This window comes from Dipodomys spectabilis, unplaced genomic scaffold, assembly GCF_019054845.1.
Source record: "Dipodomys spectabilis isolate Male_0828 unplaced genomic scaffold, ASM1905484v1 ptg000319l, whole genome shotgun sequence".
Classification (NCBI taxonomy): Eukaryota; Metazoa; Chordata; class Mammalia; order Rodentia; family Heteromyidae; genus Dipodomys; species Dipodomys spectabilis.
Genome location: NW_024870996.1, coordinates 4,618,869 through 4,690,957, shown reverse-complemented (window position 1 = coordinate 4,690,957; position 72,089 = coordinate 4,618,869). Strand labels below are relative to the sequence as shown.

Genomic DNA, 72,089 nt, shown 5'->3' with positions numbered 1-72,089 from the left:
TCTGCCTCCCTCATTTCCCTCACACTTTGAATAACCCTTGGAAATCAGAAGTGGAAAACCTAATTTTTCACCGAACCTGTCAGCCTCTTCGGCACTGCAGTTCTGTGTGGCTTGATTGTTGTGAGGTTGACTAGGTGTCAGCCAATGTCAAAGTATGGCATGCAATAACAGTCTGTGTGTTCTTTCCTGGAGTTAGTCATAATCTCTGAGACAGCAAGACCTGTGAGGAGGAGGGTAAGGATAAATGACCAAAGAGATGGCACATCAATCAAAAGGTATATATTGTAGGGATGCTCCAGGGTATATGTTTTAAACCCACCCCCCAGATTGATTGCCTGCATCACTCTTGTAATAATTGTATGTATCCAGTCTCCCATAGAAAAACTAAACATCTACTATCAGGCAACATGATCATCTCTGTGTACCTGGTAATTCAAGAAAAGCACAGTGCCTAAAGTGGTCTCGTTCTGTGCCTGCCGACTTAAGTTCATTTGCTAGTGGCCACCTCTGACTTGCTTGAAACACTACAGAACTTGAGATTCCCTCTCCAAGATAGCTGAATACCCATTCAAAACAGTGCTTCTGGGAACAGCTGTTCTTACTCTGGGGACAAAGACTGCCATGAGAATTTGATGAAAATGAAGTTACCATCTATTCTCCTCTCATGTGTGCAAATAACAGTCTCCCCTCATTGTCTCTCTCTCTCTCTCTCCTTCCTTTCTTCCCTCCCTTCCTCTCCTCTCATCCATCATTTCCTTTTTTCTTTTCCCTGTCTTTCTCTCTTACAGAGAGAGAGAGAGAGAGAGAGAGGCAATATTTCAGAATCAGAACCAAAGTCATCATCTCAAATGGCCTGGAATATAAGCATGGATATCTTAAAGTGTTGCTCTGAGGGCTTCAGAGATAGCGACATGATGCAGAGTACAGGAGAGGTGATGGACAGATGCCACGTCCCAGACAGCATGCGCCTCCCACATCACCCCCTTCCTGGCCTTCGGTATGCTATCCCTTTGGCCGACTCCATCCATTCTTCATGTTCCTTCTTTGCTCCCAGATACCCTCTGTCTCTCTTTTCTCTGGCCCACCATCCCTTCTTTCTTTTTCTCTTAATCACATAATCTGTGCCAGAGAATAGTCTTTAAAAATTTGTTGTTTTTGTTGAACATAGAACCAAAAATTCTGGAGATACAGCTTGTTTACCTGCCCAACAAATGCAAGACCAATGTAAATTCCTGGACTCCTGTGTAGAATTGGCACTATGGAAATCAATCTAAAAGTGCCTAAAAAAAACTAAAAATAGAACTCCTATATGATTGAGCTATACTATTCTTGGGCATATATCCAGAGGAGTAGAAATCAGCACAGAGATACATGCATGCACATGTTTATTATAGCACTATTCCCAATAGCCAACTTCTGCATCAACCTACGTATCCATCAACACATAAGTGGATAAAGAAAATCTGAATGTAGGCATGACAGAATATTATCCTTGAAAAAAATTTTGTCATATGCAAGAAAATGGATGGAACTGGAGATCATCATGTTAAGTGAAATAAGCCAGATACAGAAAATAAATGTCTTATGTTTTCTTCCACTTGTGGGACCTAGGTTTGTTTGCTTTTTTTTAATATCTTTTTTTTTTTTTGGTTGGTTGTGGGGCTTGAACTCTGGGGCCTGGGCGCTATCCCCACGCTCTTCAGCTCAAGGCGAGCGCTCTAAGGCTTCCGCCACAGCTCCACTTCCTGTTTGTTTGTTTTTTAATGAAGGTAAATGGGAAAGTATTTGGGAAGAAGAAAGAAGCCAAAGGGAGTAAGAAGACAAGAGAAAGCAATGGTATTTAACATAATCTAAGTACATTTATATGTATATTAAAATGTCTTTTTTTGCAGTCATGGGCTTGAACTCAGGGCCTGAGTGCTGTCCCTGAGCAATTTTGCTCAAGGCTAGCGTTCTACCACTTGAGCTACAGTACCACTTTGGTGGTACTGCTTATATGGTACTGAGGAATCGAGCCCAGGGTTTCATGCATGCTAGGCATGCGCTCTACCACTAAGTCACCTTCCCAGCACTTAATGTCATTTTTAAGTAATTATTATAGTAAAGTGAATTTGTGGTTTAAAAAATCATAATTGGAAGCAAACCAAGCATTTTGTTTGCCATTCAGTAAAAATATTAAAAATGAGTATGAAAGGCGTAAAGTTAAAAGGGGTACTAAGAAAGATAAAAGGGGGGGCTGGGATGTAGCTTAGTGGCAAAGTGCTTGCCTAGCAAGTACAACATCCTGAGTTCGATCCCCAGTACCAAATGAAAAGACAAAAAATATATATAGTTTAAAAAAAAAAGAGAGAGGAGAAGAGAGGAGAGAGAAAAGAGGGAAATGGGGTGAATATGATCAAAGTACATTTACATACAAGTAGGAAAATGTCACAATGAAACTCCTTATTTTGCACCATGAACATATACTAACTAAAAAATAAAGAAACATAGCTGTATACTTTTTTGGTGGCCAGTTTAAGTGACTTCTAAGCAATTCCAGGAGTTTGTCCTCTATCTAGTACATCCCAGCTATTTCAAATGCTCATTTCTTCCCCCACAGATCTTCATCTCTTCTCTGTACATATTGACATCATGATCAACCCTTGACATCTTTTACCATGATCAAATTAACTAGGTGCCCTTCGCCCACTCCTTCCTCTCAGTATCACTCTTCTGCCTGCTCAAGCAATTATTAGAGAAGAGTATCTGCCCAGAAACCACCTTCACCCACACCAAAAATATCTATTCCAATGCCCTTCCTATGCCATCCCCTACCTTCATTGCTTCTCTCTCATCATCAATGTCTCCACATTCTCCTCTATTTTGCAGAAAAATGAGGTTTCCTAGGACCAAAGGCCTACAAATTTGGTTGAAGAGGATAAAGATGTGCTGGCATAATTCCTAAAAGCTCAAAGATCTAGGAACCAGGAGCTCTAATGTCCAAGGGCAGGAGAAGATAGATACCGTACTCAGGAAGAGACCAAGCCAAACACTCACTCTTTCTCACTTTTTTATTCATTCTGTTCCTTGGTAGGTTGGTTAATGCCTGCCTACATTGCTAAGAATCTTAAGTCAGTAAGTCAAATGCTAATCTCTTTCAGAAAGACTCTCATGGATATACCAGAAATGATGCTTTACCAGCTATCTGGATATCCCTTGGCCCTATCAAGATGATGCATAAAATTAATCATGGTCATCGTCTAGCCACCAGGCATCTCTCTTTCCACTTTCAAGGACAATCCACTTGGTCTGTGTTCTTGTGCTCATGTGGTGGCTCTCATGACTTCTTCACTCAACAATCACTGAGCCCTGAATTTGAGCCTCTGTAGCTGTCCTTCATCATACTAAGCCAGCCAGTGGCTTCTCCAGGTAAACTGCCAGCTTAGCCTATGCTTCAGTATGTAGAGTATAAACTCATACTGCCTAAGATCAGAGCCTAATTCTTCTTCTTAGTAGCTAGCCTTGGGCTAGTTTAAATCAGTCAATGCCTTATTTTCCTCAGTTATAAAGAAAGTACAATTGGTAAATGTGGTTTCCCTTAGTAGGTTATAGTGATGATCACACGAAATAATGCATGGCAAGTGGCTAGCATATAATTAGCCTTTGGATAAAAATAGGAGGGGGGAAGCTGGGGAGGGAGGTGAAGGGTAAACAAAGGAGGAGACTGCAATGCTTGGTAAGAAATGTATGCATTATCCTGCCCATGTAATTGTAACCCCTCTGTACAGTATGTTCTCAAATAAAATAAAATAAAATTAAAAAAAAAAGAAAAAAAAATAGGCAAATAGGATCAGAGGCTTGGGTCAGTGGTAGAATGCCTGCATAACAATGCAAAGTCCTGAGTTCAAACTTCAGTACTGCCAAAAAAAAAAAAAAAAAAAAAGACAGATAGTGTCACCATCATCATAACTTTTTCCTTCTCTTAAGGAGTACTAGGTTCAAGAAAATAGGAACCCAGCCTCTAATTGTTCCTTCTTTCCCAAATGTTTTTTTCTCTGTGCTTTCTGGTGGCTCTCCCTTTTCCTTTAGGCAATTATTTGTGTTCTCCTCATATACTAGACCTAAGAGGCTTTCCCACATGGTTCATACCCTCTAGGAGTTGAAATTGATGTCACCATGCTTTTTATAGAAGAATCCTGAATATGCCCCTCCAGGCCTGCTCTGTCAAGCCCTGCTGTCTCCTCTGTGCTCAGAGTACTTCATATTTCACACATTTTTTCCCATCTCTTTTCTTTGGTTCTTCCTCTGCCTCGATCACCTGTATCCACCCAACCTCTCAGATGTCCAAACCTCAAGTCATTCATCTTCCACTGAGCTCTTCTCCCAAATACTCACTTTTACTGGCCACCAAACAAATTATAGTAGAGAAGGAAATCATCTATGACTCTACTTACTACTAAGAAATGTTGGGTCCATTTTTAGAGCATAGGAAGAAATATTCTCCATACATACAACATTGTACTTGTAGCTAAAGAGCCATGTTTTCATCACTTAATAGTGGGGATACATTCTGCGAAAGGCAGTGTTAGGCAATTTTATCACATCATGAAGGATACTTACATACATAACCCTATACATGTGTTTGCACATGCACATGTATATGGATACACACACACACAATATGTTATAGCCCATTGAGCCAAGGCCATGATGGATAAAAGAACATAAAATGAAATGAAGCATAAAATAAAATGATGTGATCAAGAGACATGGTAGGGCTGAGGAGTGGCTCAAGTGGTAGATTAGTTGCCTAGCCAGCTTGAGGCCCTGAATTCATACCAATGGGTACAAAAAGTAAAGGCAAGAGGTTTGAAGCTGTTGCTGGCATAGCATAGCATAACATACTATTTTGCAGTACAAATTTTCATATAATTATACTCTAACAATAAAAGGCATAGCAAATAAACCAATAACACTGTTGTTTATTGTCAGTAAAACTGTTCTATGCTGATTTTAATTGCACTGCTGTATTTTTTTACAGCTGGCAATACACTGTTTGTTTGCACCAGCATCACCATAAGCTCATGACTAAGGTTGTTGTGCTATCATGTGATGGTGCCTGTAATTTCTTTTTTTTTGTTTTGTTTTTTTTTGGTCCAGTCATGGGGCCTGAACTCTGGGCCTAGGCGCTGTCCCTCAGCTCTTCAACTCAAGGCTAGCGCTCTACCACTTGAGCCACAGGGCCACTTCCAGCTTTTTTCTTTTTGCTTATGTGGTGCTGAGGAATCGAACCCAGGGCCTCAGGCATGCAAGGCAAGCGCTCTACCACTGAGCCATCTTCCCAGCCCCTGTAATTTCTTTAGATAAAAAGAATCTATTAGCTCCCTTATGGATAATCCCATAGTATTCATGGTCATCTGATAATGACATAAGGATCATCAAAACTGTATATAGACTAAGGCCTGAACAACAGGGCTCATGGAAACAATATGAACAGATGCTTTACTGTCAGAAAAAAAAATTAAGACTACATAGTATTTGTGTGTGTGTGTGTGTGTGTGTGTGTGTGTGTGTGTGCCAATACTAGAGCTGAACTCAGGACCTAGGCACTGTCCTTAGTTTTTTCTCTCAAAGCTAGAACTCTACCATTTGAGCCACATTTGAGCTACGTCTGGCTTTTTTTAGTGGTTAACTGGAGATAATAGTCTTACAGATGTATCTCCCTAGACTGGCAGCAGACGGTGACCCTTGCATCTCAGCCTCTAAATCATGTGTGAACCTCTAGCGCCAGGCCCCATAGGATTCTCAACTCCTCATTCCACAGATCATTTCTCACTGGACACACTTTGATATTATCTCCTTTAAGTATGATTTGACCTAGTTATTTTCTTGACTTCATTTTAGAATGGAAAAACTGGGAGGGAGCAAGGAAAGGGATAACATTATCAAAAAAAAACGTACTCTTTGACTTACATAACTGAAACTCCTCTGTCCATCACCTTTACAATAACAATAAGCATTTTTTAATTTAGTCGATAGGAATGGACAGAGTAAATAGAGATTGTAGAATAGAAAAATGACCAGGGACCATCTGATCCAGGGGAGCACATGTTTGGGGCTTTCACAGAAGCTGTGAGCCAAGGAGTCTCTGAAGAAGATACATTGCCCTTACACCTGTCCAAGTTCATGGATCCTCATTCAGTCTTGGACTTTCAACCTCTAGAATCATATTGATCTCACTGGTTTCCTCCAAAACATTCCATATTCCCAGGCCTTGCCAATGCACAAAGTAAACTCCAGCTTTCTCCAGCACAGACAATTCCTCCAGCATCCCCAGTGGCCTTCTCCACCTGAAGGTGTGTATAAACAGCCTCAGAGAACAAGAGATAAGGAGAACTTAATAATCAGAGAAATGAACTTCTGCTTGGTTTCTCTTTTCTTTAATAATTTGGTGATCTTTAAGAAAATGGCAAAGGAGAGAGAGAGAGGCTGGCTACCAAGTAATCAAAAACTAGATGAAAAAAAAAGAAGGAAAAAGCAGACTTTATTCATTTACCCAAACATATGTGCTGAGTGTCTATACTATGCCCCCATTGCTGTTTTAGGCCCAAGCAGCAGAATTCTGAACACAGCAGCTGAACCACCTCCTCGTGAGGCACTTTCTAGCTGAACATAATGAAGACCTGCAGAGTACATGAAATGTGAATATTCTGTCTATAAAAATATCCATATAAGCTGGGCATGGTGGCACATGTCTATAATTCCAGCAATTAGGAGGCTTCAGCAGGAGAATTATGAGCTTGAGGCCAACTTGGGCTATAGAGCAAAACCCTGTCTCAAACAACCACAATCCAGGACATTATAAATGATAATAGAATAATAACACAAATAATAACAATAACTATTTAATGTATTTGGGTCAGATCATACCCACCTCCCCTCATCCTCAGTATTCATATGTTGAAGTCTTAACTCCAGCATTTCAGAAAATACCCTTTATGTATTTGGGAATAAGGTAATTGCAGATGTAATTAGCTAAAATGCAGTCATAATGAGTAGCACAGACTCTTAATCCAATATGATGAACAATTTTATAAAAGGGGATAATCGGGAGAAACACACAATTAGAGAACAGTGCATAAAGATTGAACTTAGGTTGCTCCAAGACAAGAAACTACCAGAATGTGGGAAAGAGGCCTGGAACAGATCCTCAACACCTTCAGAGGAGACCTGACTTGAATTTGTAGCCTTTAGAGCTATGAGACCCCCCCCCCAAAAAAAAAAGCACATGGGGTTTGAACTTACTCAGTAAGAAAGTTTGTTATAGCAGCTTGAGTAAACTAATACATTACATAATAGCTATGGAATGCTAACCTCATGAAACCTCCAAGGTACCCCATACTAGGTACAATACTCATTTTTAACATTCTGAAACATTTTGGTGTTTGGTATATTTTCATCTCTACTTTTATTAAATTGAGTTTTCTCCTTCTATTAGACAGTTTGCTGGCATTCCTTCACTATTTTATGAAATAAAGCTTTGGTGTCAGTTTTCTTTAAAGGTCTGGTTAATAAATCCATTGATTCTTCAATACGTCCCTTTCCCTGCTACTATTTCATTGCTTGTTATAAATGTTTAGGTAGCTTATAAGTCTTTGGGTTTTTTTTTTTTTTTTTGGCAGTACTGGGGCTTGAACTAGGCCTTGCACTTAATAGGCGAGTACTCCGCCACTTGAACCACATTTGCAACCCTTTCCAATCTGGATACTTTTGTAATTGGGTCTTGCTTTTTGCACAGGTTGGACTGGGCCACAATCCTCCTACTTACACTTCCCACAATAGCTAGGATGACAGGGATGTACTACTACTATACCTGGGTTCTTTCTGTTGAGATGGGCTCTTGCCAACTTTTTTGTATGGACTGGCGTGCAATCACAATCTCTCAAGTCTCAGCCTCCCAAGTAGCTAAGCAATATCCTTTCTACAGAGGAAAAAGGAAACATATAACTAGACGAAGGTTAAACAACATGAGCTGCTTGGTATTCAATGCATGGGGTTCAGGGTAGCCCATCCCCCACAGTCAGTCTACCCTAACTGAGTGGGTAACATGTCTTCCTTTTAATTCTTGCCCCAGATACATGATTTGGCATGTTGAAGAAGTCTCCATTTCCTGTTTAGTGGTCAAAATGGTGCACCGTCTACAAAATGGTTCAAAGTCCACAGAAGCAAGTCCTGGTAAGTCATGATGTTTATATCATATACAATATCTCCTACCTCCTTAGATATACTTTGATATACAAACTCACCCACCATCAGGATACACTGCTCATGTTAGGTACATATGTTTCATTGGTGTCTGTCTAACACTCGTTCCTCAGAAGAGTGTAGACTCCTTATGTCAGCCTGTCCACGTCCAGACTAAAGGGGCTTTCAGCAGACAGGTTTTAAGTCTGTCTAAAATCTACTACTTGCTCGATTACATTGAACAAATGCACAGTCTTATCAGTAGGCCAGGAGTTGGAGCAGAATTTCTTCAGATAAGCTTCCCAGAGGTCTAGAGTGCTCAAGGATCTAAGAAACTGTGGGCCCAACTTGGGGTCCACATTGAAGTGTTTGCATCTGTCTATATTGTGACTGAGGGGACATCTGTGACCCCAGATGAGGGACACAGTCACTGACCACCACTCCGGCTGGCCTTGGACACAGAACTACCCTGGATCCAAGAAGGAAGAAGACAGTGTTTCTTCATTAGAAGGCATTTTCATTTTGCTAGCCATCTTGAAAATTAAATGTATTTTAGATCGTCTGGATGACTGCCTTCTAACTCAGCTGTAGAAGACATTTTCCAATCTTGAAGGCACCTGGGGCTTCATTACACCACTGATAATTGTCATTAGCTGAAGCAGAAGTGGCCTTTAACCTGAGATAATGTGAAAGAGCTACAGGAAGGCTGGCAGATACAGAGCCATGTTTAAAAAAAAAAAGTCAAGTTTTTGCGGTATGGCTTTGTTTTGCAAGTGATTTAAAGAATTTTCCTGGGGAATTTTGATTACACCCAATTTTAGCATGGCAAGCTGACTTTACAACTAACCACTGTGTAGGACATGACTCCACTGTTGTTTAAAAAGTAATGGAAGGATTAAGTCACCAAACAGGACATCAAACCTGTGCGTGCAAGCTTAAAAACTTTGCAACCTAACAGTTAAACCATAATCACAAGAGAAGTATTGATTTATGCTCAGAGCCTGACACCACCAACAAACTAAATCAAAAATTGTCATTGTACATTTCGTTGAGGTTGGTAGTTTTGGTTGACTTTATTTATATTTGTTGTTGGGCTTTTAGTATGATATAAGCATACAGAATTTAGACCCTGGTATGTTTATACAACTTTAGGATACATTACAATTAACATATTTTAAGTCTAACAATAATAATCTCTTGCAATTTTTGTGTACCACCAGTACTGGGGCTGGAACTCAGGGCCTGGGTACTATCCTTTCACTTTTTTGTTCAAGGCATGTGCTATACAACTTGAACCACAGCTCCACTTCTGGATTTTGGTGGTTAACTGAAGAGTTCTCACAGATTCTCCTGCCCAGCTGGCTTCCAGATCTTCATCTCAATATCCTGATTAACTAAGATTACAGATATGAGCCACTAGTGCCTAGCTGGAATCTATTTTCATTTTAACAATCCAAAAATCTGTGCCTTATAACAAGTTTCTGATGACTAAGAAGAAAGCAGCTTGAGAAGGAGCATCTTTTCCTAATTTACACAAATTTGCCCTGTGAGCTCATATCAATAAGCTGTGATAAAACTTAAGACTCCACCAGTCACTGTGATTTTTTATTTGGCTTTTTTTTACAGCTCAAGTGTATCATATTAAACTTGCTTCAAGCTGTTAACACTCTGTCCCCCCTCCTCTTATTCCATTTCCCCACCTTCTTCTTCTCTCTCCCTTCTAGATCTGGACCTACCCACGCTGTCTTGTAAGTCACAACAGATCACTCTTCCTTGCTAATCTCATTTTCCAAAATTAACACAGCTTCCGAGCTATCCATTGTAGGAACATGCCAGATTTGTGATCCAGGAAGACAAGAGGGCTCCAACCCGAAACTTAGGGAGCTCTCCCTATTCTGCCCTATCTGTCTGGATCTGCCTCCAAAACACATCAATTGCTAAAAACCATTAACATGTATACTGCTTACCTAGAGACACAAATCACTCTGTTGGCTCCTGCTCCATTGTAGCCTTAGGGTCAATTTAGATTCTGGTTAAATTGTCTCTACATGGAGTCTCCACTGCAACATTTCAACTCTAAAGCAGCACATGGCAGCTTGACCCTCAAAAGCATCCTCTGTTCTATATAAGACACTTCCTAGAAATCAATCGTGCAGAAAAGATGCAGAGCCACTTGAAGAGTGGCCACTGCCCAGACCAGATGGGATCGGAAAGGGCAGGTGAACTGCTACCTGCTAACAAAATCCTAAACCACAAAGACCAAAATGCTCACAGGTGTTAAACACAAAATAGCCACTCCCTTCTGTTCTTTTAATGTCTATGATAGTCCTAGTTAACATTTTCCATGTTTGAAAGGGGCTTTGACTGAAAATCACATTCGAATTATTCATCAGAGAAGTTTTAGGATATCCTTCTGTGAACCCAAGTCATCAAGCTCTGAGCTGGCAGAACTCCGTCCCCAAGGGAAAGTTATCATGAATACAGCTGCTGGTCCAGCTGGAATGATTTGGCAGCTCAGGCTGCTGTCATTATGATATGCATGGCTGTGGCGAGGCTAAGGTGGCACAGGAGTGGACCCATAGATGTTGCTATCCTGTGTGTCTTTCCATCCAACCTTTTGCTTGCTCCCCGCCCATACAGGCCCCCATACCCATTGTTAAATTCTCCCAACCTTTGCTGCTTCTTTTTTTAATGTATCTATTCTGCCACCTAGCCTTCAACAGTGTCATTACACCAAAGCTGCCTTGAACAGTTAGTTGCTCTGCACAGACAGCAGACCTGCTGAACTTTGCTTATCTGGTGAGAGACTTGAAGACTGCATGCTTTTATGTCCTTTTATTTCTAATTGAAGGTCATTGTGCCTTATTTTGGCACACAGATGAGACCATAGCATTAGTATACTCAACACGTGTATTGGTCTCTGCATAAGGAACTGAAGTCAATGTCATGAAGTTTAGAAAACAGAATCAATGTGATAAATAAGCCTATCTGAATCTGTGGTGATATAGCAACACAGAAAAGACTGAAGAACAGCTGCCTTCACTAGTGTTTTTAGAAAAAGAATTCGTGGTGCTTTGTTACCTACAACGTCACATTTCTCCACTTCATGCTTTTCTCCCCAGAAGAATGACATGATGATGCTTCAGCCATTAGGCTTCCCTTGGAAATTACTTCAAAACTTCCAGGAAATCATCACAAGGAAGAGCATTTTTTTTTTGTGGAGGGGGTCCGGTCATGGGGCCTGAACTCTGGGCCTGGGCGCTGTCCCTCAGCTCTTCAGCTCAAGGCTAGTGCTCTACCACTTGAGCCACAGTGTCACTTCCGGCTTTTTTCTTTTTGCTTATGTGGTGCTGAGGAATCGAACCCAGGGCCTCAGGCATGCAAGGCAAGCGCTTTACCACTGAGCCACCTTCCCAGCCCCAAGTAAGGGCATTTTTAAATAAAAGTGTTAGCTGCCCTTTAAAAAGTTTTCCAATCTAAAGAGCACAAATTTTTCACTCAATTGTATTTCTCAAAACTTTGGATAAGCAGTTGATCTTTTAAAGGAAAGATGCAGTAAAGGAAAGGGCAGTGATTGGGGGAAACAAGACACAAATGGGTGATATTCCCACTTCACCTAGAAAGATATGGTCAGCAGTAACAAGGCAATGCCAAGAGGAGCAAAGCTCATGACAGCAAAAGTAAGTGAGCAGCAAGCAAGTTCTCCGCACAGGAATACAGCCTCTGACATTTGTATCTGGCAGAAATGCACCAGCTCCTCCCAGCCAAGCTTGATGGAAACCTCTTTCCAGAAATAGTCTTCTAGAGGCGACTGACTGTGAACAGAAAGCTCTGCCAATAGACTTGAGAGGAGACCTATAGGTACCCCCACTGTCCAACTTCTTTTTCCTCCACTGCTGTATACTAATTATAGACTCTTTGGTGCAAAACCTACCCTGCAGGTTCCCTATCTTTGGAAGAAATCACTGTAGGTAATATCAGGATGCTGAGAATTCTTCTTTCCCCTACGCATTCTTGGGAAGCCTACCCACTGTCCTTGGAGGGCAGTAGCACCAGTCCTTGAATTCCTCCTGACCAGAGCCTGAGAGGAAGAGGAGATAAAGAATGATTGCTCAACACTGACTCTCTGGCCCTCCCCAAAGGTCCTCTCCCCCTCCCACCAGGGGCCACTTCCAGAGGATTCTTTTCTTTCACTCTGTCCTCATCTCTTCCTCTTTTCGCCTATCTTTAGGCTCTATGTTCTTAGCCACTGGACATTGGCCTGTTAAAAAGAGGTGTCACCAGAGGCCATCTTCTGAGAATGCAGGGTGTCTGGCCTCAGACAATTCAGGTTTCCAGGGGAGCCTCATTTCAAATGCTGCCAGGCAGAGCCAGAGCCCACTCCACGCACTGATCTGCCATTCTTCTAGTCTGAGCTTGACACAGATGAGAAAATAACACTTGATCTCCCCCATTTCTGAAAGATTTCAACCAACTTTTCGGATGAATTTGCTCCCTGCTTTACCCAGCCTCCAGACAGAAGGGAGAAGCAATTGGAATCAGCTCCAGGTTTGGGTTTTTTTTTTTCTTTTCTTTTCCATTTAAATCATTATACACAGCTCTCTTCCAGTCAACACTTAAAACCCGTTTGGCAATTGACACAGAAGCACAACTTTAAACTTTAGGCTCCTTTTTAAAATGTGCCTTTTGGAAAATAGATAATCGAGAAGAGAGATTAGGATCTAAGGGGTGAGGGTGGAGGTAGGGGGTGTGAAAGGCACCAAGTGAGATACTCCCAAATCAAACTAGCAAGAGAAATATTTTCCTAAGAGCAATCTTGCAGAAAGAATTCTTATCATAGATAAGGGTGCAGTCTAGTGGCAAACTTCATGAAATGCAGCCCCTTCTCCCAAGGAAGATTAAAGTGCGTTTGCAAGGCAGGAAGGGAAACTTACGAAGGGGAACAGCCCTATCCCAAAGGGCTTCGTCAAAAAACAGCAATGATGGGTCATTTCTTTCCAACCCCTGCCGTCCACAGCCCACCCATACTGCTATTTTCAGAGAAAGCTATAGTCACCATCTTCCCTCTTTAAGGCTTCCATTTCTTTCATTTTCCTAAGGAAAGACAGTGTTCGCAAGTGCCCCATAGACCGAGGTTTTAAGTGGTATGATGATGTCCCTCTCCAGAATCTCTGCCAAGCAGACCCTGTGGCCCTGTCATCTCATATCCTAGAGATGTGTCCGCTTGTATGGATCCACCTTAAGACAAGGTCTCCCTAGGTCTGGTGCCCATTCCCTCCAGAGAACACCCTACACATCAGACTCAGACCTACAGAATAGCGTGGATGGTGTCACTGCGGTCCACCTTGCTTCTACCTAACATTGGACATCAGGAACTCCCGGGGCATCAGATGACAGAGATTCACAGATGCAACAGCATTTCCTTCCCAGTCAGACACTGCTCCCAGCAACACTGCTGGGTGGATGTCCCTTCCTGCAAGGGCAACACACACACACACACACACACACACACACACACATCTTGTGGGGCCAACCATAGGTTAGGAAAGTGGCCACGGATTGACTGACCCTCTAGTCAAGGATAGCCACTCCACCACTGTTAGAAAATACTCTGATTAAATCACTTTCCCCAGACTTTGGAGAAAAGAGGTTTCCAGTTTTCCTTTTTATTTTTACCCCTCTCTTTCTAATTCAACTCACCACCCATAACTGACAAGTTTATACTATCTGCCCCCCCAACACACACACACACACACACACACATCTTACCTAGTAACTGTGATACCAACAGACAGCTCTCTCTAAAGCTTGGGAAGAATTTCTAGGGCACTCTGTGTGTGTGTGTGTGTGTATTTTATATATACACATACATACATATCCAGTTGGTTAATAAGAAAATGTGCCTCCCTCTAGCCTGCCTTCTGCCCAGTTAAAGGAAAGGAGGCAGAGAGAAACCAAGTTATATTGTGCTCCCCTGTCTGGGCAGATTTCTCTCTCTTCCATTTGTCTCTCCACCCCCTTCCCCACAATCCCAGCCTGGTCCCTTCAATCCCCTACTTCTTACTTTGTCGGTGGAGGAGGGTGTTGTACTGGGAGTGGTGGAGGAGAGCCCCCACACGTCTCGAAGGCCTCTCCCCACCCCCACCCCGTGTGAGTTTGTACAGCAAAGCTTGGCATCCTTGCCTGGGTTGGGTGATGGGGAGCTCAAATTGCAACTACAAACTGGCTGACAGCCAGGGGCCGTCTATTTAAAAGCGCCTGCTCGCCCGGAGCCCGCAGTCTCTTTGGAAACTTCTGCCAGAGGGGAAAGAGCTAGGAAAGAGCTGCTAAGGCTGTGGAGGGCTTATTTCCCCCTTTTTCTTCTTCTTCTTTTTTTTTCTTTTTTTTTTTCTCCTCGCGTTTGTTCTTCGAACTTCACGCAAAATCTGTGAATTTCGAAGAGGTGGTAACCAGAGTGGGAGAAAAAAAAAGAGAAGCGCTTGCTGGTTAGGGTTCCGTGTAATCTTTTTCCCCCCTTCTTTTCTTTTCAACATTTTTCTCCCACCACCTCGGCGGCCGCCAACCGTCTCTTACCTGCTCCGCGGCTGCCTGCGGCGCGCTCTGACAGCTGCAGGTTGGAGAAGAGCGCGGTGCACTTTAGATTTTAAGCAAATTGTCTTTTCTGAAGACCATTTCTTTCCCCCCCCCTTCACCCCCAACACACACACACACACACACACACACAGCCTCCGAGCTCATTATTTCGGTGGTGGCTTCGAGGTGAGCAATTTTGTGGCTTTTTATTTCCCCCCACCCCTGGGATTCTGCCCAAATCCCGTCGGGGATTGATAGTCGGCGCCCGGGCTCTCTCCCCGCATGCACCTGGCACGGCTCTTCCTTTTCTTGTCGGGCTCCCAACCTGTTGCCGGTCTCTAATCCTTGCGATCGGGGCTCGCAACCCTCTCCGTACATTTTGCAAGTGTCTGGGGGACGGCACCTGCGCTACCTGCCTGAGATTGAAAAATAAGAAAAAAGAGAGGGGGGAAATCTCCAGGCGCACCTCTTGGCCCCTCTTCTCCCGGCACTCTCGCTCTCGTGCCCCGCCCCGAGGTAAAGGGAGACTCGGAGAAGATGGTGCTCACCACGGTCCTCCTGCTGCTGGCCGCCTATGTGGGACCAGCCCAGGGCCTGGGCTCTTTCATACACTGCGAGCCCTGCGATGAGAAAGCGCTCTCCATGTGTCGCCCCAGCCCCCTGGGCTGCGAGCTGGTCAAGGAGCCCGGCTGCGGCTGCTGCATAACTTGCGCCCTGGCCGAGGGGCAATCCTGCGGCGTCTACACCGAGCGCTGCGCGCAGGGCTTGCGCTGCCTCCCTCGGCAGGATGAAGAGAAGCCGCTGCACGCCCTGCTGCACGGCCGCGGGGTTTGCCTCAACGAAAAGAGGTACCGTGAGCAAGCCAAGATCCGTGAGCACGCACAGGGTGCCCGGGGCCAGGCTCCCGGATGGCTGGGGCGGGGGGGGGGGAGGAGGGGGACTGGGCGGGGAGGGAGTGTGCACAGGAAGGGTTGGGCCCTCGCGCGTGCGCCTGTGGAGCTCTAAGCAGCAAGTGGCTTAGCGGGTGTATCCTGGGAGTCGTGGTGTGGACTATCTGTTCTGGTTACAGGGGCGGGGGGAGGGCAAGAGGAGGGGGGAGCTGCTTCCCCAAAGGAACCTCTCTGTTTGGGCTCCTTCTCCACCACCCCCGCCCCACCCCCAGTCTCTGCAGCGTTTCCGATCCCACCCCTCCCGACTCCTGGAGAAAGAGCAACTCCGATCCTATTCGGTCTGGAGGTCCAAATCCGGTGGTACCCAATATCCTGTCTCAAACTAGGCTACATTTCCATCCCACCCCTGCCTCCCATACGTCGGGTGTCGTGGTTGTTTTTTTCCCCCTGAACTTGAAAATTCTCTTCGTTAAAACATTGTTTAAATTGGGGCCTAGAGAAGAGTTAGCCATCTAATAAGCTAATTCTACCTTTGTCTCCACCAAGCCCCCCCCACCCCGCCCTTCCCCGCCCCCAACTCGCCTGGAAGTGTCCAGTCTGTCGGGTCCGTCCTCCCATCTCTACACCCGCTCGCGCGCCCCAGCGCGTTCCGGGCTCCTCCCCCTCCCCTCCCCTCGCTAACCCCTCCCCCCCCCCCCCCCCGCGCAATCTTGAGCAGCCAAAGAGCTTCTAGGGTGGGGACCCCGAGGCCCCGCCTACAGGCACACTAATTGCTTTGGACGGGAGATGATTGATTGAGGTACAAGATCAAACGCATTAAACTGAAAAATGCCAGTTTTCCCCCCCCCATCCACTCTCACCAGTGAATGAATACTTTCGGGGCGCCAGGATAAGGGATGTGGGGGTGGGGGTGTAGGAGAGTTCGGAAGGAAAGGTTTGGTGTTCTGTGTGGAGTGTTCCTCCCTAAATCGAACCCTTCTTTCGCCTCCAGAGTTCAGATTTTACCTTGGATGAAAGGTGCACGTAGGTTTGGGGAGGCATGGAGGGAGGGAGGAGGTGGGGGGGGGAGATTCAGATCGGCACAATTTCCTGGTTTAGGCTGATCCTCCGATCGCACCCTTCCACTGGTCCCTAAACCTCAGACGCGCCCCCCTCCCCGCACCACCAACCCCGCCCCCCCTCAAACCAGATCACTAGTGGGTGTGGCGTAGATGCCCGCGGGGCCCTGGAACCTCCAAACTCAAAAGTCAAGGGAAAGCCGCCCCTCGGCTTGCCCGGCCCCCAAGCTCTGGCTGCCGAGCGCCGGGGCTTCTATGATTGACGGAGCTACTTGCTCCGGCGGACCCATCCCGCTCCCTTAAACCGGGCAGTTCCCAAGTCTGATTATGTGTGCCTACGCATACGTGTGTATCAGGTCATCTATGTATAGTGTACATCTAACTGGCGAGACACAAGAGTTTGAGTTCTGAGACTTGAATCTGATTGTCTCCCAAAGGAGTCTGGGCTTAGCTAAATTGTGACTATTCGGCGTCCTTTCTTCCGGGGACAGAGCCCCTCGGTCGCCCGGCAATCCTCCGGCGCAACCCCAGCGTGCACGCCAACTACAGACATGCTCTTGTGAACGGGGTGTGTCCGAGCTTGCCGAAAGGCCGGGCAGCTTCCTGAGCTCGGCCTCCTTCCACGTCGGCGAACGGCAGGTTCTCCGGGTCGTCGCTGCCTTGGCAGCCGCTTGAAAGGAGACGCGGGAAGAGACAGCCCGCCCCAGAGACAGAGTTGGGACTCCCTCTGCCAAAAAGGAGTAAACTGATTACCTGGTGCGGGAAGCTGGGCCTCAGGATAACAGTCCAGTCACATCAGAAAAAATGTGCAAGTTATCACTCGGCCGCAGCCTGGCCTCTCTTTTATTTGCCTTGGCTGCAGTCATCCGTGGTGTAGGCCAAGAGTGGGTTTGGAGAGGTGCGCGCAGGGCGCACGCTCACCGCGCGCGTCCTGCCTGGGACCGCGCAGCCGGCGCAGCCAACTCCCCGGCCCCACCTACTGCGCGCGCGCGTTCGTGCATGCTCGCCTTTCGTCCCATGCTAGATTCCTCCGCCCCCTTTAGAATTCCCAGGAGCTTCTTTTCAACCTTCACCTTCTGGGTGCCTTTGGGCCAATCAAGAGTAACCCTCTCCGCCGTGTCCAGCCCCAGCACCTCTCCCCCTTTTCTCCCCCTTCCCTCTTCCCCCTCTTCTCCCCTCCCCTCCCATCTCCTCCCTGCCTTCCTCTGCTTAAGGCCGGTGCCTGGTGGGATTGCATTTGCAGAACACCACTGGACCCTAAAATGTTACACTTGGCTCAGAGACCTTTTTTTTCTTCTTCTTCTTCCTGAAACTGAAGCTTGAACTCAGCACCTGTGTGCTGTCCAGGAGCTTTTGTGACTTTCCTGCCCCCTGCTGGCTTTGAACCATGATCCTCAGATCACATCCTTCTGAGCAGCTAAGATTACAGGCTTGAGCCACCGGTCTCCATCCAGACCATTCTTAAGGAGGGGGGGGGGGGGTCCTTTTCATCTTTTAGCCAAAATTCTTGGTCCCCAATTGATCCCCACTTCATCCCAGCAAAATCTGAACTCTACCATTTTTTTCCCTTCCTCCCGTGGTTGCAAGACACATTTGTAGATTATAGAGACTGCACACACACACACAGAGATGCAAACATATGTAATCTGAGTGTACATATACCATACGTACGTTCAGAAACAAAAGTATGTGTTGTTCATTATGTGTGTTATACAATGGCGCTCCCCCCCCCCCCCCCCGCCCCCCGAAAAAAAAAAAGTCACTTCCAGAATCAGAAGTGGGTAGACTGTGGTGGCTGGCAGCCAAAGCTTCCGGGAGGAAGTGGAGGGGAGGGGAGGTGGAGACTGGGTGTTTTGCTGGGTGGTTGCTGAGAAACATGGGCTAGGGGCGTCGCCTGCTGAGAGAGCCAGGTGCTGGGAGCCTGCGCCAGGCCCAGCTTTGCATTTTGGCCAGTTCAAGCTAGAGATCAATATGGAAGTCGGGGGTGGTGTGTGTGAGGGGGGAGGAAGGTGAAGAGACATAAGTTATTGGGGGGGGACCCTCGCTGAAACTGGTCAAGGAATGGGGCAGTCCTTGTTTGAGGAGGGGGTCTTGTGACGTTAAGGGCTAGAGTCCTGCTTACCTGGCGCATCTGAGACACCTTTCCTGGGCTGGCAGAGAATCTGATGTAGGTGGAATTGCATACTGGTCATTGAGGAATTAGAGGGAAAGAGAAGGGGGGAAATTTTACCTAAATGAAAATGAATTCTGCCTTTGCTTCTTGGAGGGGTTTGACCACCATCATCCTGGCTTCAGTGCCAAGGCCGGAGTTCCAGAGTGAGGTTTACTAGCCAAATTTATGTCTGGGTTGAACAAGATCATGGAAAACTGAAGGACTTCAGCCAGATTCCTTTCCCACCCCCATTCCCTCCCTTTGAAACAAGTCTTTGAGAACTGGCTGTGCCAGGGCCAACCAAAATGAAAGCTAGCAAAGGCCAGGGATGGGCTTTAACTTGACTTTTCTTGCTTTTTCTCCATCTTTCCTTTCTGCTGTGTCAGCTCAGCCAGGAGGAGCCAGCACAGCTGGCCCAGTAAGAGCTCCTTAGGTTTCCATTTCTCCCCCCCCCACTTCTTACTCCTCCCTCCCCTCTGACTCCCTTCCCTTCATCTCCCCTCCCCCACCCCCCTCTTAGGCATCCCCTGAGGGTAAGTTTTAAGTCTGAACAGCTGTGGGTTAGGCTTCTGGCTTAGAGGAAGCAGGTGGGCCCACAGCTGCAGGGGGAAGGCCCCTAGGCTGACCTTCCAGCCGAGGTCATCTCTTGGGTTAAAGCTAAGGGCTGTGCTAAAGTGCGGAGGCCTGGAGTAAATTCAAGCTGAGGGAGGGGGGAGGGGGAGGAGGGAAGCAAAAATTTTCCAGAGTTTTCCCTTTGTACCTGAGCAATGCCTTTGAAACTTTAAGACACTGAATGTGTAAAATTGGAAGAACAGATTTCCCACACACCAGAGCCACTGCATGGAGAAACTGGGGAGGGGGGTTGGGGAGGGAACTCCATAAATAACTATCCCAGCAAGAAAGAAAATGGTTGCCACAAGAGAGACTAGTAGGCAAGTGGGAGGGGTTTGTGTCCTTCCAGCTTTGCATTTTTACCACAGTTACAAATTTCCAGAAACTCTCTTTACATTCACATCTGGGTATGTTATTCAAAGCAATAACATTCATGGTATATTTGCAGAAATAAGTTGGCAAATAAACAAGGGAGCCAGTGAAGGTCTCTATTCCTATTCCCGCCCTCCCCCCAAGTATCTATTGAATCTCCCTTTTACCTCAGTTCTATTTCGTCCCATGATTTGTTATCATATCCTTAGTTACTATCTTTCTTTCTTTCTCCCTCAACATAAATCCTTAGGAGTGACTACAAATGTCTAGAAACAGAGAAATGGCCTTTTCTGCCAGGCTACTCTGTTTATACTAATCTCTCCAGAATTGTCTGGGTGTTGACCAAAGAATGTTAAAGCTGGAAGAATCCCACAGCCCTCAGCTCAGCCAGGTCCCTCACTTTATGGATGAGACCACTCTGGACCAGAATGGGAATCACTTGCCAAAGACCTGAGGCAAGAGGTAGAGACAGGACAGGGCTGTAGCTCTTCTCCTTGCTAAGGGTGCCAGCAGTTTTTGCGGACAGGCCTGTCTTGGGCCAGTGGTCTTGTCAAGGAAGAGAATCAAAAGGCAATAAAGGAATAATGGTCAGCCTGGCATTTGGGTCCAGAAGCCAAACCTCATTTCCTGCAGACAAGAAGCACTTCTGGTGTGGGCAGGCAGGTGTTCTTGCTGCCCCTTAGTGTCTCAGCTGTCCCTCTTCTCTACAGGGGACACAATGCCTGTCTGGTCTCCTTTCCATGGCAACCTGCACAGCGCAGGGGTCCATGGGACCTGACCAGCAGGATAACAAGATCCCAGGTAGGATGACGTAAGCGTGAAGGCTAGCAGAGGAACCATCTTCCACAAAAGCTGATGACGTAAAAAACCAAGAGAGCCACTGGTTTGTGAACCTATGTGCAGTTATGTCCAGATTTTGCTGCAGGGGAGTGGAGAAATGCTTACAGAGTACAGGTTGATCTGCGACCGGCTGAGAACCCTCCGGGCCTGTCCTTCCTTTGGGGATACTTAGAGATGAGGCAGAGAGCATGAGACACCCCTCCCCCTGTCCCAGTAGATTGGGCCTTAATTAACTCTTAGGTTTCAATTAAATAGAATCTGGGTTTTGGTTTGGGTTTTGTTTTTTGTTTTTTGGGTGTTTTTTTTTTTTTTAACTCAGTTTGATTGTGCTTGCTAGCCTGGCATTCTGCCACTTGAGTCACACCCAGTCCTTTTGTTTCAGTTCTCAGATAGGGTCTGGCTTTCTTCCCCCTTGCCCCCACTGATCCTCCTCCTTCCTCTTGCCCCAATAAAGACTCTGAGCTTTCCCTGACAGACAAGAATCCCTTGTTTGACTCTAGAAAATATTCTCCAAGTCCAGAGTCAGCTCTCTGTGTGTGCTCCCTGCTGCCCTCTTCTGGTCACTCAGGGCAAATGATTGTTTGGTGTATGGGGAAACAGATTTAATCATTTGTACTGAGCATTTATTTACTTTCTCCTTCCACAACTCCTGGAGAAGCCTGACTGTAGATTCTCATCTTGGAGGTTACGCATAGTATTTCTTTCCTATGTGTACATTCATCACCAACTACCTCCCAGCAACCAAAAAATCCACACCAAAATTATTGCTCTGAATCCTACAGAGAGAGAGAGTCTCTTTAACTGGTCCCTGGACAGTGGCACATGTGTAAGTGTCAGCTTGATATCTGCCACGAACACATTAGAGCATGTTGAATCCTTTTTCTCTCTCCCTTTGGAGGACACCTAATGGCATTAATGTAACATAAAGGAGCACTGAGGGAAGAACTCTCAGGATGCATTCTCTAAGTGGAGGCTGAGCGCACCATGCAAGGTCCTTTCCGCCTGGGGTCACAGTCAGGAGATCAGAAGAGAGCAGACATCTTTCCTCACCCAAGGAGCCTTCAATCTTACGATCCGCTGACAGACATCTGTCAGCCAGGTACCATGCAACCAAATTTGCAGTTGATTGTAATGAGGGAAATGAGAGACAACAGAGACCAGTAAAGGCAGAGTCTTGTGTTAAGACTTCAATAACATGCATAGAGTCATTTAATGTTCATAATAACCATATAGGAAGAAAGGGCTGTTATCATCCTTCTCATAACTCTGATGAGAAAACCAAAACAGAAAAGAAAGAAACCCAAGGCAAAGTAAACCAGCGCCAAGGATTAGCCAGCCATCGCTGACAGCTCTGTGTTCCATCTTCCACTAACAGGGTCAAGGGCAACAAGGCTTTTATAGTGACTTGATAGTAGGGTTGGGATTGGAACCTAGTAGTCCAGCTCCTGATTTTGAATGTTTACCCACCATGCTGTCTGGTGTACATGTTTCTCTAGTCAGAACAAAGGAGTTGTATTCCCATTTCAGCCAACTTCAATGGGTAACCTACAGCCCACACTATTCAGCCTCCTCCACTCCTCCCATCCATCCACCACAGCCTTTCTGGCTCTCCTCACTCTCCTTACCTCCTCCTCTCTCATCCTCCCTCTCCCTCCTCCCTCTCCTTCCTCAGGATGACAGTTCCTTGCATTTGCTTTCCTCTTGGAAGGACAGCACTTGTTTCTGTCTTGGCTCATAATTCTGGTTAAAAGAGGGAGGGGGGGAAGAGTCCAGGAAGCTGGGCACAGTGACATAATAATCACTATAATCAAAGCGCTAGAAGGATCATGAGTTCAAAGTCAGCTTGGGCTATATAGTGAGACTCTTTCTCCATCTAGAATTAAAAAAAAATTCAAAACACACATCTGTTACTGATCAGAGGAAAAGAAAAACCAATGTCTTCCAAGAGAGACTGGAGCCAGGAAGATGCTGGTCAGGGCTTGGACTAGTGAGAAGGGGGAGGTTGCTGTTTCTCTGGGAGGCTCCAAAGCCCCTCCTTACCCACCTCTGCACCCATGCAACCTCTCTCTCTCTCTGTGTATCACACACACACACACACACACACACACACAGTGCTATTGAGTTTAATTAACATCCACAGCTGGGGAACAATCAGGCTTGGGAGACTGAGACATATCTTACATTTTCTTCAACAGTGAGCAGTCAATCCCTCTTCTCCCACAAGCCTTGTATCGCAGCCAAAGCAGGAGGCTGTTAGTTGGCTGGGAAACAGGACAGGCAGGGAAGAAGGGAGATTGCTCAGTCTGTAGCCTTACTATTTTCATCTTTACCCAGGCACAGAGCAGGGCTGGGCCAGCCCTGTCCAGTAGAATAACTGGACAATAATGAAAATGTCCAATAACTACGTGGTAGCCACCCCCCCCACCCCCCCCCCCCCCCCGGTCAGGACAGATGAAGTGTTTGAAAGGTGGCTAGAGCAACTGAGAACTCAAATTTTAATTTTGCTTCATATTTATTCATTGACAAAGCCACAGCAGTTTCTGGCTGTTCTACTGGAACCATGAATTTAGAACAAAGAGAAATCCTGGAGAGAAGGAGATTGTACCTACCCTTACTCTGTTCATCTCCCTTCCTCCTTTTGTCTCTCTACAAGGTGATCGTGTCTCTAGGTAAAGACATGCATGTAATGGCCTCTCGAAGCATCCACTGAGCCTTAATGTTTCACACACACACACACACACACACACACACACACACACACTTGTATTGCAAAAATGCTTTTAGACCCATTTCTCTTTGCCTTTTGGTCATATAAGAAGTTTAAATCCAGCCAGGCACTGGTGGCTCATGCCCGTAATCCTAGGAGGGTGAGATCTAAGGATCACAATTCAAAGCCAGGCTGGGCAGGAAAGTTTGTGAGACTCTTAATCTCCAATTAACCACCAGAAAACTAGAGGTAGCGCTGTGGCTCAAAATGGTAGACCACTAGCCTTGAGTGAAAGAGCTTAGAACTCAGCGCTCCTGAGTTCAAGCCCCACAACAAACAAAAAAAAAGGGGGGGGGTTAAATCCACTGGGCACCAGTGGCTCACATCTGTAATCCTAGCTACTCGGGAGGCTGAGATCTGAGGATTTGGGTTCAAAGCCAAATCTCTTACCTCTAATTAAGCACCAAAAAAGCTGGAATTGGAACTGCGGCTCAAGTGGTAGAGCACTGGCTTTGAGCAACAAAGTTCAAGGACAGTGCCCAGGCCCTGAGTTCAAATCCCAGGACTGGCATAGCAAAAAAAAACTATGGTTAAATCTATAGAGGGAAGTAGAATGAGAGACAGAGGGAGCCCAGCTCTCATTTTCATTATTCCTGGGGTAATCCTCATCATCAGGCTAGAAGAGACTAGAGAGCCAGACATGGCAGTGCAGGCCTGTAACTCCAGCACTCAGACTGCTAAAGCAGGAGGATCACAAGTTCTAGGCCAGCCTGCACTATGTAAGGAAACTCTGTCAGAAGGAAGGAAGGAAGGGAGGAAGGAAGGAAGGAAGGGAGGGAGGGAGGGAAGGAGGGAGGGAAAGAAGGAAGTAAGGAAGGGAGGAAGGAAGGAAGAAAGGGAGGAAGGAAGGAAGAAAGGAAGGAAGGGAGGGAGGGAGGAAGTGAGGAAGGGGAAGAAGGAAGGAGAAAACAAGCACAGTGCTTTTATGGATGCCTCTAGACTCGTGCTAAGTGTTCCATATTTCCTGTCTTCTAAAGAATCTCCTCAGAAGCTAGAGAGAGTGGGATTGGGGACATGTCTCCCTCCCTAGGTCATTTTCTCCCTACAGAATAAAGAAGCATCAGGGGGCTGGGAATGTGGCTTAGAGGTAGAGTGCTTGCCTAGCATGCATGAAACCCTGGATTTGATTCCTCAATACCACATAAACAGAAAAAGCCAGAAGTGGCGTTGTGGTTCCAGTGGTAGAGCACTAGCCTTGAGCACAGAGAGGCTCAGGGACAGAGCCCAGGCCCTGAGCTCAAACCTCAGCAAAGAGAAACAGCAGGATTTTATACCCAAATGAGCTCTGACCCCCTCTCTAGCCCCTATACCTGCTTCTTCTTCTCTCCCCATATAGTTCTCATTTGTCCATCTCCCTGACTCTAAATGTGTACTAAAGACATTTAAGAAGAGGGACAGTAGGAGTGGGTGGCATCCAAACATCAGACTTTGCCATTGGCTTTAGTTCCTCAGGTTGTGCAGGCCCCAGTGTCCTCCGCCATCTACTGGCCATCTGGAGGTATTGACCCACTTGTCAAAGAGTTTCCAGAACCCACTATCCAGGGCAGTCTTCACCAAGAAGTCCTCCTCCATGTATCCCTCCCATAACCTCAGTTCATTTTCTCTTGGTAAAATAGCTCAGGGATACTCATGTCCTCGTACTGCACCTAAAACTTAAGCACGTCCAAAGTTGAAAGCCTATTTATGATTCGGCCACAAAGTAGCTGAGTAGGGTAAGCTGGCTCTGGTATTCCAGCCTTGGTTTGCTTGCCAGCCCTTTAATCTTCATGGCTCTCCACTGGCTGCTGGCCAAGTTTCCACTGTCTCTCTGGAGCCTACAGGTGACCACAAGACCCTGATTAGTATCTTTGATACTCGGCTCTCCTAAGTAATAGGTCCCATGGGGTTAAGTGGCAGGAAAAAACCAGGAGGGACATCAACACTTTAAGCCTGCCTTTCAGAAGCAATCAGAGGGGATGCATAGAGAGGGGGCAAGGGGAAAGGGCACTCCCAGAAGCCCTGTCTCGGTGAAGTTCAGGGTTTCCAAAAGCCTTCTAAGTTCTTTGAAGAAAGATACCAGAATTACATTTTGTTTTATAGTATCATCATTGCTTTGCTCCAATGCAATACCTGAACACTTTGAAAGAAAAGATCAAGAGCTGGGGGCCCCGAGGGGGAGGAGGGAAATGGGGACTTACTCCTGTAATCCTAGCTATTCAGGAAGCTGAGACCTGAAGCTTGAGGTTCAAAGCCAGCCAGAGCAAAACAGTTCATGAGACTCTTACCTCCAATTAACCAGAATGTGCGCGCGCGTGCACACACACACACACACACAAATCAAAACGAGAGCTATAGCTCAAGTGGTAGAGTGCCAGCCTTGAGTGGAAAAGGCTAAAGAGAGAAGGAGGGGCCCTAAATTCAAGCCCTAGTAAAGGCAGAGAAAGAAGGAAGGAAGGAAGGGAAGGAAGGAGAGGAGAGGAGGGAAGAGGAGAAAAGAGGCCAAGAGAGATCCAAATAACTTTTCCCAAGGAACTTCTTAGAAAAAAAAAACTAAGATGAAGGGTCTTGATACAGAAAGGCTGTGAGCACCATGCTTCCATGGCCACCAAGCCCCCAAAAGAGAACAAAGTGGAGGATGGTACCTTCTCACCCACCCACCCACCAAGACAAAATACTAATAATAGGTAGCTGCAGAAGGGAGGGATGACACACCCATCCCCGACATCTTTAAGAACCAGGAAGTAAACCATAGATTGGTCCTCCCCATAGCTCCACCATCTTCCTCTCCAGTAATTACTTCTTTTCCTCTCCTGTGAGTAACCACCCAAATCTACCAACCTCCAGGATCACTTCAAAGCTTTGACTCAACCAGGTCTTCCCATCACCCGTCATCTTGACCAGGTTTGGCCATGTCTCTAAAGGCCTCCCCTAACACATGCCTGAACTTCCTCTGAGATAACCACTCAGAACTTGGACTCTGACACTGCTCAGTAACATAGAGGGTTCCCCTAAAGCTCCCAAATGTGCGATATCCTTCCATGCCCGTGCCCCCAATTCTTCCCCCTTCTTCCATTTTCTCATCCTAGAGGCCTCCTATCACAATTGCTGGGTATCCCAAGATAATGGAACTGAAATTTCATTTCACCTCATTTAGTAATGGTGGGGGGGGGATAGAAGGGGACACCCAAAGCCCATTTGCTTTTTGGGAAAAATCAGTGGATATACCTCAGTGGTAGGGCAACTGCCTAGCATGTGCAAGGCCCTAGTTTCAATCCCCAGCAATGACTACACTTTATCTCTCTCCCTCCCCCCTCTCTCTTTCTCTCTGTCTCTCTCGCTCACCGGTCTCCACACCTGGTCTGCATTCAGGCAGCTTAATCACACCCTGCCCATCTGGGAACAACAACCTAAGTGTCTGTTCTCTGGGGTCACAGAGCTGAGATGAGAAAAGAATTGACTGGCTCTCTGTGTACTGGAAGGGCCAGGCAGGACGAATTCACAGATCAACATGAACAAGGTCTTGCTCCTCTAAAGGTCATAAGTCAGCTAAGTATAGACTGTCACCAAGTCACTCCTATATATACACCATGCCTGCTCCAGCCAGCTGTCGGCCTCTCTCAGACTGGAGTGGAGTAATGTCCCAGCCACCCGGGTCCTGGAGCCTAGCACAGTGTCACTTCTGAGCCATGCCAAGGAGCAAGGTCTCTGGGTGTCAGCTGCCTCCATTCCTCCTCTAGCTCCCATATTTCTGACTTTCCCATCTCTCCCAGGTGCCCTTCTTGCTCCTCGTGATGATCCTTCTCCCAGGTCTGAATGAGTCTCAATGAAAGCGCAAGGAAGGGCCCCACTGGGAGGGCAGACTAGACCATTCTTACCCATACCTAGGCTGCCCCATCTCCCTATCTTGACCAACCCAGTCTCCAAGGTTCTTAAATCTCAACACCTCTCCCTCCAGTTACTCTCATCTACTAAGCCAGAGCCGCTGGCTAGCCACCTGCGCTCTGTGAACTATTTCCTCCACCTTCCTTCCTCCTGCCCCTAGGATATCACCTCTCTCCCATCCAACTCCCAAAGCCTAACACCCACCTGGTGAAGCCATGAGTCTGTGTCAAGATGCTCTTTTGCCATGGAGTCTTCCTCCCTTCCCCTACTTGAGTGAGGGCTGCCATTTTTTCCCCCTAGCTTTGGAGCTGCAGGAAAACAAAGACCTCATCATCCTCAGCTTCACCCCAAACCTTCCAGCACTGGGCTCCTGGCCCTCTGAGACTGACCTCTAACCCCTTCTCCCTGCAGAGAGAGACTCTCGCGAGCATGAGGAACCCACCACATCCAAGATGGCTGAAGAGACTTACTCGCCCAAGATCTTCCGCCCCAAGCACACCCGCATCTCCGAGCTGAAGGCCGAGGCCGTGAAGAAGGACCGCAGGAAGAAGCTGGTCCCAGTCCAAGTTTGTGGGGGGCGCTGAGAACACTGCCCACCCCCGGGTCATCACTGCACCTGAGATGAGACAGGAATCGGAGCAGGTGAGTCTCGGAGATGTAGGCTACTGTTCTGATATCTGACCTTTCCCCCTCATTCACTTGGATACTTGTGGCAGCAGGAGATCCCCAGGCCAGACCCTGAGGAGAACCTACTTCAGAGGATAATTGTCAGAGCTTGCCAAGGGCTTTGTCCAAGTAAGCAGGAATAGAGGTAGGATTCATTCAAAGAAAAGATCAGTCAGTCCATTGACCCCCATAGCAAATGTGTGAACTGCCCTAGAGCTGTGTCCAGTCCTAGGAAGAGGCTGAACAGCTCCCAGAGTTTCTGAAGACCAAAGCCTCTCATGTACAATGAGTCAGTAAGGCAGAAAAGCTGAGGTGGCTCTCCTGGAAAACTTAAAGGAAAATGTGGGCTATGTCTGGCCACATTGGGGCTTGCTCCATTGCTCTGGGTCGTATATCTGCACATCTGGGTGGTTTTTTACCTGTCATCCCTCTGTTCACCAGGGCCCGGGCCGCAGACACATGGAGGCTTTTCTGCAGGAGCTCAAAGCCAGCCCACACATGGTGCCCCGCGCTGTGTACCTGCCCAACTGTGACCACAAAGGATTCTACAAGAGAAAGCAGGTATGGAACGGCCCCACACCACGTTTTCAGGCACAGATAGATCCTGACACCTGCCAGGGAAATCTCCTTCAGGTTCAAGTCCCTGACTGGAGATCTCCACCAACAACTTAGGATTTCCCAAACCCAAAGTATCTATTCACAAGGTACAATTGTGATTTTTCCTCATTCCCTCCCAGGTTTTTGTGATTCCAACTTGCCTACATGGATTCACTGAAACATTGCATCTTATCGTGTTTGTGCTACACACACATACACACACACACACACACACACACACACACACAAGCATGAGACTTTAAAAACGTATTTTCTCCTGACACTATCTGTTATCATTTCATTTCCAATGACAGCCAGGCTCAATTTGGGGCAAGCCTATTTTTGGACAGTCATAGATCTCTGGTTCCCAAAATTCCAAGGGTCTCAGAAGCCCCTCTGTCATGCTCAAGTTTCTGATTGGCAAGTCTGAGGATTTTAATTTCTAACAAGCTCCCCAGGGACCCCGTTGTTGCTTCAAGGGGATTCCTTACTGGTATTGATATTAGTCCTTGTTAAGGGCCAGATGGCCTTGGGGCACAGCCAGGCTCCACCCCTTTTAGCTGTGTCTCCTCCCTCCAGTTTCTACACATCTCTGTGCCTTCAGTTCCTCATGTAAAATGAGGCCACACTACCCTCACCTGGGAGGAGTAAGTGATTCATTTTCGTTAAAAACACTGAGAGCAGCTCCTGCCACGTGGTCAGGGTAAGCAGTATCTGGCACGTAGAAAGCCACACACATGCTTTGACTGTCCCAATGCCATGGCTTCAAGATCATGTCCCGGTCTCAAGAGTCTTGGAGAATATTACATCAGAGGACCCCAAATTGGTAACTTTAAACAAAGTTAATAGTTAATTTTTAAAACAAGATTACAGAGTTTACCCAAGGGCAGATTGCCCATATTAGCCTTGCTCTCTAGGTTCTCCCATACAGTCCGTATGCTAGAACCCCAAGAGTTAGCTAATGACCCCGCTCATCTTGGGATGGGGAAGAGAGAGGGCAGACAGGAGCAGGACCTTGGGTAGTGGTGTGTCACTGATGGTCCACCTCCTCCCCCAGTGCAAGCCTTCCCGTGGCCGCAAACGTGGCATCTGCTGGTGCGTGGACAAGTACGGCATGAAGCTGCCAGGCATGGAGTACATCGACGGGGACTTTCAGTGCCACACCTTTGACAGCAGCAACGTGGAGTGACGCGCCCTTCCCCCTGCTTCCCCCTCCCACCCCCGCCCCAACTCCAGCCAGCGCCTTCCTCCTCCCCAGGACGCCACTCATTTCATCTCATTTAAGGGAAAAAAAACATATATATTATTATTATTATTATATATTTGAGGAAACTGAGAACCTCGGAATCTCCAGCAAGGGCTCAACTTTAGAAATGGCAACAACAGAGATGCAAAAAAATAGAGACCCCTGCCCCCTTCAAAAAAGAGGGAGGGCGGGGGTTCTTTTTGAGGCAAATTGAAAGAAGAGAGAATGGAAAAGAGAAAGAAAAAGTGAGAGAAAGGGGAAACGCATTGGTGAGGAAAGGTATCGGTGTAGAAGAGGAAACAGTGATGGATAGAGTTAAGGAAAGAAGAGAGGAACGTGGGCAGGAAAGAAAGGGGACCAGGATCAGGGCTGGTCAGGACCGGCTCTGGCTGGCAGTGGGAAGAGGCTGGGGCACTGAAGGTGTGGCCCAAGGTGTGACATTCAATGTCACCTTGGATTTATTTTTTGTTCCCAAGTTAATTGGTCTATGGGGGAGAAAGGAAAAAGACAAAATATGCCAGGACCCTTCTAGGGTTTTCTATTCCAGCCAGCAAAGTGGATGCCTTCCCCTTCTCCCTCCTCTCCTCTCACCCAAGTGGAGTGTTGTCTCCCCTCCAGATTTGTAAACACTGAGAAGCATTCCATTCCTCTAAAACCAAAGTAGATTCATAATTGGATGATTCTAAATAGGTTTCCCTATGCAGATACTTAAATATGTGTGTATCTTTCACTCCTCCTGCAGGAGTTTAGAAATCAAAATGTACCCCCCTATTGGAGAGACTTGTTCTTCTGGGGTGACAAGACATGGGCTGAGGCATGTATTTTCAGCTCCTGCTTTTACCCAGTTCACAACTAGCACTGCAGCCTCTGTGGCGGAGGATAGGCTGGAACAAAGAAAAGAAAAAAACAAACAAAAAAAGATGGCCTTGTATTTATCAACAAGCCTTCATATAGTCATATATAGGCATATAAATCTACTTTCTACTTTTTTTTTCTTCCTTTCTTGCAAAGGCTTGCATTACCTCTTCCAAGTAGTTTCTAAGGAGCATTGAGATGCTTCCTCATTCTGGGAAAACCAGGAAAATCCATAGTGTCCTAATAAAACCCATACCAACTAGCTTTTCTGCCTCTAGGCACGGGTTTCCCCTGAGCTGTAAACCCAGCTCTTTGTGAGTCTTTTCATGATTCCCTACCTGCTTCCTGTGTACCCAACCAGGCCAGGTAGCTGCCACCACTTGATAATGTGTGTCCCACACTCCCAGCTCATTCCATGTTCAGTCTTCAAGCCCTCAGGAAATAACTCTCTGGCCACCATACCAAACAAGCCCAACAGGTCCAAGTCTAAACCACTGGTCCTGCCCCAGCGTTTCCCTTTCATCTGGACAGACCTTCAATGTGAAATCCTCTCTCGATCTCCAGGCTGGCAGAGCAGGAGAGAAATGGACAAGAGGGATGGCAAAGAGGGAGGTGCTAGGGTAAAGGTTTCAGCAGAAGAGAACAGCAGATGGAGCAGAGGGACAGAAAAGCAAGAGAAAGAGGGAAAAGCCAATAGAAACCTTGCCTTTCTGGCCTTAGAAGCCCCTTTGAGATTCAAGAGGAAGGAGAGAGAAACATGAAGAAGTAGGTTAAAGGATAGAAATTAGCTCCATCCAGGCCATAGAACCAGGGAAGGTGGATAATTTGAGGTGGCTTCTAGACTTGAGGAGGTGGGTAGGAACGAGGATCAGTAAATCAGCCAAGCATTTGAAGGACAAAATAATGTTTCTAATGCCCTACCCTCAGCCCACCATGAAAGACTGAAGCCAGAGAGTTTTGCAAGCTCTCCTTGGTCTACTGCAGCCAGTCCCCACCTCCTCCCTGAGGTGAAAGAGGAATGCAAAGCTTAGGACAACCTGGGAATGGAAGCTTCATGGGGGCTGTCATTGGACAGCCAGATTCTGATCCAAGAACAATCCTCTCCACTAACTTGCTCAACCGATGGGCATCCTTGGGACTGTCCTGTAAGACTGAAGATAGGCCGCCACCAGAGGGGACTTGGACGCTGGTAAAGAAGGCCCTTAGTTGCTGTGGACACAGCTTTCTCTGCTCTCTCCTGATGGCTTGGCACAGTAGAGTCCACCTCCAACATCAAACATGGAGGACCGTAAAGAGTGATGGCGAAGAAACCAGTTGTATGTCAATTCACAAGAGCCTGGAACATGACGGCTGTCGCCTCTTGTTCTCCCAGACAGGACAGTTGGCTGGGGATGGAAGAGGCGATCGGTCTCCACAGTGAGATGAAGAGCTTTATAGGGATGGCAGCTGTGAGGACCTTCTGAACTTTGGGGGTTGGCACGTGCCATCTCTGTACACAACTGTCCCCAAGCTCCTGATTCAATACTTCCCTATACCTTAGACCAGTACCCTAAACCTCTCTTCATGTTCCCCTTCTTTCTTCTTTTTGCTTTGGATCTTGAGCAGTCATCTAACTGGGATCTGCCAAGTAGATACTGGGGTGCTATTCCCCCTAAGAAAAGACTGAGCCAAGAATTACCTTACGCCTTCCCTGCCTCTCCCAGGCCCTTGATCTGATTCCGGACATGGGTACACTCTTTGCCCCAATGTTTGCTTGCGATTGAAGGGGCCTCTGCCCATTACCTAGGCTCTTTGCTATCAGCCACAGACAGAGTGAACTAGTTTACTCCACTTCCAGACACTTTGGACTTCCCAAATTCAGCCTCCTAACCCACACCTGTGGTGAGTCTGTCCCTAGCTTGCAGGGCTTGTGGCTCTGACAGCGGACCTCTCCCTAGAGGAAGCTGGACCTTTCAGGAGCTGATGGAAATGAATCTGCCCGATGGGAGGTCTAGCTGAGCTCAGCAAGCCACTGAGAGAGAACAGGGTGGGCCAACAGGTGTGTCGTGGTGAGCACGAGTCTTAAGTTGGAAGCTCCCTGATGTCAGGCAGGCCTTTGGCCCAATATCTGTTCCTTGGGAAGCTCTGGACTCTGTGTTATCTATGGCCTCAGGTGTAAGTGCTCCCCAAGTCTGTCCTCACAGAAAGGCCTCTTCCATCCCCATAGGACTCATGCCTCAGAGCAGTGGAAATGATACCTCTGTCCTTCCCCCACGACTGCCAGCTAACGGGAGGGGGAGGGACTATTCAGGACTGATTCTCCTTACCCAGCCTACCTGGACACAGCTGGCAAAGCAGGGCACCTTGTGAGAAGGAGACTCATACTTCTTTTGACCGCCAGGCCTAGACACACAGGCCAGGGACACAGGCCCTGCATGGGGGAGCCCAGAAGGTCTCTCTGTAGTTGCTCCTCCTCTCCCTCACCTTTTCTTTCCATCACCACCTCTGTTACCATGGTAACCTCCTCTAAGGGAGGCAAGCCTCAACCATCCTCCCTCCACCCAGCTTCTTAGCAGCGACAAGCCCCCAACTGGGGCTGCACCCCCCTCCACTCATCGACTCAGACCCCCTAGAGAACTCCAGTTGAGAATGGGAACCTGAGACAGGAGTGGGCCATGGAGAAGAAACCTTGAATCTTGGAGAGGCACTTTCTGGCTCCCAAAGGAAAGGAGGCTAAGCCTTGGAAGGGACCCCCAGTATTGATGGGATAAAGGAACGGGGTTTGACCAGCCAGCAACCTAGGTGTTGTACTGTCCTTATTTGAAAAAGAAAAAAAAAAAAAACCACTAAAGTGCAAGAATTATTCTGCACTGTTTCTCCACCTCTTTTTCCTTTCCTCTTTTTGATTTTTTTGTTTCTTTTGTAAAACATACTATCTTGGTTTCCTCATGGAGTATATAGTGTTTCCACGTCACAGACTCCGGCCTTCTCGCCTTCAGTCCTTCTAGGTGGGGAAAAGGAAGGTGAAGGGCCAGAGGTGGGAGGGGTCCTCAGCCCCTTACACTCACTCACCCCACTTCTCTGGTACCCTGCTCACCAGCCTCAGCTCCATCTCCACCACCACCACCACCACCACCGTCACACACTAGCCTGTCACATGGATAGCACAGTTGTCAGACAAGATTCCTTCAGATTCCGAGTTGCCTACCAGTTGTTTTTGGTTTTTAGGTTTGGTTTTTCTGTTTTGTTTCAGTTTTTTTTTTTTTTTTGGTTTGTTTAAGACAGTAATAACCACAGCACATATTACTGTAGTTCCTTATAGTGTTACATACAGGCATACTGTAGCTCTGTTTTCTTCTCTCTTTTTTGTTTCCAACTTAAAGAAAAATAAATACTCATGATTGTTACTGGTGGGGGAAAAAAAAAGAAAAGAATGAGAAAAGTGATAATAAAACCAACAAACAATCCATTTGTGAAAGAAAACAAAAAAAAAATGCAAGAACAAGAATCGCATGAATGCGGACAAGTTTGGCTCCTGTTTAGCATTTTGTACTTAAGGAAATAAAAAAGAAAGAAAGAAAAAAACCAAACCAGAGGATCTCACGTTTTATTAAAGAGTGAAGATTTGCTGTATACTATTTATTCAACTTATAATTTATGTTACTCCTTGATCTTTGTCTTTTGTCATGACAAGGCATTTATTTAATAAAGTTCTGCATTCAGTTAGCCTGCGTTGGCTTCCTCCAGGGGCTCAGGGAAGCAGGCAGAGGGAGAGGCAGCTGGGTCTCTCTTCAGTTCTCCAACAAGAGCAGAGAGCACTAGGAGAAAGAACTCAGGCCCGGGTACATCCCCCAGAGACGACCCTGAGTGGAAAAAGGCTCCTCACAGATGAGCCCTCTGCCCAGAACCTGAGCATCCCTTCCCTCCTTGACCTCCCTGAGCCCCACTGCGGGTACTGACCACAGAGCAAACGCAGCACAGCCTTCAGAAAATGAGATGCGTGTCCAGCTCACAGCTGGGGGAACTGCTATTGGTCTCCGTCTGAAGTAGTCTTACTTTGCCCTTAAAATGTCTCCTCTTAGACGGGTGCCAGTGACTCATGCCTGTAATCCTAGCTGCTCAAGAGGCTGAGATTTGAGGTTCAAAGCCACCCTTAGCAGGGAAAGTCTTTATCTTTATCTCCAATACATTACAAAAAAAAATCCAGAAGTAAAGCTGTGGTTCAAGTGAGCACTAACCTTGAGCAAAAGAAGCTCAGGGACAAGACCTAGGCCCTGAGTTCAAGACCCAGGACCAGCATCAAAAAAAAACCCATCTCTTCTCTTTAGAGAAGATTCTAAGAAAAGCATTTCTAAGATGGTCCTCCACCTCCTGTTCCAGTGCCTTGCAAGCTTTTAGCCCTTCAGAACTCTGGCCAAGGGGAAACCCTACCTCTGGTTCCTACCCAGACTCTATAGCTGCATGTGCCCAGGGAAGCATAAAGCTATGAAACAACCTCTCTGATTTAAATCATACCCTCCAGCCTTTTGCCCGCCCCATCTCTATCAGCAGCATTCCTTCTTCCGAGGCTGCTTCTGCCCAGGGGCTCTTCCCTTCCCCCACCACTCCAGTTCTCAACAGCCCCATCTTCATTCACCAGGCCTCCCACAGCAGAGCACCCGAGTGTCCCACAGATTGGTCTTACCCATCTCCCCACAGACAGATCCACATTAAAGCTCCTAGGAGCCCTCATGACCTGCACCTTGCCACATGGCAATTAGGGTGACTGGAGGTGTCCTTACCTGCCAGGCAGGCCCTTCCCTATGCATACATCCCCTTCAGCAGTTGCTGAAACTCTTCCCTGAGACTTCTCAGTACCAGATTTCTTGAAGTTCACAAAGCCAAGGAAACCAGAGAAAACTATATTTTAGATACTGGTCACCTATCTACTGCCCTCAGTCACCTGCAACCTGTGCCCAGCAGTAATGGGTAAAGACTGAGGATGCGAAAGGTACAGCACGTGATGTAGAGAGAGAACAGGTGCCTTCTCCCTGGTGCCTGGAGTTGGAGAACAGGAAGAAGCCGTGCACCGCCCCTGCCCTGACAGCCTCCTGATGTGTGCATCAGAAACTCACTGCTCACCTCATGATGCCTGGAGGCGTTGGGTGCCAAGATTCTTCTCCAAGTTGTTCTTCCTTGGGGTTCATGATCCCCAAGTCCCCTGATGGAGCCAAGCCTGCTCCATTCCTTCTTTTCCCCAGGCCTCGTCCAGATCCTTAGAACCTTCCTCTTCTAACTGCATACAGCTGCCACCACTTAGCCATCTGGCTCTTAGCTAATCCACACCTGTTCCACCCTCACGCGCTGAGATGCACCTGCAGCCCTAGGAGGCGGGACTTAGGCCCCAGTATCTGCTTGCCCCACCTCCACCCCCAGGTCTTGGCAGCTTATCTCTGTGACGCTGGCTCCTCACGCCTGCTCTCTTAGCCTCCGTCCACTTCAGCCACACTCTTGAGCTTTGGAATCCTCCAAATCTGAAGCTGGAACTTTCCCATTACAACTCAAGTGTATGATGGTAGAATGGGAGAGAGAGCCACAAGTGGCTTTACTGAAAGGGTCTCCCCTATTGTATTTTTTTTAATTCATCGCCTACTCTGCTTGGCCTTCTAGTCTCCAAGAGGTCACAGTCCTGCTCTCTGCCTCTGGACCAGTGTTAGTGGCAAGCACTCTCCCATGCAAGCACTCGGGGCTCCAGGCTTGGTATAATGCTTTCCCGTCACTTGAAATCCTCAGGAATTTCTAACAAGGGACTCCATATTTTCATTCCACCCTGGGCCTTGCAAATTTAAATCATCAGACTTATAAGCGAATCACACAGGATACATATTTAAATGAACATGATAGCAGATCCTTTCCTGAGCGCATAACTCGGACAGTCTGAAGATCTGGAGGACCCCAAAAAACCTAGGCAAGACACACACATTATTTTTCCTTCCTTTAATCTTAAGCAAAAGAGATGCAGGGGTTCAAAAATAAAAATTTCTTTTCCCCCCCTCCCAAACCTGTCCCCGGTTCCCCCTGTAACACCTTCTCTCTCCCCAGGGGCAAGTAAAAGGGACACTAAACACCATCACCAGCCAGGGCAAGAGGAGCAGGGGGTGCCGGGCTTGGGGCTGGTCTCTTTCCAAATATAAATACATGTGTCAAAACTCCTGGGAAATCCTCCCCGCTCACTGCCCAAGCACCCTCGATTTCTGCTGGTGTTTGGGGGTGGAGAGCCAGGCACTGGCTGGCGATGGTTTACTGCACCCGTTGGGCATGCGCCCCACCAGCCTCCTGCTGCTCATTGTAGAAGAGATGGCACTCAGGATCTCCCTGGATAGTGGGAGCTCCCTGGATCAGCTTCCCAGTGTTGGGGTTCATGCACCAGCATTCCCCACGCTGCCTGTTCAGAGACATCTTGCACTGCGAAGAGAGAGGAGAATGTAAAGAGCAGTCACCTGCTTTCCTTCCTTCACTCCACCTGTGGAGGCTCCCTGTGCGGCCTCTGCTGAGCCCCAGCCACGCAGTGGCCCTTCTCAGCCTCGAGTATGTATTGGGAATCCCTCGAACATGTACCTTCATTCAGTAGGACTGGAATGACCTGAAATCCTGCAGGACTAAGATGTTACTAAGTGATGCTCCCATCAGCGTGGCTGTTGTTGGCACCCAAAGACAAAGAAAAGACTAAGCTTCCACCCTCAGCGAGGTCTAATGCAGTGAGGGACCCAGTCTATGGGAACTGAGCCACAGTAGAAGGGAGAAAATCCTCCTATTAGCCAGTGTAAACCAATATATACCCCAAGCATTCAGCTTAGATCTAATATATAGATTGACACGAGCCTCAACAGCTTGTGAGTGAGGTACGATTATCTCAATTCACAGACGATAAGCCTGAAGCCCAATGTGGTCAACTAACTTGCCCCTGGTTACCAAACTAGTAAGAGACTCCCAATCTGGACACCAGGCATAGCTGCAGGTGACTAGAACAGATAAGCCCTGGCCTCAGGACATAGAGAAGTCACGGTTGCCATTCTCAAGGTCAGGAGAAGCCTGTGTCTCGGCTCAGCTCCCAGGCCTCCGAGGATTGACTGAAGGGCAGTGGTGCAGGGACCAGGTAGACCAAGGCCTAGGGCTGAGAAGGAACTCCTCCCGTCCAGGCTGACACCTGCACTCACCTGTTTGAGATTGTAGAGTCCATGCTTGTCACAGTTGGGGATATGCAGAGAACAGAGATGTTCCAGGGGACCCCGGTCATCCGGAAGGCGCATGGTGGAGATCTGCTCCAGGACCTGGTCCAGTTCTTGCTGGCAAGGGGTCTGGCACAGAGGACTCGGGGTGAGAATAAAATAAGCCCACAAAACAGAGCCCTGATGCAATCTCAGAAAGTAGGGGGTATGACCAGTGACAACTAGCCTAGTGAACTCATTGCACCTAGCTCACCCCTAAAGACTGTCACATGAATGTAACTTCCCTCCAACTGTGGCGAAGGCCTTCATGGGTCTAAAGCCTATGCCCAAGTCCATGGCCCAAACTCCATTCATCACCACATTCCTACCAGGGCCACGTCCTGAGCTAGGAAGGAAAGAGGGCAGGTCAGTGCCAAAAGCACACCATAACACGGAGAATACTTCTTCTCCATCTCTAGGATCATGAAGGCTTGGTTTCTGTTCTGTTTTCTTTTCTTTTTGCTGTGCCTGGGGCTTGAACTCTGGGTCTAGGCCCTATCCCTAAGGCTTTTGTGCTCAAGGGTAAGGCTCTACCATTTGAGTCACGGCTCCATTTCTGTCTATTTGTGGTTAATTGGAGAAAAGAGTCTCACGGGACCTTTCTGCCTGGGTTGGCTTTGAACTGTGATCCTCAGACCTCAGCCTCCTGAGAAGCTAGGATTACAGGTACAAGCCACCAACAATGTGGAGGTTTTATAAAGAAGCGATTACAAGAAACCCTGTGTCCATCCATTTCACAGCCAGAAATAACTGGGTGGTCCAAAGACCACTAGATATTTTTGTGGCAGCTTGGTATCCAGTGAATCAGAATGGAATGCCCCCTAACCCCACCCTAAGTTATGAAAATCCTGTTCTGCTTCCTCCTCCTCCCTGGACAGACCAGACCTCCACTGACCCTGGCAGGTGGGGGCCGAAGCTTCTTGGGCTCCTCCAGACCAAGGTGGTGTTTTCCACCTTTGCCCATCTAGCGATGCTGCTCAGTGACCTTCTCCCGGAACACAGCCAGCTCCTTCATGCCGGACTTGAGTGGCTTCCGGCCAGCACTGCCCCCACCTCCCAACATGTTCATGTTCCCATCCACGTGGTTCTCCACCAGGCCACCCTCAGAATGGTCATCGCCGTTCTCTACAGAGAGAAAAAAAGAAGCGCTCCAGGTCCAGTGTCTCACAGAGATGGGGCCCTCTGGATGCTTGATAATGAAGATGGACATGACAAAGAACATAGAGGATGGACATGACTGACGTCTCTTGAAAGCCAGTTGCACACCAGAACCTTTGCTTCATTAGTAATGGGTAACCTAGTAGTCTCACAGCAACTCTTAGCTGGGAATTGTTGGTAACATCCCCCAACTGTTCTAGATGGAGAAATTGGGGATTACAGAGCCCAATTTCCTTGATCAGGATCCCAAACCTGCCTAGGGAGAGATCCAAGATTTGAACTCAGAGAAGCGATAGGGATTCCACTCTGTTCTGGCTCCCTCCTACCCACCCAGGACAGGGTGAAGCATCTGCAAGGCTTTCTTCATATGGAATGAGTCAGTCCAGTACCTCCAGGTTCAAACACCGCTAGTGCATGTTTAAGTCCTTCATCACTGATGGTCTCAAAAGGGCAGATTAGGTGCCATTAAGACCAATGAGACATGGCATGGGTGGCAAAGGAGTGCCAGGTAGGAGAGACACCAGCCAGACAGGACCAGTCCCAGAATTCCCCAGCACTCCTCATTTGCCAACTTACCACTACCAGGATGTTCCCACAGTGCTTTGTTAGAGCACCAGGCTATTGATGGCCTCCAAGTCTATCTGTGCAGTGCACCCCTAAACCCAAGAACAATGAAACTTCATTCAGTAGTTTCAGCTTCTCCCCGGGCTACAAACTTCATCAAGATATCCGTCCATAGAGCATCCATTAAGTCTCCTTAGACTTTCTTTTATTAGTATTATTACCATCTTAAAGTAGTTGTACAAAGGGGTTGCCATTCGACAAAGCACTTCATGAATACAATGCGTCTTGATCAATGTCACCCTTTTCAACAATTCTCACCCATCCCTCTCAACCCACTCTTTAGACTTTTCTAAAACCTGTTGTATGCTCAGGCCAGGTGAAGAGGACCTTGAACTCAGGTCCTAGCTACCACAGATGCATTGGTTGATACTTGTCTAAGGGAGGGTGAGAAGAGAGGAAACAGCCCCCCAATCAGCCCCGCCCCCACTCTGCCCCACTCCTATAGACACACACACACAGGGGAAAGCAGAGCCCCCGATCACACCACCCAGAAACACACACCTACTGACCCCGAGAGATCTGCAGTGTTGCTATTTTTTCAGCATATCTTGCAAATTCTCTTCAACATCTTACAGTCTCAATCACAAAATAGAAGTGCAACTTAAAATATCGCTATATGAGGGTTTGAGGCCAGGTACCTATAGATGACAGCCCCTGGAGAATTCAGGAAATGGTGGGGCTCTGTTGGACCTCTCCCTGGCCATGCTGTGTGGTGGGATGAGCGAGCACTGCTGTTAGTCATGTGGTGTTTGTTCAGCTCAAGCACAACACTGCGAGCTGTTCCATGGCAGCATCTGCTGCAGCATCCGTGGGTGTCCCACAGTCCTTCAAACCTGCAAGCCTTCAAGAGAAGCTCTTGCTCCCTCATTCCTTTCCCACAAGGCCTGACACCTGGCCCCATGTCACCAGCTACAGAAACATCCACAACAGCCTCACCAATTAAGGTTGGTGTACTCAGGTTAAATCTCAGCCTTGCCTCTTTATCGGCATGTTTCTCAGCATATAGCATTTGTTTTTCTAATGGTGCATGGCAGAATAACAATAGCACTTTCCTCATAGGGCTCTAGAGAGCAGATTGTAAGCATAGCAATTCAAGTATGACTTGCAGTTGGATGCCATTGGTTCATGTCTATAATCTTAACTACTCGGGAATCTGAGATCTCAGTTTAAGGCCAGCCAGGGCAAAGAAATTCACTAAACTATATCTCTAAAATAACCAGCACAAACCAAACAAACATGACTAGAGGCATAGCTTACAGTGGTAAAGTGCAAGTACAAGACCCTAAGTTCAAACTCCAAGACTGCTAATTACACACACACACACACATACATACACACACACAATGACAATGTCCACTACTTTGTGATGTGGAACAGGACTAAGAATCAGGAAGCAGAGGCAAACAAGACTGGATATCATAATAACTGTGTCCATATCGATGCATTTTAATTTCTTGGCATTTTCTACACAAGAACCATCTCATGAAGAATTTTTGTACTTTATACCAACTGCTCCAGTAAGCCTGTTTTCTAGATACTTGGTGTCCAAAGTCCCCCAGAATAAAATCAGCAAAACTAAAAATTAATGAAGAAAAGTGAGGGTGGGTAGGGTTGGAAGGGGTAGGTGAGAAGGTTGAAAAGGGGTGACATTGATCAAGAGGCACTATATTCACAAACTGCTTTGTTGAGTGACAACTCCTTTTTACACTACTTAAAGATGATAAAAGAAAAAGAGAGGAATACACGAAATAGCCAAAAACAGGGAGGAAAAAGAAAAATGGGGGGAAAAGACCCAAACACAATTCTAAGGACTTTTCACGATAAGCAATACTGCACCCACTGAGGACCCCTGAGGACTTCCATGTTTCATATCCCAAAACAAGAAGTATATTTACTAGTCTTGACAAACTTGGGACATCACAGAAGGGAAGAGAGTCAAGTATTCAGGATTAAAAAAGATTTCTTTCCAAAACTATTAAACTATGTATTTAAATATATAAACCCTCTGGGATAACCGGGAGCCAGTGGCTCGCACCTGTAATCCTAGTTACTCAAGAAGCTGAGATCTGAGGATCATGGTTCAAAGCTAGCCCAGGCAAGAAAGACCATGAGACTCTTGTCTCCTATAAACCACCAGAAAGCACCGGAAGTGGCGCTGTGGCTCAAGTGGTAGAGCACTAGCCTTGAGTTGAATCAGAGCTGGGGGACAGTGCCCAGGACCAGAGTTAAAGCCCCACAACCGACCAAAAAAACAAAAATAAAAAATAAAAACCTCTGGACCTGGAAAATTCTTCAATTTAGAAGGGCTATCTCCCCAGGGTGCTGGGTAGCCTGGGATTCACTATCAATCAAGTCAAATTCAATGCTGTTTCAGCAGCCCCAGCACCACACACAGCAAGGGAAGGCGAAGGATTTAGCACTCAATCCAGGCTAGGGAGGAATCTTCCCCTACCAGGGTTTAATCAGACAAGGACCCAGCTCTGCACAGTCTGCCTCCTGAGATGGAAAATAACAGAAACCCAAGATCCCCAGGAGATTCACCATTCATCTGCCTGCCAGGATCCCCCAGAATGAGAACACCAGATCACCCTATCACACAGCACCAGATTTCCTCAGTACTACCAGGTCCCAACGCAGCTACCAGGTTACCCCCTGGGACTCAGTCATGAAGCTGTGCCTAACTATGAAGGAGACTATTCCAACTTTCTGTAGATGGACACAGAAGTAGAGGACAGAAAAGGCTCAGGAAAATCTGAGATGATCCAAGTGAAGAAAACAAACAGAAAGTGTGCCTATGCCAAGAACTCTCTGTCTTCTCCCTAACACTAACCTTTGAGCCATCATGAAGGTTCTGACAATCCCCATTCCCACTGCACCCCTGTCCTGCTGCCATTTCAGGCCGAGCTTCTGTGCACCTTGGGTGGAGGATCTCACTCTCCCTTGCTGCAGATACTGAAGAAGAGGAAGAAAAAGGTGACTACAAGACTCCCCAACTGCATCACACCTTTGTAACCACCCAGGATCAAAAGGAAAAAAGCAAAATTCAAACACACAGTTGACCTGGCCTAAATCTGCTGTACAGGAGCCGGCTATCCCCTATCACAGAGCCTGCCCAGTTAGTCGGCTGCCAGCCAACAGAAGTAGGAAAGATTTCCTGAGACATCCATAGCATTTCCAGGCTAGAAACTGTGTTCTGATCACTTGGGTAACTTAGAGCCAAGGAGAGCATGTGACAACGCATGCCTGTAATGCCAGTATTCAGGAGGCCTAGCCTAGACAATCTCAAATTCAAGACCAGCCTGGGTTGGTTACACAGTAAGTTTTAAACAAGCTGGAGGCTGTGTAACAAGATCCTGGTCTCCCTTGTCTCTGGGAATCTGTTAGTATAACCATCATTTCTAGACTCTTCCATTCTGTGAGTGTGAAGCTCAGGACTTTCAGGCACTTGACAACCTGGGAGAAGTCCGTCTCCTCTTCCCCTCTTACTTGTAAGCTCAGTGACCAAGACACAGGAAACTATCTTTTAGCTGAGTACTTGAGGTTAGCTCAACATCTAACACTCAGAAGACTCTGCCAATTCTGGAAATGTATTTGAAGAAAACAGAGGGCACATTCAGAGCTGGGGATATGAATCAAGTGATAGAAGACTTGCCTACCAAGTGTGAAATCTTGGATTCAAGTCTCAGTATCATCTAGAAAATGTGTGTGTCCCTCTAGAAAGCATTCATAGCTTAGGCTCTTCAGGGACAACCTATCCAGTAGGCACAAGTGATTAGAGATTGAGAAAATGTTTTCAACTATATTAATGTCCAAAGGGACAAAAAACACAACAAACTTTCCAGTAAAAAAAAATGAATCCTAATACATAATGATGTATTTATAAATAGCCAGTTGTAGTTTGATTTCTAGGTGCTTTTTTGGAAGAGTCCCCAAAGACAACAAATCTAGAGCCTATGATAACTATGTGGTCAGAACTGGGCAGAATAGAAGTGGCTTCCCGTCCTGAGACGTCCTAGACCTCACTAAGGTACAGGTCAGTTTGTCCACCCTCACAGAGGCCACCTGGATTCAAGGATGTTTCATTCCATTCCTTTATTGAGCTCACCACTGCAACAAACACAGTAATAAGATGAGGAAATCAAAAGGCCTGGCCTACTGACATGGGCTCTTTTTAGAGGCAATACAGCATACATTTTTTTCTCTAGAACAGGCTTCAAGACTCAAGTCCCATGACCAACGTTGAACACAACCTAAAGTCAATGCAATGTTGTCTGAGTAGAGATCGGAAAAGGCGGTGGGGACTGAGCAAAGCCTGGATGACTTTTTACTAGTCCAAAGATATTCAAGAGTTCAAGTCCAAAGTATGATCGACTTAAGTCTAAATCCTAGCTTTGTAGTCTTGAACAAGTTACTGAAGTTCTCTGTACCTCCACCATTCATCCATTAAAAAATGAACAAATGGCATCCAAATCAGGGAGTGCCCGCGACAGTAAACACCTCTGCAGGGGGCTGTTAGCTTCTTTTCTCTCCCCTCAACATCCCTCAACCCCAACTGGACAACTATCATCCTGATAATCAAGTCCCCCTCCCCAAACATTCTCTTATAGGTTATGGGAACAATCCACAGGAAAACATTCCAGATGTAGAATTCCAACTAGAGATGGAATTTTCCCCTCAGAACAAAAATGCCAACTTGCATTCTTTTCTGCTTAAGGGTTAGATATAGAATGATATTTATTAAGCAATCACTTATACATGTAGTTTAGCAGGCCACAGTGCAGAAGTAGCTATAAGAAATAGTTCTTAAGCCAGGCACCAGTGTCTCACACCTGTAATCCTAGCTACTCAGGAGGCAAAGTCCATGAGACTCTTATCTCCAATTAACCACCAGGAAACCAGAAGTGACGCTGTGGCTCCAAGTGGTAGAGTGCTAGCCTTGAGCAAAAAAGCACAGGAATGACACCTAGGATCTAAGTTCAAGCCCCGTGACCAACAAAAAGAAAAAGAAACAGTTCTTAGCAACCCAATGGAGAGTTGGAAAAGGCTTTGGCTTCTTTAGCTTGGATATAACTAACAGGGACTTCAAGAGTTCTCCCTATGGATTGGTAAGCTGAGCTCTTCTTCCCTATGCAGCAATACTGAGGCAGGGACGTTCACAATCATACACAAAAGGTAAAGCTTTTCCAAAGAGAACTGGGCGAGACAAAAGCTGATCTCAGTAGACCTGAGTAGAAAGCTCCCACCCCGGCCTTAGTTACATAGCCCCATCTTTCTGTCATAGACATCTAGAAACAAGAAAGGGAATTGGAATGACAGGAAATGTAGGGTTGTGCCACTTTAAAGGTGGCAAACAGGGCCAGAAAGCGTGCCATCTGGCAGGCACCATCCCTGCCATCACCAAAGATGCTTCTCAATTGGTATGCCTCCACCTCCATGCCATACTAACCTACCAAGGAGACTGGGTAGAGGCTGATATCCAGGAGAGAGAGCGAAAGAGCTTTGTGTCTACTTCTATGCCTTAGTACCTCATTTCCAAACTTACTTTGGGCATATAAGACTCCTCACCCCAACATAACCTGTTCAATTGTAGCATTAACAATCTTCCTCAATGAATCGAAGTAGTTGTGTTCCTCCAGGAAACTAAAACAAGAGGTTTATTCTTTGTTGGTATTTTTGTTTCCTTTTCTTTTGTATTGCTTGTTCATTTATCTATCTTTGGGAGGATAGGAGTGGGCATGAAATGGAGGGACAAAGAGTTAACAAATGCAGTTAACAAATACTATGCAGCTTGTGGGTAGGGATGGTAGGGAAAAATGGGAGACAGAAAGGGAAGGGATGACATTGTTCAAAAAGAAATGGACTCATTACCTGACTTGTGTCACTGTAACCCCTTTGTACATCACCTTTACAATAACAATAAAAATTGTTAAAAGGCATTTGTGTTCCATAGAGACTTACTCTCTCCTAGCACCATGTTCTGGACCTCAATGCCCGACTTGGATTCTTGACCCATGAGAAATTCTAAAGCACTCCTAGGAAAATAGGTCCCAAGAATCTAAAAGCAAACCCTAGTGTGGTATGGAAGGCTCTGGTCTTTATCCAGGTTTAGAGAAAACAGGAGAGACCTTTCCCAGCACGACCATGCAGCTTCCTAAATCCTCAACACGTCACTCTTCCTATTCTGAAGAAATCCTAATCATTTTCCAGCCTCTTGAAAAATCTAAGAGCTGGCTACTGCAGCCTCCAGGGCCTCACCTACTTCCACAGGTACTGGGCATTCCAAGCTTTTCAAGAATTGCTCCAGTACTGGGCCAGAGGAAGGGATGCTGGCTGCCTTCCTGATCCTACTCGGGCTGGGCTCAGAACTCACATGGCACCTTCCTTGTGAATTTCTCCTCAAATGCACTTAACCTTGACATAGGCTAGCAAAGCAAAAGAATACTAACCACTCTTCCCCTCCCTTCTCTTACCTCTTCCCTTTCCTCCTCCAACCGGGACAGCTTCTCCGTCAAAGCCCATGGCCGTGGATTACTCATTCACAAACTCAAAACTGGCAACATCAGGAATGGAATGTCCTTAAGTCAAGCTTTGTCATTTACCATTCAACTATGATCTTGACCAAATCCTTTGATTTTTCTGAACTCTTAATGTCTGGAATAATACTACTTAAATGATGGCTACTGCTTAAAGAGGAAATACCACTTTATTAGCATCACTCCAATTCTCATTGTGGGCAAAATTAAGCTTTAGAAGAAATGATCTATTTTTCCCCTCTTAATTCTATTTTATTGAAGGCTTTTATAAGCATGTATTCATTGTACAAGGAAGATTTCGTTGTGACATTATCATAGTTGTGTATGATGCACTCTATCAACCTTTACCCGCTCTGTTACTCTCCCACCCCCTTCTTGAAACCATTTCAACAGGTTTTCATGTTCTATTTTCATACATGCCAAGAAACTACTTCAGCCATATTCACCCTCCCTCGCCATCTCCATTATGAATGCTCTATTTCTTGAATGGGTAAATGAAAGATTTATCTGCTAAGGAGGAAGAAGGGTAGGCAATACCTCACCTGCTGCTGAATGATCTAATACATTGAGAAAATAGTTATGACAATTCTTCAGCACTGTCTCTCTTTGGGTAGTTCTTCTAAAGCTTGGTCCTGTTGGTTAAATTCTAATTTTATTTCCTTTTTAATTTTGCAGTGCCGGTGATTACACCCAGGACCTTGCACAAGCTCAGCAAGTACTTTACTGTGGAACTATATATACCCTCAGCCCCGTCTTTTAGTTTTTCTTTGCTTTATTCATTTATTTATTTTACTCATTATTTACTCTTTAAAGAGGTCCTTGCATCAGGTAAGAGTTTGGAACAGAAATGTGATTTTGTTTTGTGTCTGTTGTTCAGAACTCAAGAATTTGCACACAAGAAATACCCACACTACCACTGGGCCACATCCCTGGTCTGATTATAAACTGGGTGTTCCTAAATAACCAAGTTCTCTGCCATTTGATGCAGACAAGATGCAGAGACAGAGAGAGAGACAGAGAAAGAGACAGAGAGACAGAGAGAGAGCGCAAGCAGGAGGCAGTTGTTCCTAAGTGTCCTGCATGTAAGGGTAAACTAGCTAACACACACAAGAAACAGCTTTTGTTGGAAAGAATTTGAAGACAGTCCTTTTGGATGGCTGACGTATCCACCAAACTCCATCTAACTATCTACAATGTTCCCTAGCCCATCCTACCAATTGGCTGTTCAGTCCACGTTGTAGGGAGCTAAAGTTTAACTCGAGGACCATAGTCTGTATGGGTGAGTAACATGGTCAGTGCCTTCCACCACTTTTTTTTTCTTTTGTTCCCTTACTCCCAAAGATTAGAGACAACAGACAGGCAGCCAGCCCCTGGAAATGCTATTCTCAATAATGCATAAGGGTGCCTGCCTGTCATGACCCCATAGGCTGAGCACTATCATACATTTCAGCCTAATAAATGATCTTTTCAGTGGATAGATTCACCCACCTCTGGCTGACATATAGATTCATTCCAAATTCCAAATCCTGAAGCTCCTTTCAAGAGGACAGCCAAGTGAAGCCTGGCCTCTCTCAAATGCCACCATGTCTCTCCCATGCCTGTCACACTCTGGGAAAACTCGCCCTCAGCCAGCAGACCAGGAGTTCCACAGTAGAGGGCTCTCTCCTCTCAGAATTTCCTTGCGGAAAGACAGATACACAAGCCTACGCTTACTCACCTGGTGACCATCTTGCAGTTCCCACGAAGCCTCATGCCAGCTGATTGCTGACGATCTCAGTAAACGATCAAGTGGAAAGTTGAGCAGGCCAGGCTTGCATGTGAGAACGAGGGAACAGGGAAGGAGGCCGGGAGCACTCAACCCACTGGCCAAGGAATTTCTCCTATACCTAGACTCTTGGTGTATTTCCTTGCAACACTAACTCACAGGTTAGTTCTTAAGTGGCAAGAAGAACATTGCTGATTTGAAATCCAGCGGAATCAAAGTCCAACCCATATTTCCTTTACTATTTCCAAGAAGTCCAGTGATGCCAGCACAGGGAGAGGCTAAGGCTGTCTTCCATGCGTTATCTGTAAGCTGAGGCAGTTTAGACTAGAACCGTGGCTTCCAAACAAAGCTCTACCACCAGAGATCAACTGGAGAGCACACTGAAGATACCGAGAGCAAGCCTGGGTAAGGACCACGGAACCTGTATTTTGAACAAGACCCTTCAAGCTGACATCTCTAGGGCCTTGTTCCTTTTGTGAGTCTGTCTCCTGCCTAGGTTTCCCGAAGAATGTGGAGACTCAGCCTCCCGAGTTCTCTCTCCTCATTGGCTTTTGGGTCTGTAAGAGGCCCATGTGCATGCCTGGACACATGCAGAGGGGGCCTTTCTTGGCCAGGCGTCATGGAGATTTCTAGAGCATGCCCCTCTCTGCGGTCTCATCTTGGGCTCCCCCTGAATGAGGAGAAACAGCACAGCCTCTCTGGAGCCTCCCTGCCTGAGCCGGCTCTCAAGGGCTTGCTTTATACACACCAGGGTCATTCCTGGAATCCCGAAGACCTGGGGAGGGTCAGGGCTGAGGCAGACAGTTGGAGAAAACAAAAACATGCTCAAATTCAGCCCAGGTCCTCTGGGGCTCTGTGAGCCAAGCTGTCCTTGAAGAGTCAGAGAAGCTGATATCAAGACGGCAAACAGCACGATCAGCTTTCACTCCTTCCCACGGATCCTGAACATTTTCCCCGCCAACTCAACTTAAGCCACCCCAGAACCTGGTTAGGTAACCTAGTTGCTAAAGGCCCAAGTAAGTAGAACATGAGTTTAGACCACAGGCAATGTTAACAGAGAGAATCACCTGACCTTGAAGTTCCTCTTGTGTCCACAAATACACTGAGCACATACACAAAAACGTTTATTACAGAGGCTTGTAGTTGTACACCGTCAGCAACTTGACCCGAAAGTATTAATACGTGAACAGATGAATACAATCAGTAGGATGAATGACACACAGCATTAGGAAAACTAGCTTCTTCCAGGGTCTATTAACATGAGTAGATCTCAAAAACCTAATGTTGAGTGGGGAAATGAAGCTTTCTATATACTTTTTTTGTATTTGTTTTCAGAGAAAAAACTTCACCAATAGGGGTCATTCCTCATATATAAATAAATTTTCTGATAATAGTCATCCATCATACATAAACATGCAAACATATGCACATGTATGCATAATATGCTAATATATTCATGCCGATCATCTGTCATGTATATGTATACAAATCTGTTTAGCCAAGATAAATACTAAGTACTGCCTGTTAATAGACAAAACAATCACCATTTGAAGGTCTATGTGGTAGACTGGTATTATGTTGTTCTAAGTACATTTTTGCATTTAAAATTTTTTTCTTTTAAAAAAGTCATTATCTCAGCAAGGCACCAGTGTCTCATGACTAAGATCTGGGTGCATAGCTAAACTGGTTGTAGAGCACTTGCCTGGCAAGCACAAGGCTCTAAGTTCAAACCTCAGTACTACCAAAAAAAAGTTTATCTCAAAGCTAAGAGTAAGTTGGTAAAACACTTGTTTGGCCTTAATGAGTCCCTGGGTTCAAGGCCTAGCCTTGAATTTCTGCTGCCCTTGTCAAATGGAGGGTACTGGTGATAAGTAAACTTAGAATGACCCTGGCACTCTACTGGCTGGAAGAGAGAATAACAATACCCCTTCAATACCACCAGCAGATTTCAATGCCACTTTCATTGGCTAATGCAGTGTTACCGGGGTAGCTGCCCACCAAGCATCCTTGCCGAGGGCTCCTTGTCAGAGGAAGAGCTGAGAAATGAGTGACACACTGGGAAAGGCAACTGACTGAAGAAGGGCAAGGAATGAAGGCAGCTCGGGCCAGAGAATGGAAAGCTATGGGACAAACTGATCCTGGTGGAAGCAGACCAGGAGGGCAGCAGGTACAGAGCAATGGGTGTGCCCACAGACCAGTGCTAGCCAAGAGAAAGGAGCCAGCTGCTGTCTCCACAAGGACCAGAGAAGAAACCATTTTAAATAAAAACAGCATCAATACAAGTGACATGAGAAAGAATAAATGGCAAATGACAGATGGGAAAAAGCTACCAACTTCCCCTGGAATAGTATAGGGGAGACCAGCTCGGGTGGATGGAAGGTGAATAACGTGGCCACCAAGTTTCCAAAGGCCACTTGATCAAGAGGATGAAAGACATCATTGGGGAAAACACCAGAACAACTCCACTTCACTGCCTTCCCACCTGTTAGCCTGAACCCATCTTCAGAGGAACAGTGGGTTTGTGGCTTCTCTTCCTTCGCTGAAGGACAGAAGCTTCTGGAACCCATGAGCTTGGTCTTACCCTCTAGAGTCTTAATATTTTACTTGTGCAAAGGACAGGAATTGAGACATTCTATGTGGTCAACTTGGTTTGTTTATTTATTTATTTGGAAAAATGATAATGACTGATGGAACAGATACCTACCAATTCCTTTATGCCTGTGCCTTTATTCATCATACAAAATGACTTTTGTTGTTGGGTTTGGGGATTTTTTTTTTGTTTTTTGCCAGCCCTGGGGCTTGAACTCAGGGCCTAGGCACTGTTCCTGAGCTTCTTTTGCTCAAGGCTACCACTCTATCACTTGAGCTACAGCACTACTTCCAGCGTCTTCTGTATATGTGGTACTGAGGAATCGAACCCAGGACTTCATGCATGCTAGGCAAGTACTCTACCACTAAGCCATACTCCCAGACCAGGACTTCATTTTTTTAATAGCCATATATTCCCAGAGGGAGAATTGTAAGCAAGAGTAATATAGAAAGGATGAATGTGACCTGTGTGTGTGTGTGTGTGTGTGTGTGTGTATGTGTGAGAGAGAGAGAGACAGAGACAGAGAGACAGAGACAGAGACAGACAGACAGACAGGACAATAAATCATCTTTGTATAATTAATTTATGCTATTAAAAGAAGGACAGGGTGATGAAGATCTTCCCAGAGTCTTGGTCAAAAGGTTCAGATCAGTTTATCTGCATTAAATAGATACAATTCTTCTTGCCCCTTCTGGTATTGAAGGCATGCATTGCAGGTGGTATTAAGAACTTTTCAGCCAGGCACCAGTGGCTCACACCTGTAACCTTAGCTACTCAGGAGGCTGAGATCTGAGGACTGCAGTTCAAAGCCAACCCCAGGCAGAAAAGTCCCCATGAGACTCTTATATCCAATTAACCACTCAAAAATCGGAAGTGGCACTGTAGCTCAAAGTAGTAGAGCACTAGCCTTGAGCAAAAGAGCTCAGGGACAGCACTCAGGCCCTGATTTTAAGCCCTATAACCAACAACAATAACAAAAAAAAACTTTACTAATATGCTGGCTTGCACAACATAGGCACATGACCAGTGTTTAAATACCAGAAAAGCTGACTATGCTAAGAGCTGCCTGCTTAGAGAATCTTCTCATTGATGCTTTCTCACATTTTCTCTAGCCTCTTCTTTACTATCTAGGTCCATAGCAGTAAGACTGGTTAGGGGTAATGAAGGCAGCAAGCAGACAGTAGCCCATGGTAGGGAGGAAGGCCACTTGCCTCTCCTACAACCCATATTCAAACCACCATCCCTACATCGCAACTCTACAACATAGCTGCCAACCTCTCTCCCACCACCTTCCCTTCTGCCAGCCTCTTCTCAGTTCCCATAACACTGCCCCCAGTACTCCATCCAGCCTGACACACTGAACCCACGGGATGCAAAGGGAAATTTAAAACCTGCAAAGATGTCCACGATTGCCAGCCACACTCTCAAACCAGCACAAGAAGTGTCTTGAATATAAATAAGTGTCTTTAAATAGGTCACCATGCTTTTCTCTTTCTTCAAGGAAAAGTTCACCGAGTGTGTCTCATCTAATACTGCACACATCCGTCACCTTCTTTGGCTATGCTCTTTTGGTTCAAGAAGCAGCAAACCAACCACAGTCAACCAGCAGAGCCTCAAGCATGAATCCTCACTTCTGAGCTGGGACTCCCCACTGAACCCCTCAACCATTGATTAACCTGCACATTTTTAACTCCTTGCAAGCTTTCCAATGCAAAGGGCAGCTTACCTAGGTAGCTACACCCCTCACAGGACTCTTAAATGACCAATCATGACACATACGAGCAAAACATTTGATTTCATCCTGGCTTGTATGTTGACACAGAAAGGAGAAAGGGGTCAGAGTGTGTATAATGTCATTTGATTATCTGAGTTTCTATGCCACATGATTTGCTTGTGGAACTTTGTTTCATTGTCAAGCAATCATATGAGATTGATAATTTCTTATTCCCTTTTATACTTGATAATAAACAACCATGGAGTTGGAAGGGCAGCTACACAAAGGCACGAAGCCAGTGACAGAGCCAAAATTAAAACCAGGTTATTTGGCTCTATAGTTTTTAACCCATCAGAAGGGAATCTAGTCACCAGCATTGTTTTAGGATAGGAAACCTTCTCTTTCTGCCAAAGGTCATTTGGATATTTATAACATCATGTCAAGATCATACAAAATGAGCAATACAGATAGATGATCTCAGGCAGCCAACAAAAAAAAAGCATGGATATCTTCCCAACATATGCCAAAAGATTTTGAGGGCCTTATATAGTCCCATAGGCAGAACATTACCCATCCCTGAAAGCTTCATTCCAGTTCTCCATCTCCCTAGGGAAGGAAGCCAATCATATGCCAGCTAATCCCACCCAATCCCCAAAGCCCGCCCACCCATCTCTTTATCCTACCTGTCACACCTTCCTCCAATGTTGCCACAGAAACCATCCCTTATGCGGTTATCCAACAAGTCACAGGCACTAGCTGGGTGCAGGGAACAGGGAAGCTGCCCATCTCATTTTCTTAGCCTCCAGCACTTTAGAAAGCAAGGCAACTTGGCACCTACTCCAGAAGTAAAGATAAGCCTAAAAGAAACTTCCTGGAGAGTTGCAGAAAGAACTATTTTTGAGAAGTTATACCTTAATGAGTGCCTCCCAGGGAAAAGGAGCTTTTCTCTATAAATCACTGCTCTTGTTTAAGTCTCATGAGACGGGGTGCTGGAGGAGAACCCAGAGACCTATGCTGGCCTTGGCACTTGAACCTGAACGCAGCAGCCTCGATTTCTTCATCTGACAACTGTGAAGAATCCCAGGTTAAAACAGAGCGGAGGGAGAAAGTGTTGCAACAGCAGGGCGCTCTTTTAACAGAAGAAGGAGATACCTAGAACAAAACTATATTCTTTGTTACTGTTTTATCACCCTTTCATGGAATACCCTTTGCTTACATGCCAACCACCGTGTGTCTCCACAATCAACCTCAGATCCATGGAGCTAGGAACCCCCCCCCCCCCGCCATTTTCCCAACTCATCTGGATGAACACACGCATCAGGCTCTTCTTGTCTTCTCCCTTCCCCTGCCCTCCCTCCCCTGCCCCTCACCCTCGACTTGCCAAGACCTTCAAGCGCTCAGTCCTCCTCCCTCCTCGACTTCCTGGCTCTGCTCAGTTCCTTGAATGAACACAGGGCTGACACACCTACAGCCATCCACTAATTAGAAACCTCCCCAGGATTCGCTCCCAGCCAACTTCACCATGGCCTGCGGGCCAATTCCTCCGACTGGCAGCTGGAGGTCTGCCAGCCCCTGCCCCCTTCTCCAGTCTTCACTCCTGCCCTGCTTCCCAACAGCCAGGAGGGGATGTGGGGCTGGCAGCCAGAAGGTCTCCAAAGCTTCCAAGTGTCCCCTGCCCGCCCCCCTAAAAAGTATTAAGGGGAAGGGAAAAAAATTCCTCACTATAGCCAACTGTATTTCTAGGTGTGCAGCTTTCTGAGCATGGTCTCCCTCCAATGCTTGACTGACACCCAGGCTGAGCCAGCCCAGATCTTCCCTGGCTTTGTTAAGGAAAAGGGGCCAGGGGCAAAGAGCCAAGGATGGGGAAGAGCATGGGAGATGGTCCACACTTGAGACAAAAAAAAAAAAATCCACATCCTACATGTTCTGCTAATTACGGAGTGAGTGAATCCAGTTAATCTGAAAACCTGCACATCTCCCTGGGCCTACTGCCTAATCCATAAAGAGGTCTTTCTTGTTCCTTCCCCACCATGGAGGCTCTGGAGTATAAGGGGTCAATATACCCTCAATTCCTCCTGGCACATGCAATGCTGTGTGTCTACTATCCTAGGTTTCACCCTAAGTATATGATGATCCCAAAGACTAGCATCTACTTTCCCTGCTTTATGGGGGCCCACCTGCACCAGATGCCAAAAACCAGTCATCATCATCATCATCATCATCATCATCATCATCATCATCACTGTGTACTCTCATAGGAGGCCATGCAGGGGGCTTTCTGAAGCCCCAGTGCCCAGAAAACTCTCCCAATCAGATATACCCATGAAGGTCCCCACCCCAACTCTGCACATTGAGAAGCTGCTCACTTTCAGTGGTGAGGTCAGCTCTGGAGAAGATGTAGTAAGAAGTCGCCATCTTGGAAAGAATATCAAGTTTCTTTGCCAGGATTTTGTTCAACTTCCTGGCATCCTAGGTTCAGAGATGCCAGTATGAAAGCACTATTTTTCTGATGCAGAGACCCATCTTTCCAAGGTCTTCACTGGCTTTGGCCACTGAAAGTACCAAATGTGTTAGAATCACTTCAATTAGTTCTTAACCCTCTAGGTCTGAAGCTTGGGTCTTAATGGGTTTCCTCTAAGGGCCACATAGAGGGTAGCCCCCCGCCCCACACCCCCAACATTTGCCTCAGGTCATCTCTAGACTCAGACAGCTAAAAGGCTGGGTTCCCCCAGGCTGGCTGGCCAAGTAAAGAAAGGACCTGACCGTGCCACCTGCTTGTGAGCAGCAAAGACAGATCTCTTGGGCCGTCTCTCTATCTCCCAAGGGTATGAACTATATCCCCAGTCACAGGATACTGACTCTAAAGTACATTCACTGCCTAATCAACCATAAAAATAATGCAAGCCAGACTTGGGCACTGGTGGCTCACACCTATACTCCTGGCTCCTCAGGAGGTTGAGATCTTTGAATCAATGTTTGAAGCCAGTCCAGGCAGGAAAGTCTTTGAGGCTCTTAGCTCCAATTAACCAGCAAAAAGCCAGAAGTGATACAGCCTAAGCCTTGAGTTGAAAAATCCAAATCCACAAGGCCCTGAATTTAAAGTTCTATTACTAGCGCGCGCGCACACACACACACACACACACACACACACGAAAGCTAGGAAAGCTAGCTAACCTTAAACAATTTACTATCAGCCAGATTTAAAGTACAATTTCATTACCTCTTCCACAAAGGGGCTTACTAGGAAAGTTAGTCAAAGAAATACAGATACTTCTTCTTCACAGGTAGAGAGAGGGAAATCTAGTGACTCACTACCAAGGGGAAATGCTGAGCTTTTCATCTATTTGTTCTTTTGACGCATATACGCAGAGTGTGAGACCCAGTACATCATTTTCTGATTTACAATATCAGGCAGAATAAAATAAACCTCTTGCATCCAGTGACTAGAGGAAGACACCTACGATGGGACCCTCCACAGATGAGTAGAACCACCTGACTTATCTAGTTCGGGCTTCGTCTTAAGGACCAAGCATCAAAAAGATGGCACTTGCCAAGATTACGGCAGCTAATGTGTGCTGGATACTTTCCATAGTCACAAGTCGCCCAACACCCCCCCCAAGAAGAGGGTAAAACCATTCCCACTTCACTAAACCTGGCCCCTGTTCAATACACACATTTTTGACATAGGCTGCATTGGAACCTGGTCAATCACTGAAAAGGCCAGACTGCTCCAGCCATGAGCTGCTGTCTTCCTGCTCTTTGTTTGGTCCAGACACTCCATGACTCATCTGTCTTGTGTCTTTCTTATTTAACTACTGCATGTTGGCCATTTACATTTTTTAGTCTCCCTAGTTCTAGGATTTAGGTCTGTAAGCAGTCAAGAAAAGTCGGTCGCTGGTGGCTCACACCTGTAATCCTACCTACTCAGGAGGCTGAGATGTGAGGATCATGGTTCAAAAGCCAGCCCAGGCAGAGAAAGTCTGTAAGACTCTTATCCCCAATTAACCACCAGAAAACCAGAAGTGGTGCTGTGGCTCAAGTGATAAGGGCACTAGCCTTGAGCTAAAGAGCTCAGGGACAGAGCCCAGGCCTAGAGTTCAAGCCCCGTGACTGACAAAAAATAAATATTTTTTAAAAGTCGGGAAAATCCAAATAACCAAAAGCTGACAGTGATATGCTGTAGGCCATCACCCATCACCTGCCTATGGCAACTGTGCAGGCACAAAACTTCTGACCAAAAGATTCAAAAGCCTGTTGTTGCCAACAGTCCAGTCCCTGGCTTAGCCATGGAAGCAGAAAGTTAAGAAAAGAGTAGGCAATCAGGTGACTCTCTCCTTTCCTCCTTCCTTCCTCAGTTCTTCTAATGAGAGATAGGGGTATCAATCTTCCCTTCCCCCAGAGGGGAAGATAAGAGACAGGACACCAAGCTGGAGAGGCCATCAGTTCAACAGGACAGATGGGGGATGACTGTCTTCTGATGGCTGCCTGCCACCTTAAGGAAAGTCCAGCCAGAGAAAACAAAGAGAAGCAGAGGGGCCTGGAACATCTGCCAGCCACATCGCTAGCTCCCCTGGAGAAGCATAGCATGACCTCCTCTTCTGTGCCTTCATTTCAGTAGAAGCAGCTCTAGAAATAACCCCTGCCTTTGGAGGAAACTGTCCCATCCTTCAGCCCACAGGAGTCCCTTCCTGTTCCCAAGCCTGGGCCTGGCCAGTCTCCTAGCCTCCCCATTCACAGACTTGAGTTTTGTTGAACATTCCTGTCATCATTTCCAAGTCACCTATGCAGAGTCCCTCTGATTGCAGCCAATGTATTTTCCATGTCATATTGTGTGAGTCCTGTCCATGTACTTAGCATGAGGTAGGTATTCCAGCTGGCCATATAGTGACAGAGGCATAGGAGAGGCACAATCCCCACCCCCGATAATCTACAGCACTTTAATAGGACTATTTCCCATGAGTCTCCTAACCCAAAGGAATTCTTTACCTGGTTATTTTATTTTAAAACGCAAAGCTAAGGTAGGCTAACAGTGAGAGCCACCTGAGCATCCATCCTCCCACTGCCTGCCAGGAAACTCAAGAATACAGTTAGGTCAAGAACAATTTTATAAGTGAGTTTTCCCCCCAGTTGCTTAACTCAGAGCACCTTACCCTGATTTTGTAAGGTCTGTGTAAGTTTATAACAACTTTAATGTCACATTGGATCTTTTTCTCCTCCATGCTTTCTTCCTCAAACACCTTGTCTGTGGAATTGGTTCATTATTACCACACAAAGGAAACCATCCAGGAATGGTTTAGAACTACATAGGTCAATAGTAACTCCAACCAAAGACCCTCCTCATATGCCCTACCACCAATCCCATCCATACCTACCCTACACTTCTGGCTGCTACAGCCAGGGGTCAGATAGGATACACTTGCACATTGTGCAAATGCCATTCGGGTCACCTGGATGACCCTGGCCCAAGGCCGAGAGCCACTCACTGCTTAGTCTCTTAAGAAATTCCACGTGTGCCCCAACAGGTCCCCTGAGCAGCAGGGCTCAGCCCCCATCTCCTCCAGGCTAGCAGCTTAGCAGAGCCGGTTTCCAGTTCTCTGTCCAGGAGGGGGGGAGGGGAGGCGGAAGGTAATGGTGTTAAAACAATCAGCGACTCATTCTGGAGTCTAATTCTATTTTATGACTTGGAACTCGGTATGCAAATTTATGCAAGACGAGATGGGGAGCAGTACTGGGAGCCAGAAGTCCCCTAGCTTTCTGGCCCACCCTACCCCCTTTTTATTTTTGAGCCGCTGTAAATCAGGGCCTGCCTTCTTCCCCTGCTCCCGCAGCAACTGCAGATGTGAGACCTCCTGCTCCTCACCCACAAGCGGGCCAGCCTGCCTGTTGGCTCTGAGACTCTGAATGACTGCACATTTCTATAGTACCTTTCTGTGCGCACAGGGCCAGACAGCCACTTGGGCGCCCTGCCCCTCGGCATAATCCCCAGCATTGTAACACCCCGGGGGAAGGAGGGAAGGAGGGGAGATGCCAGGCCTGAATTCTGAAAGGACCAGGCCTAGCCCAAACCCATCCCCCTCCCCAACTCCCCTCCCCCAGCCCCCAAGTAAGGCAGACTGCCTACTCTGTCACCTCACACACCCACATACTTTTAAGATCGGGACTTTTGGCAGATCTCAGGGACCTTTCATTTGGCTTTCAGGCCTCCCCACCTCTACCCAACCCCTCCTCCCCAGTCTGACTTTTCAGTGTCTGTGAGCCAACCAGCCCCAGCCCAACACCTCCCCCCAGACCCCCCCCCAGACTCCTCCCCCAAGCAGAATGGCCACCATCCACTCACTTGCTCACTCTATCCATTGACGTGCCCACCCCCAAGCCCTGCATCCGTGCCATCCCCAGGAAGCCAGCAGCACAACCCCTGAGTCCTGGGAACAAAGACAAAAGAGCTAGCGGCAAGGCCGGAACTGCTGGGGTTTGCTGCCTCGAAATAAGAGGGTATGTTTAAAATTCTCAAAAGCAACCTGCTCAGAGAGGAGTGGCGGCTATGGGGGGGGGTGCTCTAAGGAGATGAGCGATGAACAATGCTCAATGCGAAGGTCTAGGTTGGGGGAGGGGGGGACACCCTGTCCCCAGCTCAGATCTCAACAGCCTCCAGACTGTAACTCCAGTCCCTTCCCCAGTCCAAGACCCTCTCCCACAGACTGGCCCACAACTTCCATCCTTGCCCACTCTCTCCTGGCACTCCATAAGCCTAGGTTTCTTTCCACAGTACCCCCTTCCCCAGCCTTAATGCGCTTTAACCTCTCCTCCTTACTTCCCCTACTCCCTACTTCTGATTGATATCCCCTCTTCCAGACTGGGACCAAAGAGAAAAAATGTGGGAAGGCATCCCGTGCCTTAGGTAAAGCCTGAGGAGCAGCTAGGGCAAGCTGGTAGAGTCCCATAACCAGAGAGAAAATCCACAGTGACATTCTTCCCTTGAACTCACCCCATTGTCCTCCAGCTTCCCTGACAACCCCTCCACCCCCTTTCAGGCTGCAAGGAAGAATGGGGGAAGGGAGACAACTTCCCACATCTGTGGCCTGCAAAGAGACCTGAGAAGCAGAAGAGTTGGATTTCAGGCTCAGAGTGAGCCATGGTGAAGAACAGTAGAAAACGCCATGCAACCCTAAGAGAGAAAACACATCCCACTTGATGAAAATGGTCAAAATCCGGTGGCTTCTACAAAGCCGATGAGAAAGTTCCTCCTGCTGTGGAAGATGTTTAGTTTGCCTGAGTTCTGCTCAGAAAGTGCCCCAAACTGCACAAAGCCTCTGGGAATGGACTGTGGGGTGCCAGGGGGGGGGGGATGGAAGGAGAGGGGCCGCAGGGAACAGAGGTTGCTGGATTAGGGGACAGGCTGTTTCTTAAGGAGAGGACTTCTGCCTTTTTCCTTCTAATTCCTTCCGAAGAGAAGCCAGAGGAAAGGGTTAACTGCAAAGCCAGCCGTGAGGAAGAAGAAAGGAACAGAGGGGTTCCTCTCAGAGGAAGCCCTGCCTTGCTTTGTACTCAAGGTCAAAATGTGTGAGAGATGCAGAGGACTGTAACCCTGACCCCGCATTCCATACCAAGGAAAACAGGGAAGGAAAAAAAAAAAGAAAAGTAGAGTTCAGAGGTAAGGGGGGGAGGGTGCTACCAAAGAAGTAAAGCAACAAGAATGTCTGCACTTGTTTGTTTGTTGTTCATCTCCCCTCTCCTCAGCTCCAGAAATTTAGTGAGGCACACACGCTGACCTTTTACACAGCAGCAGGCCCTGAGACTAGCTCTTGTCTACAAGAGGAGAAACAATAATCACAGTTTCCTCTGGACCAGGGGAGGAGGGAGGATTTGTAATAAATAATAATAATAATAAAATAATAATAATGTCTTTGAAAGTGAACTCCTTACAACCCGATTGCATCCCTCAAATAACTTTTGGAAAGGGATTTAACAAAGAACCCCCAACCTCCCCGTTTAAGGAGATAGCAAGCTCCCAGTTTAAGGAGATAGCAAGAAGTCCCTGGGTTTAGTGGGGAGCAGGGGAAGGAGTGTAAGGCTCACAGAAGAGTCGTGGCTGTCGCTCTCACCCCGACTCCTCCAGCCCTCAGACCTGGGGAGCAGATAGATGCTTGGCCGCATGGCCTGTCCGACCCTCCAAGAATGCAGCTGATGATCCGTCTTAAGTTACACAGACCCAGTTATCAGGGTCTCCACCTTGCGCCTCCCAGGAACCCTCTCTCTCCCTGTTGTTCTGTTCCGCTTCCATCTAAGAGTGTTGCAAGAGCCCCCATTTCGTTCTCGAGGTGCACTTCACCCCCACAAGGCGCCAAATGCTTCCCCTCTGCCTCCCAAGCCCAGTAAAAGAACAGGGTCCCCTTCCCGGTGCCGGGGCCTCCGTCCAAGGTCCCACCCGGACTCCTCGAGGGGTCACCTAACTCAGGCCATGCCGCCCCCCTCCTAAAATAAAGCCTGAAGTTCCTACGGCCCAACAGTAAATCCCCGCACAGAATAGAAGTCGGGGGATGCTCCACGCGGGGAAGAAGTTCTCTCAAGCCAATCAGTAGCCAGGGCTCTTCCTTCCCTCTTCCCACAGGTCTGCCTTTCGGGGTAGGGGTGGAGGGTTGTGGGTTCCCTTTCCCACTAATCCCCCCCAGGATCGAATCAAGGACTCCGCTTTCTCTTCTCTACAACAGACCCCAGGGTCGAGCGGCGCGCTCCTACAAAACGGCTGCCCGCAGCCCTCCAAATTTTACCCCCCCACACACACCTCCAGTCGTCCCGGCCCCACGTTACCTGCCACCTGGTCACGGCTGGGGCTGGAGTCCTGGAGCTTCTCGCAAGTGCCCACGCCGTTGACCAGCGACTTCAGGGGCAGCTCGGAGCCGGGGTTGGGGTAGCAGCGCAGCCCCTGGGCGCAGCGCGGGGTGTATACCCCGCACGTCTCGCCCTCCAGCTGGGCGCACACGGAGCAGCAGCCGCAGCCCGGCTCGCGGACCAGCTCGGTGCAGGGCGCCAGGACATCGCCCGCTTCCCCGGATACCGTGAGCACCGGCGGGGGTCCGCAACCCGCCAGGCGCTCCGGGGTGCAGGGCAGACAACGGAACAGCACCTCGGCGCGCACCCCGGGGCCTCAGCCACCCGCGCCCAGCAGCAGCAGCAGCAGCAGCAGCAGCAGCAGCAGCAACGACGGCAAGACCAGCGGCTGCGCGGGGCCGCCCAGTCTCGGCAGCATGTCGGCAGAGGGGAAGCGCAACACACACACACACGGGCGGGCGAGCGAGAGGGGCAGGTGGCGCGGGCCGGCGAGCGCAGGAGCCGCCTCCTTCCCTTTGCCTCCCCAGCACCCGCCGCCGGCTCCTAAAAAGCTTGCTTTCTCCCCGCCCCCTTGGCCTTCTCCCCTCCCCCTTTTGGAGACCACCCCCTTCCTGCCCGCTCCCCGGCACGCGGGCACGTGCTGGCTCACACGCCCACCCGCACACCCCGCCGCCCTGCCCCACCCCACCCCGGCCGGGCCTCCTCTCCCCCGATCTCTCGTCCCTCTCCAAGCCCGGGTTTGCCGACGCCCGGGGAGAGTTAAGAATAACTTGCCAGCTAGGGTTAGGAGAGGCGGGCATGGGAGTGAGGACGAGCCGGGCTTTTGTCTCCTGTTCGGGGGTTCGCTTTGGGTAGGACTTTGCGCGCTTTCCGCAGCTGCTGGGGAAACACGGACGCCTAGGCCCGGCCTTGACCTTCCTTGCTTCAGGTGGATCTCACATCCGCCCCCTCCATCCTCCGGGTACCTACCCGGATTGTTTGGAACAATATGCTTGGATGAGTCCTGGGCAGGGTCAGAGCCAGGCTAGTTCTAAATGCAACCCCCTTCTCCCCCTCCTCACCCCCAGTCCCCCAAAAATGGAACTGTCGAAGTGCATTTTCTGGACACTTGAGAAATCTGCTCCTTTCTTCTCCTCCAACCCCTGCCTCCCAAAGAAGTCTTCCAAGACGTAGGCCGCTGCCCATAGATCTGGAGGCTTTTCTGTGGCAGATATCCCGGTACACCCATAGGTGAAAGTCGGATTGGATCTCCAGGTATGAAGGAGCCCGAGATCAGGGTCAGCTATCGTCCTCTCCAAAAGTACAGGTGGACAAGTATGGCCTTCATTGGTTTATTTACTCAATCATCTGGCCAAGTTGTCCCTCCTCCTCCCCATTCCCCACCCATCAGTCCAACCTGGACTGGACTGGTAGTGACCCTGACAAAGAAAGACCTTTGTCAGAAAAATTCCATCTCGTTTTAATTTCCCAGCTCTCCCGGTGGCATACATCTTTGTTCCTTTCTTTCTAACTACTTTTATTACATGGTCACCTAACCCTTGAAGATTAGGTCTTTTTGCCCCCAGTCATCTAATGCATTCATGATCTTAAGAAACTAAGCAGGGAAGAATTATGAGGAAGAGTTTGGTAAGACAAATAAATAACTGCTGTTAGAGGCTGTAAGGAAGAGAACTATTCGGGTGGAGAGCTGATGAGTTTCCTGGGAGAATTGAAATTGAAGCTAAGAAATCCACCAGGGAAAATGGAGGATTAGCAGGGGCACCTGAGCACAGGGTCCAGCCAAACCAAAGACAGGGAAAGGGGGCAGTGAGGTCGAACACTGGAAAGTTCATCCATCCACTGCCAGAGAGCCTGAGGAAGCTGTGGGAGACCGGCAGGAAATCAGACAAGTGAGAGTTTGGCTTAATTTGGCAGACAACAGGGACAGAACCTCCACGTATGTACAAGTAGAAGGGTGAACTAGATAGAACAGAACCCAGGCAATCTAGAGTTGTGTACAATACAGAAAGAAAAAGACACAAGCTAGTGCAGATGCTATATCACCCTGCCTTGGTATGTCCTGGTGTTGTAGACCTGCTTCCAGTCACCTCCACCTAGGAAGTACTCCTTCAGAGTAGAGACAGTGTCTGGCACCACACTGCCCTTAGGAAATCTAATATAAACTATATTACTACTTAAACTTTCTAGGAGTCACATTAAAATACAGTAAAAGAAATAGGTGGCATTCATTTTAATTCTCTCCTTGAACTCATTGTAGCCCATACAGTACCATTTTAATGAGTAATCAATATTTACAGTTATTCATGAGAGATTGAAAATTCTTTCTGTTTACACTGAATCCTCAAACCCTGATGTGCATCTTACGTGTATAGCACATTTCTGTTTGAACCATCCAAAAATTAAACGCTCAGTTATGAAAGGTGACTAGGGTTACCAAACTAGGCAGGCAACAGACCTAAAACTGGAGTGCCTGGTTATCTGTTGAACGAGTGTAAGTACTGTCTAAAATTACTCCTAGCAGGGTCTTTCCTTGTCTTATCTCTACCATAATGGCCAGCAGTTAACATTAAAAGCATTAAAAGTAGGGACACATCGATTGGGAGACTAAGAGATGCACTGATTTGTTCATTTCTGCAGCTGCTCATTTTTCTTTTGAAAATCATTTTCCTTCCATCTCCTTATAAAGTTCTTGATCTTTTAGCCAAGAACTGGGGAGATGAGCAGCAAAAGAATGCTGACTTAACAAATGTACTCAATGGGATTTCTTTTTGTTTTTGTTTCTATTTTTGTTTTTTAAAGACAGGGTCTCCCTATGTAGTCCTGGTTGCTTCATTCCCCAGAGGACTGGGATCACAAATGTGTGCCACCCTGCTAGGCTGAGATTTCTCTTTCTGATGACTCTCAACACCATATCCTAACTCTTTTCTCCCATTTCTCAAGTTAATAACCAATTTTTATCTTCTGCCGCCCCCAAAGACACACACGCACACCTCAACACAGCCTCATGTCTGTAAATTCTTTTCTAATCCCACTCCAGAAAAGCCTGCTGGCACTGAGGGTTGGCTTTTTTTATTTTATTTTTTATGTGAAATCAAAGGAAAACCATGAGGGAAGCAACATTAAAAGAGCTTTTGTAAATGGAGTCAATGGTCATTAAGGAAGTAGGACAAAGTGACATGTGTCTTCAATTATTGTACTCCTGAGGCTAGGATAGGAGGATCATGAGTCTGAGGCCAGCCCAGGCTATATAGTGAGTTTGAAGCCATCCCTACGCTACATAGCAAGCCCCTGTCTAAAAGCCTATACACACACACACACACACACACACACACACACACACACACACGCATACATACCTATGTAAAAGCAAGCCCCTGTCTAAATGCCTATACACACATACACACACACACACACACACACACGCATACATACCTATGTAAAACTTCACAACTCAAGTTGTCTGGGAGCAATAACTTCGGGTTACCTCTACCCTTTGACTGCAGTCAACTAGAAGGATTAAAAAAATTGCATTATGCACAGCAGTGAGGTGCACTGGCTGCACCAGGCATTGATGAAAGTGAACTATGCAGCTCATGGGTGGAGATGGGAGAGAGGAAATGGGAGGTGAGGGAACCGATGACTCTATGCGAAAGGAAATGTACTTATTCCCAGATGTATGTAAAGTTAGCCCCATTGTATGTCACCTTTAAAACAACAATAAAGTACATTGAGGGAAAAATGTGTTGTGTACAGACGTTCAGGATGCATTTCAAAAGAACTCATGTGCTATGGATATACATAAATATGTATATAGTTTCACTCAATATATACAACCTTTTTTCTGTGTATGGGACAGGTCTGGGGCTTAAACTCAGGACCTAGGTGGCTGGCCCTGAGCTTTTTTGCTCAAGACTAGCACTCTACCACTTAAGCTATGGCTCCACTTCTAGCTTTTATTTTTAATTGGAGATACTAAAAGTCTCATGGGCTTTCCTGCCTGGGCTAGCTTCACACCATGATTCTCAGATCTCAGCCTCCTGAGTTGCTAGCATTACAGGCACCAGCGCCTGGCATATATACAGTCTTTATCCTCTGTAGTCACCGTCATGGTCACAAGTCACACAGTCCCTGATCCTTCTGTTCAGCCATAATCCATATACACACTCCTTTTCCCTACCCTCCTCTGAATACTGACTCATTCAGAGTTCTCTGAACCTATGCCTCCAGAATGGCCATACCTAAGGCCTCAAATAAAGTTCTCTTTTTTACCTTTACCATTTCTGCCTTTGGCAGCACTGGGGTTTGAACAAAGGTCTGTTCTGTGCCCTCAACCCTTGTTTTCTGCATTTGAAGAGCTACATTTAATCAACTGAGACCTAGAGACCTGGAAGAACTTCGCCATGGTTCCATCCTTGTTAGGGGCTAGCCTGGCACATGAGCACTCTGGCACTTCTGCAGGCCCAGAACTCTTAATGGTGCCTGGCTCATCATCAATAATCATATCTGCTGAGTGAACTCAAGATCTCTGTTTCTACTCTCTTGTTTGCTCGACGTTCCTAAAACATTCCGTATTTCAAATTTCCCAGGAGCCCTTTGTAAAGGATACATTCATAGGGTTGAGAGCCTGTCTGTGCCTGGCAGTAGGGACTAGTTTTCTGGGACAAGATGAGACTGGTTTTCTTGCTTCTTTCTAATCCCTGCTTTTTCTCCCCCATTTGAACAATATTGTTCAAACTCCACCCTTGCACAGTTTACCATAACTACACACAACCTGTACTGTTATTCACATGACCTTTTAAGTTAAGTCAATTCATTCCTCTTCATTTTTTTTAACTTGAAGCCATTTCCAAAGAGAACTCTATATCATTACCATAAATGGGAACCCAGTAAGGATGGCCATATACAGCTGGTAACCATAAAAATAAACACAATAAAAACAAAACACTGTTATTCAATTCGCGCTGGATTACGCTTGCTTGCTAAAGCCTCCAAGCTCCGCTGGCTAATTGAAGATGAGCCAGTGTGAGAGAAATGCTAAAGGACAGCCAGACCCACGCTGAGATAGTTGTCCCAGTATGTCATCTGAAAGATAGGAATATTTTTAAAACATTTTATTGGATTATAATGTGCATGAAAAAAGTACACATATCATAAACTTGATAAACATTCACAAACTGATTAGCCAGACCATTTAACAAGCATGCAGACTATGAAAGAAAAGCAGGAATAGCTTGCAGAAGCTCTGTGTGCTTGATGTCATTACCTCCAACTGCCACAAGGGTAAATACTACTTCTATTAACTTGGATGAATGTTGCCTATTTTGGCAGTCTCTGAGTCTCTTTAATTTACTTGTTCTTTTGTCAGCACCCATCACAAATGTGGGGTTTGTTTATATTCTTGAATGTTGTTGGGGGGGTCATTTCTCTTCATTACTGGTACTGTTTCATGAGGTGACTATTTCCAAATCACTGATGCTCATGTAGAGATTTTCCAGTTGTTCATAATTGTCAGCACCGCTGTATGAACTTCCCAGGTCATTAGGCATACACACCTGTTTCTGTTGATTCTACACCTAGAAGTGGAATTTCTGGGTCATAGAGCATGTATATATTTGCTTACAGGAGACATAGCCAAGCAATTTTGCCAAGTGAATGGACAAATTAACACAACTATAGGCAATATATCAGGTCTCAACTTGTTCCCTATCCTTGCTACCAGTAGATATTTTCAATCCTTTCTCCTCTGGTTTGTTTTGTCAGTTGTGGAGCTTGAACTCAGGTCCTGAGCACAGTCCCTGAGCTTCTTGTGCTCAAGGCTAGCTAGCGCTCTACGACTTTGAGCCACAGCTCCACTTCTGGTTTTCTGGTGGCTAATTGGAGTAAAGAGTTTCACAGACTTTTCTGCCTGGGCTAGCTTTGAACCATGATCCTCAGATCTCAGCCTCTAGAGTAGCTAGGATTACAGGTAGGAGCCACTAGTACCCGCCTTCAACTTCTCTGTTATAGAAGATAAGTACTTCTAGTTCCTTTGGTTCCATTCTGAAAATTAATGAAGTTTGGCATCTTATTATATGATAGGATTAGAATAAAAAGCATTTTTAAGGGAATCACATAACACAATGTTACGCAATGCTAACGTCCTGCCTGTCTGTCTTACCTTGAATCTCTTAGATAACACAAGAAAAAAAATCTCAAGTGCACAAGTTGCTGACTTTGATTTTATTTTGATGAGTTTTGTTTGGCTTTCGGCTGGTATGGTTTAAGGAAAGAGGCACAAATGATAAGAGCAGAAAGAGTGTCCTCTAGTCTCTATATTCCTGAGAAACTGGAGGCAGATCAGCACTACCTCCTCCTGGGTTAGGTCTGAAACAGAATGAACAGGGGTGAGGAACCCTGGCTTCAATAAATCAGGCACTTGGTTAGAAATTCCATATTAGAAGACAGAGGAGCATCACCATGGAAATGACGGAGAAAGAAAATGTGCTAAGATCAAGACTTCATGCTTTGGTGGTGATTTTCTTTCCTTTTTTGTCTCATTCTTTATCAATTTTATCACCATATATTAGTTATAAAAGAGTGGTTTTATTATGACATTTTCCACACATGTATACAATGTATCCCCATCAGTCTCACCCCCTCTACCATCCTCCTCTCCTGTCTTAAAACCGCATCAGATTTCATTGTTTATTTGCATATATGCAAATACATAACTTCAACTATACTCATACTCATTCACCGTCTTCCTAGCCCTCCCCACTACCCCATTGGTATCCACTGATACTTACTACCCCATTGAAGCCTGGTTTACCTTCCTGTCATTCTTTTTTTTTTTCTGTAGTGTGTATAATTGCACTAAGAGATTTCACCATGGTGTAAGTTATATATATATGCATATGTATATAGAGATGTGTGTGTAGATGTATGTATATACATACATCTACACACACATATCTATTGTAGTTTGCTCAGAATAGCCCTCTCTATTGATTTTTCTTCCCCCATGCTCCATCCCCTAGCCGTCAACAGCTTTTATTGTGATTCCTTACATCACCTGCGTACCTAATTACAATGTACTTTCAAAATTATTCGCCCACCGTCTTCCTTTTACTTTGGCAATTTTCTCAACCAGCTTTGAGTTGCAGCCACTTGGTCTGATGGTCATCTTCATCCTTGTCTTCAGGAAATCATGGCCGGTGCTTCTTCCTAGACTCTAGAATAGACCTCTATATAGCTCTGCTAAACCAGGTAGGATGACTATAAAAGGACCAGATGATAGAGATACAAGAAAGAAAGAATCAAAACACAAGTCTTGGAAGTGACAGGTTAGAAAAGGGGATTTGGAGCCAAGGTACCTTGATTCACATGCAACTTTGAGCCTCAGTTTAGGAGTGATATAATAGTACCTGTTTTAGAAAGTTACTGCAAAGAATGAATAAAATAATCAAGGTGAAGTCTTGCTTGACATTCAACTTTCAAACAAAGATAATTCTTCAATGGTTATTACCTAAGTCACATGAGAAGGAGGCCAAGTCCTTCACATCTTTCAAGAGTAAAGCACAGAGTTCAGTTCCTCAGGGCAAGGTCAGGAAAATACTAAGCCCCTCCCTCTAACAGAGATGGGAAAATATCATAATGGAGGGAAGATTCAGGTCACAGCTTGGAAGGAAGAGTGGGAATTGTCTTCTAGTATGTGGTGAGGCTGACCAGGGGCAACTAGATGCACAGAACTTCCAAGCAAATGTGTGAACTTCCAGCACAGCGATGCTCAGAGGTCTGGAGGAAACTAGCCTTCTAGAACCTTCTCCCTTCTGTAAGTCAGAGGCTTTAGTAACAGGTAATGAAGTGCAAGAGGAAGAAAGGACCAAAGCCAACAGCAATAAGGCTGTGCAGACACTTCCACAGGTGTTACTCCTTTTTATTCTCATAAGTGTCAAAGCAGGCTCAGGAAGGATAGGTGACCCGTCTGGGGTCAGCCAACTTGTATAGTGAAACCTTACATTTCTCCTTCCCCAGAGGAGCCCTTAATTCAAGGCAGGTGCCTTCAGAACACTGTGACACTAACTCAAATTCTCATTTAAGTTGACCAGATGTCCTCAGGGGCTGGATGAAGGAAAAGGTGACCTACAGAAGCAATCTTAATGGGGTGAATCATAAATATTCTGAAGCCACACTATATGGGCTCAAGTCTTGGACCAAATTCTAATAGTAGAGATAGCTTTCTTTTTTAAAAAATATATTTTAATTGCTATTATAAAGGTGGTGAACAGAGGTTACAGTTACATAAGTCAGATAATGAGTCCACTTCTTTTTGGACACTCTTCCCTTGCTCTCTCCCATCCCCACTTACAACCTATATAGTTCATTTTCAATACAGTGTCCAATGAGTACCATGGCTGCATTTGTTCACCCTTTGTCCTTCCATTTCTATGCCTCCCCTTACATCCTCCCAAAGACAGATAAGCAAACAAACAAGACAAAAAGAAAAGACAACAACTATGAAAATAAACTCTTGTTTCCATTCCTGATCAAATCAATAGAACCCACCCGAAACTCACCAAATGATCAAGATACCAGAGGCACCTTCTCAATCACATGACCATTGTTTTGGTCACATCTCTCAAAAGTTTGTCTTCAAACAACCACTTATCTTAGACTTTTCAGAGCATGGTGATTGGGTTTCAGGAGAAAGTGTCTCCAGACACCAGATAGAAGTTGCAAGGGGTTTTGGAATCAGACATTACCCAGCATCCCATCATCCATGATCTACTGCTCAACCCTCCCTAAGGGCAGCCCGTGTTGGAGAAGGTGAGAAATAGCATGTGAGATAGAAGCTATCTCTGGAAAGCACAAAGATGACATTCCTCACTACTGAGAACATCTGTATGCAAGCCAGGTCTTTGGAGGAGTCAAGCTGTCACTCCATGTGCCCTCTGCTTCTCAAACTGTTGGCCATGCAAGGGACAAGCATTCGTAGAGGCTGCCCAAGTGAACCATGAAGCAGCATTCTATCTGGCCATAAAAGAGTACTGTAGAGCTCCAAATCCTGAGTACAGGGCTATCTGTTGAGCTTTGGAAAGGTTAAGATCAAGGAGTTGTCAAAGTCTTCAATAAGTTTAGGACCATGAGGCCCACTGCGTGAGAGGATAGGAGTATTGAGGCAGAAATGTGTAGGAGTTTTCTGTGAAAAGCCTTTTGATAAGTATCTGAAGTTCTGCAGCTTTCACATGGCAGCCTCTATCACAACTACTCAACTTCACCATTATTGCACAAAAGCAGCCAAAGACAATATTCAAACAAATGAGCATGGCTGTGTTCCAATACCATTTTATTTAGAACAGATGAGGCCAGAATTGTCCTACAGACTATATTGTGCCACACTTTGCCATGGAGCCTCCTCCAGGGCAGGTTCTCAACACCTTCCATGGCCAGAAGACATCAGAGATCCAGAAGTATCACCTCACAACCTGCATCCAGCCTTCCCACTCGAGCATTCCTGTGTGTAACCCAAGGAAGCATGAGGATGGCTGTGGGGAGAGCCAACTCCATCAAAATCAAGAACTTCACAAGGATTCCCCATTCTCTGGGTCCCTACTCTCTTCCCAGTGTCCCTCTGTGAGGTGTTCTGAGTCCCCAGCATCCTAAGAGGACAAGCTTAACCCCACTGGGCAACTGGCTAGGTTTGGACTGACCCTGTTTATCTTGGACAGGATTGGGTACAAGTAAGGGCGCTCCCTGAGACTTTTGGAAGAAGGAAGGCAGCAGAAAGGGGCAAAGCAGATGAGTTGGATGTGAGGGTGCTGAGCAGGACAGAACGGGCCTCCTTGGACAGGGCATACTATCTATAAAGAACTTGAGCTGGGCTGCTGCCTCCATTAGCAGGGCATGGTCCTTCCTCCCAATCAGCAGGCCTTTCCATCTGCTTGGGACTAATCTATCTGGCACTTTCAGACCCTGCAAACAACAGTCCATCTTATTCCTCTGGGGGAGCGCCTATAATAGCGCAAACTTCTTCATTCTAAATCTGCCCGCTGTACACCTCTCCCCAGACCTCACCCAGGAGATCACACCTGCCACCTTCAGCCCCCTGCACTCCAGCAGATCCTCCATTGGGGCCTTCATGCTTTGTGCTTGTATCCTATCCCTCCCCACTTTCTCTCTGTAGGAGTTAACGTGGTCAGGCCCCCACAGATACCTCACCTCCTTGTTAGCCCTACTTTCCTTCTCAGGAGGCCACTGAGAAGCAAGCAAAGCTAAACACACAAAAGAAAGGAAATGTCCCAGCCGTGGGGTTTCCAAGGCCCCGGCAAAGAAAAATCACCAACTTACCACTCAGCTTGTCTTGTACACCCCATAGGCATTGATCTCCCCCACTGGTGCATGCATACCTCCCATCCCACCCCCCACACACTACACTTATTCACTGCTGAGCTCCTCCTGTAGCCAAACCCTAAGCCACTACAGAGACTTGCTGCAAAGCAGGCTCCAGGATCTGTGTTCTCCCCTTCCTCTTCAGCTTTTTCTCAAAGAATAGTAGATACTCCTTGCTTTACCTCTCCTTTCCAGGAAATCTCTCACCTCAGTAGAGAGCCATGAAAAGTTGCTGGACATACATTTGATTTCTACAGAAACTGTTACTAGGGAAGCAGATGCCAGTGGCTCACACCTGTAATCCTAGCTACTCCAGGAGGCTGAGATCTGAAGATCACAGTTTGAAGCCACCCTAAGCAGGAAAGTCCCTGAGGCTCTTATTTCCAATTAACCATCAAAGAGCTAGAAGTGGCACTGTGGTTCAAGTGGTAAAGTACCAACCTGGAGTGAAAATGCTTTGGGATAGCACCAAGACCCTGAGTTCAAGCACCAGTACTGCAAAAAAAAAAAAAAAATGCTGCTAGGTGGCAGTGAAAAATTAGTTTAAATTACATCTATCCATCCCCCTGC

The 72,089-nt window shown here is 46.7% G+C and overlaps 1 protein-coding gene and 1 pseudogene across 1 annotated transcript; one reads left to right on the top strand and one right to left on the bottom strand.

The window, feature by feature from the left end:
- Window positions 1–15,268: 15,268 nt before the first annotated feature.
- LOC122127985 (insulin-like growth factor-binding protein 5) lies at window positions 15,269–30,020 on the top strand. Its single transcript, XM_042702297.1, is given in 5 exon segments — window positions 15,269–15,667; window positions 27,760–27,902; window positions 27,904–27,990; window positions 28,456–28,575; window positions 29,669–30,020. Coding segments are annotated over 5 exon segments (816 nt in total). The 5' UTR covers window positions 15,269–15,333; the 3' UTR covers window positions 29,801–30,020.
- Window positions 30,021–36,813: 6,793 nt separating this feature from the next.
- LOC122127983 lies at window positions 36,814–61,630 on the bottom strand (annotated as a pseudogene).
- Window positions 61,631–72,089: the final 10,459 nt, after the last annotated feature.